This window comes from Pan paniscus, chromosome X, assembly GCF_029289425.2.
Source record: "Pan paniscus chromosome X, NHGRI_mPanPan1-v2.0_pri, whole genome shotgun sequence".
NCBI lineage: Eukaryota > Metazoa > Chordata > Mammalia > Primates > Hominidae > Pan > Pan paniscus.
The window spans coordinates 44,728,627-44,800,715 of record NC_073272.2 but is presented as its reverse complement, the minus strand read 5'-3'; positions in this window follow the sequence as shown (position 1 = coordinate 44,800,715).

Below are 72,089 nucleotides of genomic sequence, written 5' to 3'. Positions count from 1 at the left end.
TTAGGCAGTTTGGTAATTTTCCTTACTTAACATTTAGTGATATTCTATATGCTTTTAGCAATAGTAGTGAGCCAATTAATCTTGCAAACATACCTCTTGTCCTCATTTCTATCACTCCTTCTTTCTGACTTTAGAGTGTCCTCATTTTTTATTTCTATATCCAAAAAGCAGCAGTGTTCAATTTTTCTATTTTCTCAAAGTACTTTTTCTTAAAATGGGAGACAATTACATTTGCAGAAGAAAAAAAGTTATGAGCTTAAGTACTTTATATTTTCAACTGTACATCTTCAAGAGTGTTTCTATTGATCAACTAAAAAACTAGGACATTCGGCGTGAACCCAGGAGGCGGAGCTTGCAGTGAGCCGAGATCACGCCACTGCACTCCAGCCTGGGTGACAGAGCAAGACTCTGTCTCAAAAAACAAACAAACAAACAAGCAAGGAAACAAACAAAAAAACCTAGGACATTCAAGACCTTAAGGTAGATCAAGCATCTCCTGAGATCGTTTATCATGAAATTATCCAAAACCACTTCACAAAGCCTAGAAGTAATTTGGAAAGAAAGGTTTCATTATCTAGGTGATATCAGTTAACAAGGAAAGAAAGATGCACAGAGTTATTTCAGAAATGTAAATAATGAAAATTGCATAGACCAGACTATTATGTTCTTATTCTATTTTGTAATTCATCAAAACCCACAAATATTTCTTGAGGAGTTTAGGTACTTGATACAGATCAATAGTAGCTTGATTTTCAAGGACAATGACTAATCAATACACAATTGGCAAACAGCTTGAGAAAAAAATCAATTTCTGGTGCTAATGTGATCATATTTCTTAGCTGTTAGTTCCAAGGTATGTATTTTTCCTTGACTCACCCACTTACCAATTATGAATCATGTTTAGAAGGTCATTAGTATTTTTAAGAAATATCTACTGGAGTTGAGTAATGTGATCCTCATGTAATTTACTTTAAATAATCACCTATCATTTCTATCTTCAGGGAGACTTCAGTATAATCTTTTTTTTAATTTTAAAACTACCAAGAGGAAGGATTCTGTTAAGATGACAGCCTGAGAAAATGTTTTTCACTCCTTATTTTCCTCTAACCTCCTGCTGGAGGGAATCACCAGTACATGAAAGTGTGTGTGTGTATGTGTATGTGTGTATGTATGTGTGTGTGTGTGTGTGTGTCTTTAGGGTGGAAGGGGTTGGGAAGGTGGTATAGAGATTATCCTATTTCATTGTAGAACCCTGTAGGGGATCCCATATATCTGGAATCTTTAGGCTTCCCAGATGGCCTTACAGAAACCAGGCTGGGAGGATAATGTACCTTCTCTGCAGCATTATTTCAATTACCAGGAGGAAAGAGACCATTCTTCTTGATGCAGCAAGAAGTAAGGAGCTCTGACTTCAAGGCTATCTGAGAGGGCAGCCAAGAGATTCTGGGGATTGCCTAAAACCATGGAGATGAACCATTTCTACCTGCTCACTCACCACTGTATCCCTGAGATACCCTACTGGTCCCATGGATTCTCACCACCCTTGAGGGGAACTGCTGCTATGAACTAATCCCCTTCCAATGGGCCAATAAAAGGTGAGCCACTCAAAGCTCACGCCTGGAGAAGACTGAAATAGTAGGGTACTCAGCAACAATCAATCCAGTTGTTTTACCAGTGGTTAATGAAACACTTTTTACCATATTCTTCTGTAAAGCCACTACAGCCCTACAGTCTCCAACAATCTCACCTATGAAAGTTCTGAGATTACTAAACTTGCTGACGTGAATGGACAGATAATTCACAGATGAGTTAAGGAAACCTAGTACTTCAAAGGAAAGGAGTCACAACATTAGAAAAAAAACTTTAAAAAACCGTAATGAGAATTATTATGAAAAATAAAATAAAGAAATTATGAGAAAGCAAAAGGTTTTGGGAAAAAAATGCTTTTTAGGTTTAAAGATTCCAAAATTGTGAAGAAGTTGGAAACAGCACTACTGAAAACTGAATAAGTGATTTGAAAGTTCAAATGTAGAAACTATCTAAAAAAGAAAAATAAACATAAAGAAATAGAAATTATGAGTAAAGAAAGAAAATACAGAACAAGCCAAGAGATTTATGCCAAGAATAGAATTTCCAGAAGGAGAGAAGGTAAATGAAGAGAGGGAAAGCAATAATTCAAGAAATTTGAGAAAGAAAACTTATCTGAGCTTTAAAAGTAATCAAGTTTTCAGATAAAAAGTGTTCATTGGGTACCAAATAGGATTAATGAACAAAATATACACTCCTAGACATATCTGGTGAAATATCATGATAAAATATCATGGAAACTTCCAAAACAGAAATAACTAAGTATGTACAAAAAAAGGCAGATAATCACAGGGAAACATTTCTTTTCTGCTATATAAAACTGGAAGTTATAGTATCTCATTTATAAAATGTTGAGAGAAACATGTAGCAGCTTGAGTCCATGTATTCATTTACTTATGAGGGTAATGTTGATACTGCTTCACACATGCAAGGGCCAGAAAGTATATTAACCATGCACGCTTTCTGAGAAATGGAAAATTCCTCCAGCAAATTACAATTAAATCAGAAAATGTTTCCAAGATGGGGGAGATGAAATGTCTAAGAAGCAATAGTGAGCAATAACTTTAGGAACCTCTGTCCAATTATCTCCATCTCTTCTCAATTTTCATTGTTACCATACTAATCCAGGCTATCAGAATCTCTCACCAGATTTCTTTAATCACCTCCTGTTCTCTATGTTTTTACAATACTCTCCTTCATTTGGGCCAGACTCATCTTTTCTTTTCTTTCTTTTTTTATTTTATTTATTTTTTATTTTGAGACAGAGTCTTGCTCTTGTTGCCCAGGCTGGAGTGCAATGGTGCGATCTCAGCTCACCGCAATCTCCGCCTCCTGGGTTCAGGTGATTCTCCTGCCTCAGCCTCCCAAGTAGCTGGGATTACAGGCATGCACCACCTCGCCCCGCTAATTTTTGTATTTTTAGTAGAGATGGGGTTTCTCCATGTTGGTCAGGCTGGTCTCGAACTCCCAACCTCAGGTGATCTGCCTGCCTCGGCCTCCCAGAGTGCTGGGATTACAGGCGTGAGCCACAGCGCCTGGCCCAGACTCACCTTTTCAAAAGGCTGTTTTGATCGTACTACTTCCCCCACACTCCTGAAACCCTTCAGCATATTCTCATTGTTCCTAGGTTAAGAAGGTAAATCTTGAATGTGCTCTATTAAAATTTTGCATGGTCTGACTTCATCTTAACTAGTTAGCTTTATTGTGTACCACCACTGCCTTCATTTCACATCATGTGCCCTCACACCATGGGGATTAGCACTCTGAAGTTGTTCCTATAACTTTCTTCCTTCCCTTCACTTGGTTGAACTTGCATTTATCCATTTGGAGGGAAGACCTTGGAAAAAAATTGCTCCCTGGAAGAAAAACTATCAAAACTCAATTTAGAAGGGACAGAATTAATTACCTATGATATAATTTTTTTGTTTTGCTTTATGCTTGAGGCAAAGGTATAAATTACTGGACAGATAAGAAAATGGCAACATTGGATGTTGTCTGCAAACCAATGGCAGGGCTCAGACTGTGATGGGAGAGAAGCATGTCATTGAATTATCTCCTAGAGTCTTAAACATATGAATTCACTCTCTAGCTCTCCTAGCATCACCCCACAAACTGAATTATGGGAGAGTTGAACATGTGTAAAAGAGGTTTTCTATAGAAGCATTTATTTAAGATCTAGTGGAAGTTTCATGACTTGTGTGGAAACTCATACTACATTAAAAATGGAAGTCTAATGTTGTGCTAGTTTTCTATGGCTGTGGAACAAATTACCACAAACTCAGTTTCTTAAAACAGCACCTATTGATTTTTCCCACTGTTTCTGTGGGTGAGGAGTCCATGAATAGCTTAGCTAGGTCCTCTGCTTTACGGTCTCACAAGGCTACAATCAAGGTGTCATCTAGGGCTACAGTTTTATGAGGCTCAACTAAAGAAGGATCTACTTCTAACTTCTGATGATTGTTGGCAGTATTCAGTTCCTTGTAGGCTGTTGAAGTTGGGGGTGGGGGGCTCAGTTTCTTGCTGGCTTTTGGCCAGAGGTCACTGAGGGCTTACCATGTGGCTCGTGCATTCGGCCAGCTCACACCATGACAGGTGGCTTCTTCAAACCCAGCACAAGAGAGAGTTTCTCAGCAAATTGGAGTTACAACCTTATATAACATAATCATGTACACATAATCATATTCATCTCATTAGTTTTGCTGTGTTCTGTTGGTTAGAAACAAATTACAAGTCCTGTTTACACTCAAGGGGATGAGATGTCACGAAGGCAAGAATATCTGGAGGCAGGAATCACGGGGACGACCCTAGGCTCTGTCTACCATGATTAGGTATATATCGTTTTGTTCTGTTCTAAGAAATTGATTATCTTGCATAATTCTGCATGACTTTGACTATTACACCAAATAAAATTTTACATGACGGTTCTTCAAAATGCTTTGACTTCTCTGTTAACAACAAGTTTACCCTACAATAATGAAAAGGGATTTAGTAACTCCCAAACACCATCAAGTTTACTAGGGAGGTATCACAATATGATTCCTATTAAAAGAATCAGTATGATAATGTATTAAGGAAAAAAGACTTTATAAATGCTTAAAAATAAGAACCCAAAGATAAAAAGCTTGTCAAGCTAGAAGAAGGAGTTTCCTTGAGCAACACCTACAAGGATCTAGAAAGTCGAAGTTGAAAATTCTGGCCTTATAGAGAATATAAATGTTATTAGAAATTATGGTAAGAAGATCAAAATGGCCAGTGTGATAAGGCTGGCCTCATGCTTACTAAGTAATCAGCTATTATAATTTGGTTTCCCACATATGTTTCCTATGGGGAATATAATGGGTTGACCAAGTAGGATGGGATCTCCTTGGCTATTGAACCGTAAGAATGCAATAAATTTGCATTCTTGTTTATACATCAGATTTTGTGCCACTGCTTAGTGAGAACAAGTTTCCTTGAAATGAATCAATTATCAGGGCACTAACAATTTTTTTTTCACATATTTGTACCGTTTAACCTCAATGCTTTGCCTTAGCTGGTGCTTCATTTTACAAATGAGGTAACTGAGACCTAAATAGGCAAAATAATCTCTGATGGCTAGGAAATGAAATAATCAAATTTCCAACCCAAATATCTCCGTGTACATAGATGTAGTGATTCAATGTAATTTCACTTGAAAGGCTTTCACTATTAAACAAAAATATTGAAAGCTGTCTCTGACTCCAATCCTAGGGATGGGGCCTCAAACATAGGAAGATAAAGTAAATGAGCTTGGTCACAAATGTGAGAGCTTTAAATAGAGCTGTGCTGAAAGCTGGACTCAAGACAAAGTTTCAAGTTACCAAATTCAGACTTTTCATAATCTCAGTGTTTAGGCACGGAATTGGGCCCCAATGCCCGAAGGGGGCTTCAGCTGCAGGTGATTGATCAGTGATCCCCAGCTGCAGGGAATGTGGGTGAAGAGCAGTGAGGTAGGCAGGAAATCAGGCCATTGAAGATGTACTCCTAGCCTTTACTTTGAATTGGAGTCTGTGCTGGATGTTAGTGTTATATCAATGTTGATTTGTTGATTTGGAGGAATTTATACTGGTTATGTAGCAGAATGTCATTGTTATGGGGAAATGCATATTGAAATGTTTTCAGGTGATGGGACATTACATGGGAGGTGGCTGTCAAAGGGTTCAGAAAATACATAATAATGGGTGACAGAGAGACAGAGGAACAGAGAAAGGAGGGAAGAAGAAATGGAGCAAATAAAAGAAAATATTAACAATTAGAGTCCTGGGTAAAAGGAATACAGGAATTCTTTGTACTTTTCTGTAATTTTCAATTTATTTCAAGACAAAATTTTAAAAATAAGCCTGATAAGATAAGGCCCTACTACTGTGCTCATTATACAGATGAGAAAAAGAAGGCTTAGAGCAGTCAAGGAACTTGCCCCAAATCACTTAGTTAGTAGGGGTGGATTTCTGCCAGATGTACGGGTAGGTGGGATAGTGAGGCAGAAATTGGCCTGTTAAGGTTGATAGAATTTCCACAGTAGTCGTGTTGCTGTCTTGTTAAATTCTTGTCCTTCAGGCTGCACCATAATGAGCTTAACTCAGAGAAGGTGTCTACATAAATAGAAATCTTTCCATATGGCAGAGCTTTGTCATGCTTCTAGCCACTCTCAGCTGTCATCCAAACCCAGACTAAGCTGGAATACAGAATGAGGTGTTGTAAAAACTGATGCTGGGCTCTGTACATCTGAAGAAAGCAGGAGCCCAAAAGACACACAGGAGATGTTGAAGAAGAGAAGGTTTGCCTGGCCACCTAAAGACTAATCTCTTATGACAATTAGCAAGACTACATGTATAAATGCACTTAAAGACATAGTTTGGCTTTGGACCTACCTAATGAGGTTTTTGATTATTTCATGGAAAAACGGTATGAGTAGCAGGAAGAAAAAGGAACATGTGGTGAAGGAATGCAGGAGGTAATAGACAAAAATTGAGCAATTTATCATTTAGAAGAGAAAAGATTAGCATTTGGGGGAGAAGGTTAGCATTATAATTCAAAAAATATCTTCCATATCTCCTTTGTAGCAAATACAAAGTAAGTAGCAATAAAATTAAAAATAATTCTTTCCAGCAGGGCGCGGTAGATAACGCCTGTAATCCCAGCTCTTTGGGAGGCTGAGGCGGGCAGATCACGAGGTCAGGAGATCGAGACCATCCTGGCGAACACAGTGAAACCCCGTCTCTACTAAAAATACAAAAAAATTAGCCAGGCGTGGTGGCGGGCACCTGTAGTCTCAGCTACTGGTGAGGCTGAGGCAGGAGAATGGAATGAACCCGGTGGGCGGAGCTTGCAGTGAGCAGAGATTGCGCCACTGCACTCCAGCCTGGGCGACAGAGCAAGACTCCGTCTCAAAAAATAAAATAAAATAAAATAAAATAAATACTTCTTTGCTAAAAATAAGTCCTATAAAATAATGTAGTTTTCCATTTAATAAACATACTAACATCATCAACTTTAATTTTGTTCCATTTGGAACATTTGTTCAGTTAAAAGAAGGAAGAAACATAAAAATTATGTAAAAAATCACCAGCTCATTAGGTAAAAGACATATGCTGAACTTTCATGTTCTTAGATACTAATGTGCTGGTGGCTTTTAAGTGACCTAAGAGTCACATTAAACATAAATAAATCGTAATCATTTCGCCCGTTTTGTCAAGACTGAATTGCTCTTGTGGTCATGTGTTGGTGTCCTGCCCACCTTTGGGTTATTAAATACATTTTCAAAAGTGAATTAACAGACTTAGTTATGTCTATGGGGAGTAGCAAGACAGAAACAAGCTAAATATCCAAAGAAGAAACTATTTTCCAATGGCTTTGTGGTTTGAGTGGCTATTTTACCTATTTTCTCTTAAATCTTATTGACTATCTAAACAATATAAAAGCTAGGCATTTCAATCTTGTGAATCAAATACTTGGACCTAGGGAAACCTTGGTCTCCTGGCATGATCAAGTTCAGTTGTGGAAGCATTCTTACCTATAATGGCTGTGCGCCATCATGATTAGAAATCTTTTATCTGCTAGTTTCAGAAGTGTCTGTGATGTTTCTGACATGATCACCACACCATATATACATCTCCTCTAATTGTACTTAACTTCTATTCCCTCTACTGTGAAATCTAAAAGGACCCAGTTACAGGCTGTTACGTCAGGACTCAGTATAGGTACTTGTTAAAAGGATCACCTTTTTATACTGCTTGAGTGTTTTTTAGTCACTCTCATAGTTTTTTTTCTCTTTTTTTGCAAGGGGAAGGGAAGGTTCTCATTTTCATTCTTTTTTATTATTTTCTTCTGTAATTATTCTTTATTTTTTAAAGAAGTGCTTACTTTTGCAACAGTAACACAGCAGTAGCATACACCCTTTCTTTCCCACGCACTAACGTGAAATAACACATCTGAGAGTTGGCAGCAGTAATTTAGGTTGAGCTGAAAAAGTCTGACCTCACTAACTAGAATAATTTTTTTCCTTAAATAATTTTTTTCTTAATTTTGGTGTGATTAATTTTTAATTTTTGCCGAGAGCAGTATACATATGTTTACTATTAGCTGCATTTGGAAGATACATTCAAGATTTCGGAGATATTCTGCTGACTGACTGACAATAGCTGTTTTTATTCTGTGACTTGATGTTCATCCAATTGGCATGTATGGTAAAGTATTTCTTAGGAGTAAGAATGTTTTTGTCCAATTAGAAGAGAAAAAGTAGACCTAAATGCTAAAATATGTCTAGCTCTCTTGTTGCCCATTTCCTTGATTCTTGCAAACACCGTCTCTCAAGACTAGAAAGGATCAATGAATGGCTTCAGCTTCTGTGGAGAAAAATCTTAACCTGGTAGCCCAGGCAGTTTGGTTAACAGTGCCTCTCACCTTCAGGTATGTCCTGGATATACAATTTGTTTCCTCCACTCCTTCGTATGCTTTTTCCTTTCTGTTTTCTTCTTGCTAGCGGGAAGTCAGTATTGAAAATTGCAATTCTCTAAAAATAAAAAGTCAAGCATATTAACTGAATTCTTCAAGAAGGAATTAATTAGTTCTAGTACCAATTTTCAGTAAACAAGAGACAGTGTTGCCTATTCAAGGAGAAGAAAAATTTAATAATAGAGGTTTTTTCTAATAAGCCTCTTACACAATAGCCTTTTTAAAAATGCCATCCGATATGGCAAAGATATTTGAGTTGGAGCAGATATCATAAACCCTGGGAAAGTACAAAAATGTCATATCCTGTTTGAGAGCCAGCTTTTTTAATCCATACAATGGTGATAGGAACTACCTCCCAGGGCTGGTATGAAATATTCTGTGTGAGTATATTACTTAATAATATCACAATTCAGTTTCCTAATTTTAAAAATGGGGATGACAGATTATATATATATATATATATATATAGAGAGAGAGAGAGAGAGAGAGAGAGAGAATATATTGTGCTGGGCTAGAGTAGGTCTCCATTGAGATTGAATTCCATTCACTAGACTCATACCACATTATGCTAATGAAGAAAATGTTACTATTCTGTCAGTGAGTTAATTGACGGTCGAACTCTCTTCTGATTGGGACAGTGTGTATACTGTTAGAGAGGAGTCTATATGTCCAGTAAAAAGCATCTAAATTGTAAAAAAGCACTTAAATCTGGAACCTGCCAAGGGAAATTAGGGAGTAGGTAGCTGAATATGCAACTCAGAAGGAGAAGAAAGAAATGCACTCTAAATCTCATAGATCATTTTACGCCACAAGATTGCTCTAAAAATTTTAAGAATGTACCTTCACTCTTAATGCTCTTACTGCTACTTCATACCTAGTATGCCTCTTCTTCTCCATTTATTTGATATTTTGTGTGAGCAAGATTAGATATTGTATATTAAAAAGCCACTGTCTTGCATTGTTCCTTTGTCATATTCTAAGTAGGCCTTATTCCACTTAGTCTCAAAGCTATCTAGGAAATTATGTTAACTCTATCATCTTTAAAAAATTCCTTAAAATTTCCTAGAACTTAGATGGGTTATAATAACCATTCCTGCTACTATTACCTATTTAGGCTAAATGGGAAGATAGAAAGTCAATATTAGGCCTTTTTCAGGCCTAAGATTGAATACAGAGTACTTTTCTGTAGGTTTTGGGGAAAAATAGGTTTTCTTTTTTGGTAAGTTGAGCTGATTAGAACCATACATCTCAAATTTTCCAAAACAGTCATGATTTCAAACATTTGTTTCCATCATTCCTGTGAATGAAATTATACTTCAGAGGCCATGTGTCCCATTTCTGATATTTGAGTTTTATTTATTCAAAATATATTTTTGAGTACCTGCTATGCGCTAGATCATAGGGTACATATCCTTTGTAAATAAATAAGCTAGGATTATGGTTTTAATATGATTAATTAATAAGATAATGCATTCAACAAGTATGTATAGGTTGCTTACAGTGTTCCAGTGATGGGCACAACAGACCCATTTCTTGACCTAATCATGCCTTTATTCAAGCAGGGCAATATGCCCTATCCATCCAACTGATATTCTGTGTTCTGAACAATGAGTGTCCAGGTTTGTCTTCTATGTTTAAGCAACTATTTCCCCTTTGTGCACTTAGACTTTACTGCTTTTTTCCTCTATCTCCAGAAGTAAGAGCTAAAGTCCTGCTTAATAGATTAATTAAAATATATAATTGAATCTACTTCTTTTGGCTGCTCTTCAGGATTTTAAAGTTTTTATAAAGTGCCAATTTATTTCTCTTTTTTACTCTCCAGATTTATACCATATAAACACTATAAAAAAATGCCTCTCCTAAAATGGAGTGAGAAAGAAAGATCATGGAAAGTCTGGAGGGAATAAAAATGATTTTATTATTTTGTCCGTCCTCATATTTTTCTCTTGTTGGATTTTTTAAAAGAGCTTATTAAATGCTCTTTCTGTACACATTCACCTTCTTCTTTCTCCTGCTTCTGCCCTTGAAAAAAATCTAGTATATTTTTCCATTATCCCACACCCACATATAATTATGTGCAGAAGGAACGACATCATATTGAGATTAATTCTTTCTTCATGGCATCACGACCCACTGACTCATTTTGTCTCCCACAATTAGCTATTCAAAGAAATTGTAATTACTTGCTTTTTGAATGAGTCTTTAGATAATTTTAAATTCTTTCTGTTTCTAGGTAATTAGTGGGAGTTTCACATATTTTTTACGCTTTTAAACTTGGGATGGAAGTGGTATTTCAGGTTGAATTCCCCAGAAGCAGACTATAAGATGCGAATGGATGTGCAAGTGATTGATAAAGGAAATGTTGATGGAAGAAACCAGTTAAGAATTACAGAAAAGTGAGCAGGGACTATGAAGAGGACAAGTCAAGGCACAATCTCAGATTTCAGGCAAAGTCCTTTGAGACCAGTTGATTGCAAAGGGGAACTCTATTCCTGCTGTCCTGACAGGAATAAGGGGTCTGGGCTTTCACACTTTTCCACAAACCTGTCACTGGCCAAGGCCCCCCATGGGGAAGTAGGTAGGGAAGTAAACTCCCAGGCAACAAGATGATTTGCAACAAAGTGATTTCAGATCCCAAGGAGTCCCTTGGGTGTCGAATATTGGAAGAAAAGTATATGAAGGCTGAAAGAGGGTTGCCCAGAATCAAAAAAAAAAGATCTGAGGGGACCGAGGAAGAACACCAATGTCCACTACAGGAACCATTTAACATAAATAAATGGTTTTCAACTCAAGAGATAAAGCTTGCCTACCATCCTGTCTGGCATTGTATCTGTCAGTTAGTGGTTGTTCAAAAATATTTATTGTTTTTACTTTATAAGCACAAACAAGCTATCCACAGAGACAAATGAATATTGTGTGACTTCACCTTTTGTCATTTTGCCTTATTTTATACTCAACTAGGATGAACCACTAATCAGAGTAATGCAGATTAGTCCAATTGTTATCTTATTTCCAAGTTTGTCTCAGAAATTTGCAGCAAATGTCAAGACGTAGAGCAATCTTTATGTGAGTGGGTGATTCCAGAGTCATTCTTCAGGGGTGATTGTCTTTGGGCTAACTACAGTGGTTATTCCATTTCCCTCTGTGCCCAGTGGTATTATATAGATAAAAGTAGATTTATGGTAACATGAAGAACAACTCTGAAGGGAAATTAGGTCACCAAAAACCATCCTAATGGGCTCATATAAAAATCGAAAACATGCAGTCCTATGAATCATGCTTTGGTTTGTGGTAAGCTTGGTGGTAGGTATGATAACTAATTACGTGTAGATATCTTATTACATTCTTATTAAATAATCTTATTAAATTCACCAGGTTAAATCACCTCTTCCACTAACTTCCAACCTACTTCCAAAGTTATTGCTCAGCAAACAGCAACAAGTAGGACTCCAAATTGTTGAATTAGAGCACATTTGCTGTGATTCACCATATCATAGGTACAACTCTTGAAAATCAACAAATTTTTATTATACCTCCCTAAAAAATGAACAATAATGCTTCAAAGTTATCATCAGTTGATCAGATATCTAATTCGGTTGATGTTTGTTTAGAATATTTCCAGTTTAATTTATTGATGATTTTAGATCCTAAGACTTAGATAAATTCTGCAAAAAGCAGTCCAAGGACTATAGTAAATGAAAGTATATTTTCCTAACACTTCCCATTTTAGTCCAATATTTACAAGATAAGATAAAGTTCATAACCACATAGCAACTCAATTACTCCCAGTCTTTCTTTGGCATGGAGATCTTTAAAAACTTGCTTTAAATTGAATAAACTCAATTTTCTGATAGTTATTATAACTGATGCCTTTTGAGAAATCTCACTGTTGCCAAATTTTAGAGACTCGCATCTCAGGACAGCAGTCATGAAATAATTGAATTTTAATTGTGAGTCATACTGAGATTTGGAAGAAAATTTGGACCTTGGGGTAGGCACTGGTAATTAAAATTCAAGAAAAGAACAACTACAGGCAAATCACCTGATAGCAAGCTGAGCTCTGTAGCTCTCCTACCTGACACAGCTCTTAAACACATCGTACGATGCAGAATAAATAATATAAAAGTATAGTGCATTCCTGGCATAAACTCCAGTTGGCTATGGTGTATAACTTTTTTATATAGTATGACTTTGGACTCTGCTAATATTTTATTCAGAGTTTTTGTATTAATATTCATGAGTGATATTGATCCGGTAATTTTTTATGGGAGCAGCGTTCTACTTGCTTCATAAAAAATTGGACATTTTCCTTCATTTTAAATGCATGTCTCATTAGGACTATCTGTTCTCTAAAAGTATGGTAAAATTGCTCTGTGAAAACACCTGAGCTAGGTACTTTTACGAGGAGTAGTTTCTTGATAACTTTTTCTATTTTTATAATGTAAATTGGTCTGTTTAAGTTTCCTGTCTCTACCAGGTCAGTTTTTGTAAACTGTGTTTTCGTGAAAATTATCCACATAATCTAGGTTTCAAGTTTATTTGTAAAAGTGTGTACAAAGTAGATTCTTATAATTTTTCCTGTTGTAGCAATAATTATTTCCTTCTTGTTACTTCTTATTTGCTTGATTTTTCAAATTAGTGATTTGTTTTCTTTTTTGGATTTTTTAAAGATACTGGATATTAATTAATTAACTATCTATGTTTTCTACCTCACTAATTTCTAATTTAATCTTTATTATTTCTTTACTTTCTTTTGGTTTACTTTGTTTTTCTTACATTTTTGAGTTAGAAATTTAATTACTTTGTTTTCATTCTTTTATTTTTATTGATGTAGGTTTTTAGTACTGTAAATTTCCTCTGATCATTGCTTTAAATGTATCCCATAGATTCTGGTATGTAGGGCTTTCATTACGATTATTTTTCAGAGATTCTGTAATTTGTGTGTATGTCTATGTTTGCACCAAGATTTGTTTAATAGAAGGCTTTTAAATTTCCAGGTGGAAGGATCTTTTTATTTTCTTTTGTTTATGTCTCATAATTTAATTTCTAGTTTTATTGCACTGTGATTACATATATAGTTTTGTTTGTAATATTTGTACTTTATGAAACCCATTGATCATTTAGGAGAGTGCTGTAATATAGCATACATTTTTGAAAAAGTTACATGTGTTCTTGAGAAGAAATTATATTTTCTATTATCAGCATATGGTGTCTAGTATGCCTTATTGCTTTTGCTATTTAGATTATTAATTAATTAATTAATGGTCCACTTTACTTGTCTTGTACTGAGAATAGTGTGTTAAAATCTTCTATTAATTATGCATTTCTATTTATTTTCTTTGCACTTTTTATAGTTCCTGCTTTATACAGGTAATTGCTATTATTTGGTACTTATTCATAACTATTTTATCTTTAATTTGGATTGTGACTTTTAGCACTATGAAGCATCTTTCTCCATTTAACTTATTACTTTTGATCCTGAATTCTAATTTGATGACAGGATTGTAAGTTTCTGTTTTCTTATTTTTTCCATTTCAATAGTAAATATTTGCTCATATCTCTATTTTTAGATTATTAGAATCCTTACATTTTTTATATTTCTCTATATACAGAATAGAGTTGTGTTTGCTTTATGTGCCAATTTGAAAAACATTTTTTTAAACAGGTGAGTTTAGCCTTTTCATATTTATTAATATGACTGACATATTTTAATTTATCATATTAATTTGTGTTATAATTTCTCCTCTTGTTTTGTTCTTTTTTGGTTGAGCTTTACAGCTTTTTAATTACTTTTCGGCATTTAGGAAATTTGTACTTTTATTTTAGTGTTTACGTTTGTATTTATATCTTTCATAGCAACCCCATTTTATAAAAAATATTGTTTTTTTTTCCCTTTTTTCATAGGTCAGTCTGTCTAGCCAGAAGTGTATGTATCTCATTAATCTTTTCCAAAACAGATTTTGCTTTGATAACCATATCTGTTTAGTTTTCCTATTTTAGTAATTTCCACTTTTAAGGCTAATATTTCATTTCTTCTGCTCTTCACATTTATTCTATTGTTTCCATTTTCATGAGTTGGACAGAACTCACGTATTTCTAAACTTTACACTTCTCTGACCAATGACTTTAAGGCTATATGTGGGCAACTTTAATCTGTGCTAACCACTGGTTATTACACATATTTGGGTATTCCAAAGACAGAGGTCTTCATTATCATCATTGACAGTCATTTCTAACTATAATGACAGGTCAAACAACAGTTTCAACATGATAATACGTGAAATCAGGTTACCATTAACTAATTTTAAAATTTAAAGCTTGAATTAACCAGGAATACAATTTCAGGATAACATATGGCTGACCAATGCTCTTAAAAAAAGACTTATTTCCAAATGAATTATCTTATTTACTTAACAGAGATTATTATAAGCAAACTAATTATATTTCTATGTGACACAGGAGTCACTGTTGAAATAAATATTCTCTTGCCAAGTCTCTACTGGCAAATCAAATATTAAAAAGATGAAGAAATTATCTAATTCAAGCAAAAGCAAATCCACAACTCACTGTTATTGCCTGAAATGCTTGGCTGTATTTCTGCAATGCATTTTGTTTGCATATATTCCTCCCCAGTCGTTTTTACAATTGCCTCAAATCTCCACTTGGCATGGCCAGTGGACATTTCAAACCTCAAATGCAAAATAACAACAGCAAAAAACTATGAAAGTGACAGGTGTCTAAAAATCCAAGACCTATCATTTTCACCTATGGGTCTCTGAATTTCCTCATAACCAACAAGGTAGAGGGGTTCCCTTCTAGATACAATTCTTTCATTCTGGCAGGGTAGAACCAAAATATTTTTATTCCTGATACATAAGGATTTTATGTATCAGGAATACACTGATGGTGAAAGTAAGAATTGTGATATTCTTATTCAACTTGAACACTGAAGTGTATATAATAGGCTACATGGCACCTAGACAACATGGTGACAGGGTCCTCTCTATGAATATAACATTGTGGTTATTCTTGTGGAGTAATAAAAAGAAATGCAACATTACTAATAATTGTGTAAGAATTCCTGGGTCTTGAGTTGAGGTTTTATATAAAATCTTTTAGAAAATATTAGGAACCCAATTTAAAAATATTCTTGCTTATATTTGTTTTGTGAAAGTGTTTTATAGATTATTCTACACAACATCTCTGTAATTTAATTCAATACTGCTATCTTATTACTGCTGACCAAAAACTGAGGAATAGGCTGGGTATTTAATTAGCCCAACAGAATTCTGGACAGCTCTGAAATTAGAATTTCTTAGATTTATATTATATGTATTTCTTAGTTTGCTTGGGTTGCTATAAACAAATACCATGAACTGGATGGCTTGAACAACATACATTTATTTCTCATAGTACTAGAGGCTGGGAAGTCCAAGATCAAGGTACTAGTATATTCCATGTCTGGTGAGAGCCCATTTTCTAGGTTGCAGATGGCTGTCTTCTCCCGGTGTCCTCACATGGCCTTTTCTCAATACATGAATACAGAGAGAGTTCTCTCTCTCTCTCTCTCTCCCTTTTGTTATTAAGGCACTAATTCTATCATGAGGATTTCACTTTCATGACTTAATCTAAACTTAATTACTGCATAAAGATGGTATTTACAATTAAATACCATCACATTAGGGGTTAGGACTTCAAGATATAAATTTTGAGGAGACACAAGTACTCAGTCCATAACAATATCTAATATTGATGCCGATTTGGAGGAAAACATTTTCCGTACTTTTTGCATTTCTGTGAAGAGAGGGGAGGCCTTAGAATTGTGATTATGTTTCTGGGACAATTTGGCTAGGAAAGGAGCGCTATCCTTTTTTTGTGTGTGACATGACAGAGAATTATTACCTTCCATAAAGCCGAACAGAGCAGACAGATGCCAGTATCTCTACTCAGGAAGATTTATCCTCATTTGCAAACAAGCACTAAATCACAGCTAAATATAGACATATGATCTCGTCCAACTCAGGCAAATGGTCTATCTGAATAAACCATTTTATTCTATTAATTTGAATCTATAGAAGATGACTGAGTCTTGAAAAGTGCTTTTAAAGATATTAAAATTATGGAAGAAGTGATTAACAGCATGTTAAATCACATAATTTTGTTTGGATTTTCTTCTTGGTGTAGGACATGTAGAAAACTCAACTATATATTTACAACCAAAGTTTCATACCTGATAAGGTGAAACTTCTGCTTGCGATCAGGATGGAATTACAGAAACTATGTTTCCTCTACCACTGGAAACTTGCCAAAAGTCAGACAAAATAAATGAAACTATGTTTTTCAAGACATTGGACAACAGGCAATGAAGGAAAGTGAACCTTAAGAAATGGGAAACAAATGGAGTGAGCCCAATGACTCCAGTTTACTACTGTGATAGAGTTTCTAGGCCATTGGAAGGAGAGGGGAAACTGGAATAGAACCTAAAAGACTCTGAGTTTTATGAATGAGCTCAAGTGTCCAGAGACATGAAGGCAGATAAAGTTTATAAGACAAAATATCAGTGAGGAGAGAAATGGGCAGAGCAAGGACTCTAGGGAACAACAGAGGGGCCAACTTCAATTATTCAGCAGAGTACTAATGAGCCCATGTATGTGAGGGAACTACCCAAGACTTGTGAAGAACCCTCCGAAAGAATTAAGGAGAACAGTGCTTAGTGTTCATACAGGACCAAGCATAGTGCCTTGTTACCATCAGTTAGACTGTAAAACTTATAATTCATGGAACATTAAGTAAAGTACTTAAGAAGGTCTTGACTTAGTGCTGGGAAATAATTAGCCTTAGACTGATCACTGCTTTGGAATTGTATTATAAATCATAAAAACAAGACCCAAAAGATCATGCTGTACCCAAGTAATATTCTTTTCCAGTGCACATAGAACATTTACCAAGATAAACCATTTTCCAGGCCATAAAACAAGTCTTAATAAATTTAAAAAGTTTAAAGTCACATAAAGTGTATTCTCTGACCACAAGGGAATTAAATTAGAAATCAATATCAGAGAGATCTCTGGAATAACCCCAAATATTTGGGAACAGGATAACATATTTCTAATAACCCATGGTCCAAAGAATATATCAACAGAGAAATTTTAAAATATACTGAATCAAATAAAAATGAAAACAAAACACATACATACAAATTTGTTGGGTGCCACTAAGGCAGTACTGAGATGAAATTTACAGTACTAAATGCTTATAGTAGAAAAACAGAAAATTGATAAATCAGTTACTTCAATTTCTACCATAAAATAGTGCAAAGAGAGCAAAAAAACTCAACATAAATAGAAGAAAAAAATTTAAAGATCAGAACAGATATCAATACATTAATAAAGAAAAGATAGAGAAAATCAATGAAATAAAAAGATTTTTTTTGAGATTGATAAAATTAATAAACCTCTAGCCACCCTGTTCAGGAAAAAAATATCAAAGACACAAATTATCAATATCATAAATAAGAGAAGTTCACTCTCTCACCATTACAGAATCTACAGATTTTAAAAGATGATAAGGGAATATTGTGAACAACTTTATGCCTATAATTTTAACAACTTAAATGAGATGGACAAATTTCTTGAAAGACACGAGTTACTGAAAGCTCATTTAAGAAGAAATATATAACAAGAATAATCCTATATCTATGAAATAAATTCAACATGCAACTCTTCCATAAATCTAAAATTATTTAGAAATAAAAATTTTTTTTTAAAAATGGGCAAAGTTTTAAACTGACACATCACTGAGGCAGAAATAGAGACCACTATGTTTGGCGTACAGTGCTATAGGTCAGCCCTATTCATTTATATGTCACAGAAAATATAGGGAAAGGAACAGAAACCAGTCAGAGAACACTCCTAAGAGTTGTGCTTATTAGATTACATCAACCAGTAATGAGACCTCTACTTAACACACAGGAGTTTTTCATATCTTGCTTGCCAAGGTTTTCCTCCAGCATTAGCAAGAAGCCTTAAAGATGGTGACATGTTACCTGTTTCCTATTTAGTTTTCTTTGACTTAGTGGTTTTCTTGGCTCTAAAGGAAGATCATATTAAAATATTCAGCTCAAATGAAGGAACTGAGGCCAATGTATCTCAGGAGAGCGGAAAGAGGAATGTGTTTAAGGGAAAATGGCAGAAATAACCTGCGTATCTTTATTTTTTTATCAATTTATATTTATTAATATTGGCAAATATTTAAAATATTTAACAGTATGACATACCAAGTATAGATAGCATGTGTATTAACAGAATCTCTTAAACATTAGTGGTAGGACTATAAACTGTTAATGACCACTCTGGAAACCAGGTTGGGATTATCCTCTAAAACTGAACATTCACATTTTATACAAACTAGTAATTTCATTCAGTAAAAACTAACAAGCACTCTTTCACATTTATACCAGGAGAAATGTTCAAGATTGTTTATAACAACACTTCATGATAGCAACAAACAAACAAACAAACTGAGAAAATAGCCCCAATGCCCCAAAACAGGAAAGTGTGTAAATTTTGGTATGTTCACACAATGGAATATTATATAGAAGTCAGAATGAATGAACTACTTGCACAACACATAATAGGTATGCCTCTTAGCAACATAATATAGTGTGAAAAAGCAAACACCTTTAAGAGAGAATGTTGCAAACATCCAGCATAGAGGTTCTGATTTTTAGAATTGAGAAGAACATCGTGAGTAGTTTTTAAAAGCATGGAAGAATTGTTGACATTTCTGATTGCATCTAAACAGCATAAAACCTTTTAAAATATTCTCTGAAGAAAATGTGATTGCACAAAGAGTTTTTGAAATATATACACTGTGCAGGGTTTTTTTTTTTTTTTTTTTTTTTTTGTAAGGTGACTTACGGCAGGTGAAAAACCTTTTGCAGAGTTTTTGAAGACTGTGGATTGGGGCAGCAGATATGCATGCTCAACTCTAGAATCTGCTCATGCCATGGCAAAGCAACAAGTGTCCTTTAGAGTGCAATCCTGATGTGCCACAGGAAAAAAAACTTTAAGCAACTTTGTACTCACGGCTTCATCCTTGAACTTTTAAGGCTCAACCAAAAATGGCGCAAAAGTTGCTTTTGCCCTCTGGATAAGTGAAGCTCCTGAGGAGGGCAGCAGATGACATACTTTGAGGTAGAGAATAATTCAGGCACCCAGGTTCTAGGTCTGGATACTGGCAGAGGAGACCAACTTTGATTGAAGAATCAGATGGCAGCCTCAAACCTTTTAACCTGCCATGAGAGAGCTGATCTTTGTGCCTGTAGGAGGTACAAGGTATATAAAAAATTGGAGGAGTAAGCTCTTAATTAAAAGAGCTGTAATCTTGGTGGTAGTGAGTCCTCTCAATTGAGAACATAGTCAGTGTGTGTGTGTGTGTGTGTGTGTGTGTGTGTGTGTGTGTTGGGGTCCAAAGGGCCCAGTGTCACTAGGTCTGTATTGGCCGTGAAGACAATGACAAGCCCTAGTGAAATGCCTGATACTTAAAGCCCCATGAAGCCAGAAAGATGTGGCACCATCAATTGCAATATCTGAGTTGTAATGACCAAGAAGAAGTCATGAGCCTGTACTGATTCAGCCAGGGGAAATGAGGGGACCTGAGGAAAGAATGGCTTGAAGCCCCAGAAACTCTTCTGGGGGGTGCTCTGAGCTAGTGAGTATTCTCATAATTATCACCACTCTAATGCACATTACATCCACAGATTCACAAGTCCTCCTCAATTTCACACGCTGTAATCTGGAGAAGCTAGGGTTACTCAAACCTCGCATTGTCAAAATGTCTGAGGATTAACAATAGAGAGAGAATAAGACATGGGAAGTGTGTGTGGAGAACTGCAATATTCTATGTTCTTGGTGAGAGTAAACACAAATTTTCATACAAAAAATTCAAAAAATAGTTAAAAGCATAAGGGTCGTTAATACCATAAGCAATAATTGAACACCCAAAAACTTTCAGATACTATGCAAGATGGTAGAAATATCAGGTCAAGTAAAGAACATCCTTGTCATATGTAAATAACTATACTGCTTGAGTATGACTAGAGCTGTGAAAGAGAAGAAAATGAATTGTTTTGGATTAAAAAAGCAAGAAATTTAAATAGTTATAAAACAGCAGCACAGTGGCATATTGAAAAGAATAGTGGATTTGGGGCCAGCAGTTATTAGTTTGGGGTTTGAGTCCTGATTATGCCTTTAAAATTAGAAAACCATATTAAGGAAAGCAATTTACCCAAATTGCAAGGTTAGGATATTGCTAGACTAGAAATTAGCCCTATTACTCCTAGTCCATGCTTCTTCCACTCCACCTTATCTCTGGGCAGTATCCTAGAGTCTTAGGATGAAGACACTTTTACAGAAATACTTTACAAAAAAAGTAGAGATACTAACAGCTATGTGCTATTTGGTCTCCTGGGTTATAGGGCCTGTGTTCAGAGAAGATGATAGCATGTGCTTAAAAGCTATAGGCTGCCTATTATTAAATATTAATGACCTTATTTCTTTAGCAGTCTTGTGGTTCTTAACACAGTAAGACTTCTCAGCTCAGGTGGTTTCAAGGGGGCATAGAATTACACGAATGCTTTATTATAAAATTCTAACTAAAATTACCTTTGTCATAAAAAAAATCATCTTCTTAATGAATACACCCTGGAACCCTAACAGCAGTACACCATGGTCATTTGGAATCAATCAGGCAGTTAGTGAAAAAGAACCTGTCTCCCTTCATATACCCCTCCCCCACACACTGTAGTGCAGTAATGGGCCTGCTTCTAGCCTGCGAAAATGTGTCTCTGGGGATATTGTACTAGGCAAGTGAAAGCAATAAACTTTTCTTGGGAATCTGTTCTACCTCTTTAGGGGAAGAAAAAAAAAAAGCATTAAGTCAATACCCAGACTTTTGAGTCAGATTCTTGATTATTTGGGGAATGTGTTAAATGTGCTATGGAATACAACTTTTCTAATATGCATTCCCTTCAGGCTCCCTACTCCTCCCATTTAAAAGAGACTTCATTAATGGACAAAAAGCAAGGGGATGGGATTCATCTCACTTGTGCTGAAGTCTCCTACAATGGTGCTCAAGATCAACAATACCTACTAAGAATACCCTGGTATACCTGGAGGCCACTGGGACCCAAAGCCTTTCTTCATTCATTAAAAGATAACAAGCATCTGTTAGCATTTATTTTATGCTATGTATTTTGCTAAGTTCTTTTAGATTTTTACTTCATTTTTTAAGCCTCACAGAAGTAAATAATTTGTTCCTACATTTCTGCAGATGAGAAAATAAGGCTAGAGAGGCCAAGTGACTTGTCTATGGTTATACAGCCAGTAAAAGGGTAAAGCTTACTTGTACAAGCCTCTTGCTCATGGATTTGATAAAGACAATGGAATAACTTCTTAGTCAAAACAATGTCTCCTAGCCCTTTTTCATGTAGTTTGAGACTCTTAGGTCTAACCTATAAAAATCCTGATGGTGCCATTGAAATGAGAAATTAGGAACAGAAACATCACTTTCTCACCTTATGAGAGTTCAGGGTTTACATTCAACTGAAGAAATGTGTTTCAATTATTTTTCAAACACTGCATAGGCTAACAACATATTCGTAAAATCAATCAGTCCATGAATTAATCAAATGCCCTGTGATGGTTAATACTGAGTGTCAACTTGATTGGATTGAAGGATGCAAAGTATTGATACTGGGTGTGTCTCTGAGGGTGTTGCCAAAGGAGATTAACATTTGAGTCAGTAGGCTGGGAAAGGCAGACCCACTCTTAATCTGGGTGAACACCATCTAATCAGCTGCCAGCATGTCTAGAATATAAAGCAGGCAGAAAAACATGAAAAGACTGGACTGACCTAGCCTCCAAGCCAACATCTTTCTCCCATGCTGGATGCTTCCTGCTCTTGAACATTGGACTCCAAGTTCTTCAGTTTTGAGACTTGGACTGGCTTTCCTTGCTCCTCAGCTTGCAGATGACCTATTGGGGGAGCTTGTAATCATGTGAGTTAATACTTAATAAACTCCCCCCGCCACACACACACACATATCGTATAAGTTCTGTCCCTCTAGAGAACCCTAATACATACCTACATGCTATTTCTCAGATATTCTTTTTCCCCCCTTCCTCTCCCTCAATCCTTAGTCAATCTCTCAAATTCTTGTGTGGATATATTTAAATGAGATTAAAATTTTCCTTAAAATCTTCAATAAATTTTCACTTCTTGACATCCAAAGAATTATTTTCTAACTTCTCTACTCATCCTAAAAATGTATTTCTTTAATAAATATAAAAGCAATTAGACAACGTAAGTGCTGCTAGTAACATGCCAACCTGAAAAGACTCCTTTAAAATTTCCTTCAAAACAAATTAAACATTCAGATCTTGGTTTCTAACTACCATTCTTCAATAAAGATACCAGGGCTGGGTGCGGTGCCTCATGCCTGTAATCCCAGCACTTTGGGAGGCCGAGGCAGGTGGATCACCTGAGGCCAGGAGTTCGAGACCAGCCTGGCCAACATGGCGAAACCCTGTCTCTACTAAAAATACAGAAATTAGCTGGACATGGTGGTGAACGCCTGTAATCCAAGCTACTTGGGAGGCTGAGGCAGAAGAATCACTTGAACCCAGGAAGCGGAGGTTGCAGTGAGCAGAGAGTGTGCCATTGCACTCCAGCCTGGGTGACAGAGTGAGATTTCATCTCAGAAAAAAGAAAGAAAGAAAGAAAGAAAGAAAGAAACCAGGACTTCTTGAAGAAATGGCTGATTATAGAACTCGGGTAGAAACTATATGAGAGACACTTGGAGTATCTTGCAGTGCCAGAGACTAAGGAAGTGCTCAAACAAAAGTAGCCACAATGATGGGATATATCAAAGAGGAGCAGGAATCAGCTGAAAGAGTTCTCAGTGGCCAAAGTTGGAACAATTTAAGCAACAAAATAAAATAGATTATAGCCCAGAGTATAAAATAAATATTCATGAGTCCATACCGATATAAAATATTAAATAAATGAATAAATACATAAACAAATGAAGGAGAATAGACGAATTTCCCATGTAGAAGAATTCCAAATAACTTATGTGGATACTTCACCCTCAAGGTGATGGAGCATAATTCCTCACTTCTTAACTATGGGCTACACCTAGTGACTTGCTTCCTAAGGATGCAATATGGAAAGGGAGAAAAAAAAAGAGTCATTTTACAGTGTAGAAACCTAACAAACACTACCTCAGCCAGGTGATCAAGGTCAACATCAATGGTGATAAGTCATGTTGACAGTATAGTACATACCCTTGATAAGATGTGATAATAAGAGCACTTCACCTCTATGGTTTTCCTCTAACAAAACCAAAACCTCAGTCTAATTATGAGGAAAACATCAGACAAATCCCAGTTGAGGGACATTCTACAAAATACACGTCCAGTGCTCCTCAAAGCTGCCAAGATCATCAAAAACAAGAAATGTATGAAAAACTGGCACAGCCAAGAGGCGCCTAAAACAACATAATGACTATTATATAGTAGCCTGAATGGAATTCTGGAGCAGAAAAGGAAAATTAGGTAAAAACCAAGAAAATCTAAATGAAGTATGGACTTCAGTAAATAATATATTAATATCAGCTCATTAATTGTGACAAGTGTACCATAGTAATTTCAAATGTTAATAATAAGGGAAACAGAGTATTGGGTATAAAGGAATTCTCGATACTATACTATTGCTGCAATTTTCTGTAAATCCAAAAGTATTTTAAGATAAAAAGTTTAACAAAATGAACTAAAGCCAATTCAAATCATACAGTACCAGTTCCCTGGGGAAAGAGGTGGACACTAAATATGGAAACTAAAATAATCCTTTGCCTACCTGTAAATCACATTTTATTGAAGCTCCCCAACTGAATCAAATTTGTTAAATTTTAAACCAATCTGCATTGCTTGCCATAACTCCAGTTGGCATATGGGTGGTAATGGAGCTGGCTAACGTGGCTTTCTACAGTCAGATCCAGGACACTTCTTTCCCCACTTGCCACCACCCCCTCCACCCCCTTAAGAACTCAGCAGCAGCATTAACTCAAAGAAATGTTACTTTAGAGGACCTCTTTATAAAATTGGTACCACCGGACTCACTAGATTTTCACCTCCAACAGTATTAATTTAGTTCTTTAAAAATGTTTTTTATGTTTCAGCTCCATTACTTTTTCTAGGTCTGCTCTACCCACTGTAAGTAAACTACCAAATCCAAAACCTCAGTTGCTTTTCTCTTAGATTTTTAATTTCAACATCCTATTGTCAGCAACGAACATGGTGGGGGGCTTGACCTTAATAAAAGGGAGATTGTCTAGAATAGCTTGAGGCAGTATTGTATCCTAAATAGAGTTTGCCCTCTGCACTGCTTATATCCCTTTCTAGATTTCTCTGATTGGAGTCTACTCTCAGAAACCTAGCTCCATTGTGATTCCCCAACAAGGACACCCTACCTGTTCAGTCCTTCTAAAATAGAGCCTAGTGATATGGTTCTACATCTTTTACTTCTCTTTTTAAGGTTTTACTTTATGCAGTGCTTTAATTTTTGTCACCTGTTAAAAAGGAAGCAATTCATATACTTGTTTATATTAACGTCTGACCAGTAAAAACAAGTGCTGTTCTCCTTGAAGGTATTGCATATTAAAAGGATTTTCTGGAATGGTGCTCCATTGGTGAAGGGTGTCACAAACAGTTGTGGGGATATTTTTTAGTACAGAGATCTTTCTTTTGTTCTCCAAGATTAGGGATACCATGCATTCAAGCTTGCCCAGGACAATTCCATTTTATGCCTGTTACCACTGAGCAAATTATTCATAGAACCCCCTTTTACTCTCAAAATTACCCCAATTTGTGTGATAAATTATATGAACACACTGCCAAAATCACTTAAGGGAAAATCCTGCTTTACCAAGGTTTTATAGAGGTTTCCCAAAGGAAGTGCAGAAGTGGCAAGGAAGCCAGCTAATGGTAGTTACTGGCTAGTTTTGATCCCCACCATTAAGTACACTCTACTGACAACAGATTGAATTTTGTTGCTGATGGGATATACTTAATTTGTTTTTAACTCTAAGTTATTTTGATTTGTATGTAAAATTAACTCAGAATCCCAAATAGTCTTCACTTTCAGTTCTACGTTTTGAGAGAAGTTCCTTTGAATGATTAAAGTTCCTAGGAACAACAATAACCTAGTCAAAATACCACCTAGCCATACTCAGGGAATTTCCCTGTGAACATCTATCCTTTCTTTCAGATCTTTGTGAGAATGTAAGCAGAGACATCAGCTGTGAGATAATATATTTAAACTTCTTGCTATCCAACAGAACTAACTTCTCAGAAAATAAAAATGAAGATATAAAGTCATCTCAAGGGTAGGAGAGTAAGCTATAAACTGGACTCTGTGAGACAATATCTCTTTGCTTGTTCCAATTGGGTTGCCCTGGGACCCATGACACTATGTGTGGCTCCCTAGGAAAGACTGACTTGCTTTCAAAAATTTGGCTTTGTTCATCTGTTTGAGGGCTTTGGGAACAAAAGTTTAGGGCTGTGGTTTTCAGATATTTTATTGGCAGAGAAGCTCTACCATATGAAATAGAAGGAAGGTAAGCTCTTCTGCCTTCTTACCCCTCTTTCCCCGACAAACTCCAAGAGAGTCTTTGACAAACTCTGTTCTAGGGTGAAGTAATGACAGTTACTTTGGCAGCACTAGGTTTGCCTGGAGCATTTGGTGTGATCAGGGGTCATACTCACAGACTACCATGGATGGACAGAGAGCAGTGAGGTGGGAGAAAGAGGAGTGAATGTCAGAAGGGTCACTTGCTGAAGATCATCAGCGACATGTGGCTGAGTACCCTCTTTTCCTACATTCTGAGAGAGGAGAAATCTGAGGAATATCCAACATCTGGTAATTATTCACCTGTGTGCTGGCTAATGATTGTGGTAATGAGATGGAGCAGGGCCAATCTTCCTCCTGCTGTGCTTTTCTTAGTGAGAAATACCATCTACTTGTCCTATTTCCATTTTTGTACAATGTGTAACTTAGGAGAGGAGAGAATAGATAAGGTGCATTTGAGATAATGGGGTAGAGAAGTAGAGAATACTTTGGGGAAATAAGTAGTGATGGGACAATCAGCCACTTGGGGAAAAAGTTTGCTGGGATGAGAGAAGACAGGAATGGGGTGAAGCAGGTTTTTGCTAGAAAAGTGGGAAAAGCCTAGAAAACATATAGTCACCTCCCTCCAATTATCTAGTGCTGTGTAACAAACAATCTCAGAACTGAATGACTTAAAATAACAATGATTTCTGCTCAGAGCTCAGCTGAATTTGGAACATCCAGGATCTCCCTCGTTCGTCATCCAGTCTTCTAACATCTTTTCAGCATGGTTCTGGCTTCAAAAGGGAAGCATTCTGGGAGGAATTGTGATTTTCTTTACTTCTATGGAGCTCATATTTTTCTTCTTTGAAATCAGGGAGTTAACTAAATGATTTCTAAGCTTCTTTGTAGCTTATTTATAACAAATATTCCATTATTGTCCCTAGGAACCTTAGGTGGAATCTGAAACCACAGTAAAAAAATAGCATATTGATTGTTGCTACCTCATGGTCCAAACCAACCCACTCTCAACTCTTACTGTTCCCTTAAACAATCTGCTTCAGTCCAGCAGACCTATCTTCAAGTGTTCCACCAAACTTTCCTTCTACTTTCTCAGCTCAGCTATTTCATTCATGCCTATCACAAAATGTCAGTTTATTACCCATATTTGTTAACTTCAAGCCTAGTGTACTTTTCAATATAGCTCTCTCACTTGTAGGTATGCCGTCACTCACTCCCATCCCCCTAAACTTTAACCACTGAAAACCTCCCTAATTTTTCAATGCCTAACTCAAAGTATAGTTCCTGCATAGTTTACCCCTTCAGTCCAATGGTAAGTGACATCTCCCTCCTTTGAACTACTTTTTCTAGAGCTGATTATTGGTTCTACTCACATGATACTCATATGTATGGTTTATATTTCCAAACAGAGTATGACAAAAGAGACCACTTTACAAAGTTTATCAAAAACCTAGTTGAAAGAATTGGTCTTTATGGTGGATTGTTATACAGATATTCAAGCCATGTATTTTGCTACATAGTCTATGACTTCTCTATGGTTCAAGTTAGACCATTAAAGCTGTATCTTTGTACTGAACTGTCTTGTCCTCACTATGAAGCTGCTTGCACTGAGTTGTTATGTCTTCATATTTCAGAGAATGATGTTATAAGAGCCTATTGATGTAACCAACATCTCATCAACAATTCAAGTGTCTCCTATCTCAGAAATATATTTTAGAGTACATCTTTCACATCCTCTGAGATACTATTGGCTTTATTTTTTACTTATGAAGAATGGAAACTAGAAAATCAATTCTGGTTTTTTTAATCGTTTTTAATTGTTGCTGTTATTGTTAAGTTTCTGGCTTACTTTGGTCACCAGGATGCCTGGAGCCAAAGTTGTGATACGATGACAATTGTGGTCTTGTTCTTATTCATTGTAAATGGGCAGAATGTTTCCATTCCTTGAACTGACCATTTATTTTGATGGCTATTTTGTCCTTTTTTTTATTCGTTATTTTTGTTTGTTTGTTTTTTACTTTGTTATATTCTACCATTTTTTGCACATATAGATTTTCTGTCATTTAAAATAGATACAGATTTTAAAACTTTTTTTATTAACTGACGTCATAGAGATCATTCTGTAGCAGTGACTTTAAATAGGTCTAAGATACTCTTTAGGTTATTTCCAATTTTTCACTTAGATAAAAATGCTTCAATAAGCTTTACATGCATCTTTATACTCTAGTGTAAGGATTATATGGGTATATTGCCATATAACTGGAAATGCAACATGTATATACATATATATATTTATACACACACACACACACACACACACACATATCTTCAGAAAGACTTTATCAATATGTACCTCCCCTGACATGTAAGATAGTAAACATGTCTCATTATCTTCAACAAAATTGGATATTTTAATTCTTCAACTTTTGTGCTTCTGTCAGAATTATATTTGGGTTTATAGTTATTTACTTATTCAACTTAGGCAACACATAGTCTCTTTTGAGTCCTTTAACCTCAACTGTTATCTATACAAAATAAGAAATGTAGAATTCTTTTCTTTCCCATAGTCTTTCCTTCCATACTTCCTAGTTTTAAAAAATGTTATCTGGATTTTTATAGCGAAATGATTGCTATTAAATATATACATAACTCATATCCCATCTCTTTCAAAAACTATATTTTATATTTTTATTCTCTTTTATAAGCCTACTTTTGATAATTACTGTATGGCTAACTAGTTTCAATGGTTAAAATTATAGTATTACATCACTATTTTTTTCTTTAGCTATTTATTTTTATTCCTCAATTGGTGCTAGGATAAGTATTTTCCTATTATTTAATGAATATTGTCTTAGGGCAGGTTCCCTTGTAGCAGACTCTGAGACAGAGATATACATGCAGAAGATTGATTAGGGATGGGATGGAATAACCCTTCAGGGTTGCCCCGAACTTTGAAGATGGGGCAAAAGGGCCAGGTCTTTGTACCTCCACATGGACTAGTCATTGTATGTGGTCTGCCCTCAGAAAGGAGTGTAATCTTGGGCTTGGTTGGGTGAAGATTCCTAGAGTGGGGTCTAGCTGTGAGCTCTCAGTAGCCAGCACTCCCAGCAAGTAGAAGAATGAGTCCTATAATGGGAGATCCATAGCATCTACTACAAATAGCAAATTCACCTAAAGAAAAAATTTTTATCTTTCCAACTTTGTCCCCTCAAAATTACCTGGATACAGTTACTTGCTCTCTGGAATATAATGGTGCAGGAAAAATATGAGGCTGGTCATATTCTTATTCTTTTTTAGTTAACCTGTTTTGTCTACTTAGATGCAATTTTCCTCTTTCTCAAAATTTAAAACTTGCACTAGAATATGTCAGACATGAATTTCTATTCATTAATCATGTTTTATATTCAGCAATTGAAGATCATTTTCTTCTCTTGTACCACCAATTACTGTACCATTTCTTTTCTTTCTTCTTCAGGAATGTGAATTTTCTTTGAGAAAGCAAGTCTCTACCCTCTTGTCTTCAAATCTATCTTCTTCTCTTTCTTTGATATTGTCTCTTGTCTATTTTTTTCTGTCTTCAGTGAATGCTTCTTAATTTGTTCTCCTCATCACTGATTAATTTCCTGCAGTGTTAAATCTATTCTTTTTCGATTGGGTTCTGAATTTCAATTTTATTATTACATTTTTATATCTTTTGCTGTTTTTCCCTTTCTCAGCGACTTCCTTCCTCATCTGAGCCTGTATCTTATCAAATTCTTTGTCATATCAGCTAAGTTTCCTCTCATCTCAACCTCTTTCTTCTTACAATCTATATTTTCTTTATTTTCCTTAACAACAACAAATGCTTTTTTCCTAGAGTTGTCTTTTGTAACATGTAGCACAGCTCTAAAAAAGTAGGATTATTTCCTCTACCTTCAAGTTAATGCTCACCTTCCCCTTATCTAATCACATCATTTTTTAAGGATCCATTTTATTTGGTTTATTTTCACTTATTAGTAAATGAAAAGATATTAATCCAAGCCCAGTGTAGCTCCTTTTTCCCTTCCCACTGTCCAATTGAGTGCTAAGAGCACCCCATTCTGTGATATTTAGCTGAAATTACATAGCTTCTACTCAAGTATGTTAAGCCTGGAAATCATTAATTCATTGCACTTCTACTAACCAAGAAGTGTTTTTCTCCTGCTTCTTTGAATTTACGTTATGAAGCTTAACTTATTCCTGAATAAGTAGAGGCATTTTAGGATTTGTGTGTGTGTGTTTCTTTGTGTATTCATGTATGTATATGTATTTATTTATTTTACTAACTTAGTGCATAAAACCCTATAGATTCTCGCATGCATAGCCCTGCTGCATCTCTGATAGCTTAAGATTTCTGTGATTTCTCTGATAGCTTAAGTTGCAGAAGGTAATTTACCACTGTTTTGATATTTGAGCACTGCTTATGTTGCATTTCTAAGAACTTAAAGTCTTCAAGTTATTTTTTTAAGAGACACTATACGGGGTGGAACAACAGCCCTAGCAAACTTGTATGCAAGTCCATAGTGGTGCTACCTTGTTCCTGGTGGGGTATGTCTTTGAGATATACTGGTGGATACCTAGTGGCAATTAGTGGATATTTTTCCAACTTTCTTCTTTTTACATTTTCAGTGTTTAGGTTCACAAGTTAGAGTGTGCCTTCGCCTCTAGTAACATGCTGCTCATTTGCCTATTTTCTTTAGTTCTAGTCTTCACCTTTGCCCTGTTCTGCTTCATATTGTAGGGAGTAGACCATTACAGGCCATTCTCCCCACATTTCCATGTTAGCTGGCTTCTACCTGGTTTCTGCCAAAGAGAGATACTCATAGCAGATAGGAATTTGAGGGAAATGAGAAGCCACGGTATTTCTTTCCCCCTTTCTGTTCCTCAGGCAGTGCTTTGGCAGCAGCTGTGGCTCCTTCATAGCTTCACTTCTTTCAGTATCCCATATTTTAGCAGACATTTCCATCCACTCCCACCTTGCAGATTCCTCCTTGATTCCAGCGCTCACCCCTTCTTAGGAATGAAAGCAGCTTCTTCATACTGCCAACCTCTGAGTTGTCTCACTGTCCTGTATTTTTCTTCTCTGTTCTTCCATCACCTATGCCACCAATTCCCTGTATTAAATTCCTCCTTTTGGAAAGCCTAGAGATGCTCTTGTTTTCTTGACTTAGACCCAACCTGTTTAATTTCTCAAACTGTTTTGTTTGATTATTTGTTCCTTCTAGAGTCCGGAAGTTATTAAGTTCCAGTGTTGTTGCAAATTTACATGCCTCTTCATGGTTTTTATGTATCAGTATTTAAATGGAGAAAGTACAGGAAAGCAAATGAGATACCATTATCTAACAGCTGCCATAATACATGCGTCTCTGGCTACACAATTAACTATAATTGAATTATATCCTAACATCATTGTTCTTTGCCGGAATCCATCCCCAATTACAAGGAAAACTGTTGAGAAAGAAAAGTCTAAGAGTCATTATTTTAGTTAAAAGCTAGTTTCATAATATGTTTCTGTAAGACCGTGGACACTCTGCTATGAAAAATTCATATTAGAGCAAGAAAATTTTTAGTAACACAATACCCATAGGAAATGATAATGTAGTTAATCAGGGTTTGCCAGAAATTATTGCTATTTATGGCATAATCTGATTAATTTTGCATGTTAATTCTGAAGACATTTGGCATGGTGTCTGCAGAGTTCAGAAATTCCCAAGACCACCCTCACTTCTGGCACCAACTGCAAGTTTTGGGACCCCCAACACCACCCTCATGTCTAAAACCAATTGCAAGTTTGGGATACCCAGAAACACCCTCATGTTCAGCAACTTGTTGAAAGAACTCAAAGTACTCACTGAAAGCTATATACTCACAATTATAATTTATTAGAGTAAAGGAATACAGATTAAAATTAGCCACAGGAAAAGATATATGAGGCAAAGTTTAGGAAACTTTCAAGTGAGAAGATTCCAGTTTTTCTTTCCCAGTAGAGTTATGAGCAGTGCTAATTTTTTCTTGACAATAATGTGTGACGGTATATACAGAATATTGCCAACCACAGACACATACCTGAACCTTGGTATACAGAGTTTTTATTGGGGCTTAGTTACATAGACATGGTAAGCTGCTGACACATGGCTGATTTTTAGTCTCCAGTCCCTCTGGAGGTCAAGCTGATACTGAATGGTCCAAAACCCCCGCTATAAATCACATTGTTAGACGATCCAGTGTGACCCAAGGCCCTGAGGTAAACAAAGACATTCTTATCAGGCAGGACATTCCAAGGTCTTAGAGATCACTCCCAGGAGCTGAGGGCAAAGGCTAGACCTCTCTTTGGGTCTGGTTAATTGCTTACTACACACTGTACAAATATCCAGAATTACTCTGGAGTTCAAAAATTTTATGGAAATGATGGAACTTAAACTTACTGGGGTATAGGAATCAGGTAATGGGAAGGGAATCAGTAGACTGTACAATATGAGCTCATGGCTGGCCTGTGGCTGTAGTTGACACAAGCATCCAGCATTGCAAGGTTAAATTTCCAGTGTGGCTTTGTGCCTCATCAAATACAAATGGTGATAAGTGAATTCTGATTGGAATCTCTTGTTAAACATTTGTGTTTCCCCCCTCAGAACAGTAAAATAAATATTGGAAAAATGGAAATAGATTAGATAATTCAACTAGGGACTCTGTTTCACAAATCCCATATAAAATTATTGTAAAAATAAATTGTAGGCTAAGGGCTTGATGTGTACTTGAATTTTATCTTGATTATCAGAAAGTATCAGGAAGTCTTATTTCATTTGAAAGACAGTGAAAAACTGCAAAGCAATTTAATTTATAACTTATTAGTCTTAGGTTTTTAATCCTGTGATGAAAGTGCTGCTACTGGAAACATTGTCAGGAACATTATGAAAATAATGCACTGGCACTTTCCAAGGTTGAACAGAGTAGCTATTACTGCTTTTGTTAGATATTCCAGATTTATATCTACATTTATATCTATATCTATATATACTTATATCTCCTTACAATTTATTGATAGAGGTATACATACCCAACATATAATGAAAGTATGTTCCCAGAAGAGCAAAAAGAAGGCATGTGAATAATTTAATTGGAGCTCACAACTCAAATGTATAGAACCTCTTGGTCTATACTTGGTTTCTTGGTGTTTTTTTATATTGGTATATTTTATAGAACCTCTTGGTCTATACTTGGTTTCTTGATGTTTTTTCACAAGATGAGTACAATAGAATGACAGAGTAAGGGACCCAGGCATGATATGATTTGAGAAGGGACAAAGGGAGCTGACTTTTAATTTTTCCTATTATTGATTTCTAGCGAAGCTGTCCTCCATTCTCCACTCTCCAGATACACACACATGAACACACACACATACACACACACACAAAGACACACACACTTCACTGCACCCACAAGAAAGTCAAGGATATATACTGAGGTGAAGGGTGCAAAGGACTCTCTCTTTTTCCCTCCATAGTGGAAATATGATTGTCTGCAGGAAGATCCCACAGAGCATCTTCCTCCTCCACTCTCAGCAACCTGTGTGGTGGGCCAATTAGATAAGCTCTGCTCTGGGTCTTAACAATACACTCATAGCCTGTCTCTTTTCTCATTTGTTCTTCTGTGAGGTAGATTGCCCTTTCTTCCACATTGGCATGGTAATGCACTTTCCTGAACAATTTTATATTTCTGTCTTAAAGGTCATGACTAGCTGTTAGTGTATTATTCCTCTCCTCTTTATCCAGTTGGTTATTCCTGAGATTTGGGGAGAAACTCTGTGCCTCAACTCCACATGTATCAAGTTCTACTGGACTCTTATTCTATGAAAATAAATGAGAGATGTTAGTGATGGTGATGCCAGCTGCTATAACAGATAAATTTTTGAACTCTCAAAGGCTTAATAAAATTAAATTGTATTTAATTTTGTCAATTGTATCATAGTCTAATACAGTCAGCAGGGGACAAGTCTTCTTCACGTGGCCACTCCGAGACATAGGTTTCTTCCACCTTTTAATGCTACCTTATAATTCCATCATATTCAATAGGTGGCCTGCAAGATTTCTACAGAAGGGAAACAGAGTGAGATAGATATGGAGTTTTATGGCCTGGTGTAAAAGTGGCCTGCATGACTTCTGCATGTATTTCACTGGTTACAGAACTCAGCCATATGGACTCTATCTAACCTCAAAGGGCTGGGAAATGTAGTCTAGCTGTGTACAGAGGGGAAAGAAAAAGGATTGGTAAACATAGACTAGTGGTTTGCTGTAATTGTCTTTTCTTGCTCCTATTCTTGAGGACAATATTATAACAGAGGGCCCACGTGGCCCAAAAGTTTACCCTAACACTGAATTTTTGTAGTTTCCACTACAGCATTTGGGCCCCCTGCTAGTGTGCTGCACATAAAAACTCAAGAGAAGTGAGAACTGGTAATGACCTTCTAATGGTATGTCTGTTTAAAATTTTTGCAATGTATTTCTATAGTACATTACTGAACATTTTAAAATAAATGTGTTACAATTATAGATAGCTTCAAGGGTCTGTTGAAACACAAAGGAAACAGAATCTCCTAAATGTCAGTTACCATGAGCCCCATTAGACACTAGTATGATAGGGCTAAACTTTGAGTTATACAACTTTTGTGTCCTTTTGGTTTCTAAGACTTCAGGGTGTACGGTAGGAGGGTGGGCCTTGTGCCAACTCTAATGGATAGCCAGATATTACAGCTATGTATGGGAAGTCTAACAGCCAGGGACCTTCACAATAATGGGAGAAAGGTGAGCATTGAAAGAAAGGTGCTCTCCAGGAAAAATGGCAACATGAGCCAGCCGATTGCTTTCACCGCTGAAGTTGGGGCTTGAAAGGAAATAGTTGATCTCATGGAAGGGTTAGAAGAACAATCTTTGTTATACAGTAAACTACCTTTGTATTTTTTAAAGGAAACGATCATTGTACCACAGAGTCATATTTGCTTCCTTGATCTATGCTCTTTAATTCCTTAGAATCTTGTCGATCGGAGCAGCTGAAGTTAACTACACGATTTCCTGTCTTTATCAGTAAGAGAAGAGTGGTGGTTTTAAATCATGTCTGCAACTTCTTTGATACACCTCTCATTCAGAGGCAAAGTCAAATCTCCTTCTACTTGAATATGGTGTGGCCTGACTGACTTGCTTTTTATGAATAAAATGCAAAACAATGTGATGCTTCTGTGACTTCTAAAGCTAAATTGTAAAGGCTTTCACTGGGCTGTCAGCTTCTCTTGGGATTTTTGCTCTTAGAACCCAGTTGCCATGCTATGAGAAAGCTCCCACACAGACAGGCAAGATATGGGCATTTGGCTGACAACCCCAAAGTGAGGTCTCAGCTGGCAGCCAGCACCAATAGGCACAAATTTGAGTAAAGAAGCCTTCCAGATAACTCTAGCCCCAGCAACTATCTGACTGTAACTGCAAGAAATAACTCAAGCAAGAGCCGCCTAGCTGAATCCAGACAACCCCCAGAACTGTGAAAAACAGTAATAAATAGTTGTTGTTTTTTGTCTACAACTAAGTTTAGGGTGATTTGTACACATCTATAGACAAGCGTAACAAGAAGCAATAGTACGGAAAATCATCCTCATTTTCCTTAATTTTTTTTCACGTATTAAAGGCACTATAAATTGTAATATTTGAATACTTGGAGCCTGGGGGACAGAGGGCAAGGTGATTCAAACTGGCTGGGCCTTGAAACCCAGCTCTGCGACCAGTGGCATTGCCAAGGAGTGAGTTGAGAGATTCTTTCCTGAAATATCCAAAAGTGACACCCCAGAGAAAATTAAAGAATATTGAACTGCAAGATGTATGTTTCCTAGGTTTTGTGTAAAATGTCAATGAGGAAAAGAATCTTTGGAAAACCTTTACATTTTGATTCTTCTTTCATAAGCAACCTAAGTAAAAACATGTACTAACAATGCAAATTCAGGTTCCAGAAAGAGGTTGTAACCATTCCAACTCCCATCCAAAAGTAGATGGCTGCCCTTAAGCCATTTATCCTCTGAATCTTTTGTCATCATCTGTCAAAAATTGATAACATATCTCCTTGCAGGATTTTTTAAAAAATCAATTGGGATAATGTATATGGCTCACTGAGCCCAAGGCTTGACAACACCAAGTAAATGTACAGCAAATGTTAACCAATTTGATTATCTGGGGTGTAAGTAAGATGCTCTATCAGTAGCATCTTACTCTGAAAAAATATCACTGTTAGTTCACAATCTATGTCTAATAGCCTCGAATTCAGTGACGATTCAGCAGTATTTGTGTGGTTGTTTATCTCAAAGGGACTCGAGACTGGCGGTAGAGACCTGGTTGCAGTTCAGCTAAGTGCTAGCTGGATGACTTTGAACAAGAACCTCAACCTCCTGCATTTCCCCATCTGGGAAATGGGAATGATAGTGGCTACTCCACAGGATGCCTGTGGGAGTCACATGAGATTACATGGGGATGAAAGCCATTCTAAAGTCAGGAAGAGAGACAGTTGTGTCTTTTCATATAGTAATGTTATTTGCATTTTCACAATTTGTAACTTTTAAAGAAAGTGATGAGAAATAAAGTTATTAGACAAACAAAACAGTCAGCCGGGCGTGGTGCCTCACGCCTGTAATCCCAGCACTTTGGAAGGCTGAGGTGGGCAGATTACCTGAGGTCAGGAGTTCGAGACCAGTCTGGCCAACATGGTGAAACCGTGTCTCTACTAAAAATACAAAAATTAGCTGGGCGTGATGGCACGTGCCTGTAATCCCAGCTACTCGGGAGGCTAAGGCAAGAGAATCACTTGAACCCGGGAGGTAGAGGTTGCAGTGAGCCAAGATCGCGCCATTGCACTCCAGTCTGGGTGACAAAAAAGCCAGACTTCATCTCAAAAAAAAAAAAAAAGAAAAGAAAAGAAAAACAAAACAGTCTCAGTAAACTTTTTTCTTTAAGTTCAACTACTGCCTTTTATTTTGTCTTGAATGTTCACAAGTGCTGTGGAGGGGGACACTACACAGGCTTATATCGATGTCACAAAGCCATGTGCCATCAACAATAGAGCCTGAGCATGGTAGAGTCACCACATTGACATGGCAAAGCTCCAGAGCTGGCACTGTTTGTCCTCTGTTCCCAGTAGTCTAGCATTAAAGCTCTTAAAAGCAGCACTAGCTCTGGAGATCCAATATCATTTCATTGAACTAATTCAGGGTTCTTTCATTCTTTCCTAATTAAAAAAAAATACCATTTTCTCTCCTCCTGTCTTCTTTTTAACAGAAGTGGGTGAATATATAACCACTTACTGAATATTTCTGAAAAGGACTTTAATTGCGATAGCTCTACAATCCAATTAAATCCATCATTGCATTTGTACACTCTCAATTTCCAATAGATTCTTCTTCAGATGGAACATTCTTTCCCATATTTATTCCCAGTAAACACCACCCCACCCAACTCCCCACCTCCTGTAGGAGAATTATCATGTAAAAGGACAATATTCAAGCTTTGTTTTTGTTTACATTATTCTTTATTTTCCTGAGTACTAACAAACATGTTAAATACTTGAAATTGTCAACGTTGATTCAGACTCAGGAAAGTATATATGTTATACTTCAATATGTACTTTAAGAATATATTAATTTTTTAAAACCCAAACCTTCTAAGAATGTATTAATTTTTAAAAACCCAAACCTTCAGATTATACCTCAATTTGGCAAAGTAATACTACTCTGTCTCAATATTTAGAATAAATTTAACATACTTTTCTTTTTCACTCTCCACACCCAGTTTTGGCAGTAAAGAATTGAATTTCATATCAAGGCATAGTACCAAAATAAAGAAGGGGATTTGTAAATATTAATTATTCAAATGCAAATCCACATATTGCTATTTTCCTTACTGACTTTAACACTGTCAACATTCAGGCAAATTGGTTTCTCTCGCAACATGTTTCAGTAACACATTAACTTATGTTGGACTATAGGAAAAATGGGAGATTCAGTAACAATAAGAATGAACTACACCAATGAGGGGAAAGTAGGTGTTTGAGGAAAAGAGTGATTTCAATAGCTCATAAATTTTCAACCAAAAAAATGATGTTCTCTTTTTCGACCATCAATACTTCTCCTCCAAAGCTGCAAAACTCGCAATAACATACAAATTTTTACTTACTTCCGATTAAACTATGTTCAAAAAGCAAAAATTACGGTTGAATACATGTTGATTTCTTTAAGTCATTTTGACCTTATGAATAAAAGTTCAGAATTTACTTCCTCTGTCGCCTTTGGCATTTTCTAAGGTAAATGTGGAGAAAATAATGATTGAGCAAAGATACTACTCTTTGGTTTTAAATCTCAGGCACAGTCCACTGAGGAGGACTTAAAACTAAAATTATCGAATAATAATAAAAAATGAAAAATTATTAAAATTCTTATTACTAAATACTAAGAAATATATGACTTTATCAAATATATGTAAGATTAAAAACAATAATGCAAGGAATACACATGTATCCTTCACCCCACTTAAAGAATAATATGTATAATATCCTCTTTGAGAACTACCTTAATCTCAATCCCAGTTCCTCTCACCTCAGAGGTAACGCCTTCATTTTCTTAATGGTTTACCATATACGTTTATATCCCCAAAAATAAAATGATTAAATTTTACATGACTTTTGGACTTTATGCTTTGAAATTGATGTACAGATTCTTCTGCAACTTTTTTGGCAGGGCATTATTTCAGAAATTCATACACATGGCTACATGTAACTGTATTTCATCCATTTATGTTACTAAGTACTATTCCATAGTATGAATGTGCCACAATGTTATTTTTCCATTCTACCATTGATATACTCCTGGAGGGAGTTTTGTGCTATTACAAACAATGCCCATTACCAACATGAACATTTTTGTAATTGTATTCTAATATGTATGTGCATAATTTCTCTAGGATATATACTTACAGTAATCAATTTCTGGCCCACAGAGTATGTACACTGTACTTTATCAAATACCTTTGAATTTGTTTCCAAGGTAGTTTTAAAAATTTATTACATTTCCCTCCTTCACTCCCAGTCAGTGTATGATATTGTCAGAATTTTAAATTTTGGCCAGCTGGCCAGTATATAATAGTTTCTATTTTATAGTAGTTTAAGTTTGCTTTGCTTCAGTCACTAATGCAATTGATTACCATTTCATATGATTGATGGTCACTAATATTTCTTCTGTAAAGTGCCTCTTTAAGATTTCTCTTCTGTGTCTCCCAAATCACGGGATGAAATTATTCTCTGAAGTTTCCTCATCTGTCTAAAGTCCAGATCCACCAAAAAGAAAACTATGATCTCTAGTCCTTTCCCTGAGTTTTCACTAACTGAATTCATATTGCAGGAAGAAAGACTGAAGTCTGTCAGCACAGCTGGATAGACTTTTGTCATAAAACACTGTCTACTCTGCGGGCCCAACAGACTTTGTCCCATGCCATTTTACATTCTTCAAGCCCATTGAATTTTCCTAAAAATCATTTACTACTCTCCCTAAAACCATCCACATTTCCCCATTTCTCTTTCCCCTAATAAAAAGAGTATATAAGCATCTGTATTTTATTGAGGAAAGGATAATCTTTCTGTGATTCCCTTCTCCCATGGACATTAAAAATTTGTATGCCTTCGGAGGCCGAGGTGGGCGGATCACAAGATCAGGAGATCCAGACCACCTTGGCTAACATGGTGAGACTCTGTGTCTACTAAAAATACAAAAATTAGCCAGGCATGGTGGCGTGCGGCTGTAGTCCCAGCTACTCGGGAGGCTGAGGCAGGAGAATGGCTTGAACCTGGGAGGTGGAGGTTGCAGTGAGCTGAGATCACACCACTATACTCCAGCCTGGGCGACAGAGCGAGACTATGTCTAAAAAAAAAAAAAAAAAAAAAAAATTGTATGCCTTTTCTTCAATTTATCTGCCTTTAGTCACTCGATTTTTAGTAAACTTTCAGAGGGCAAAGGAGAAGTTTTTCCTTGACTCCCTGCATGACTTAAATTCTCCCTGTATGTTCTGTGATAGCTGCATCCTATGTAATAGTAGATAAAATTCCATCACTGTAATTCAGTTATAAACATTTTCCAGTGTCTACTATTACTTCGTCTTTGTTTTATGTAAGTAGTGTATGTCTTCATATTAAAGCACTTGGATTTTTAAAGTAATCTTTATAACATTGATTTCTAATTTGTTTTGTAGTCAGACAAGATAGTCTCTTGGGCTTTTTGAAATTTATCTCAATAAATTTGCTTTATATGCTAGTATATGGTAAATTAAAATATATTCCAGATTTGTGTGAAATTGTATAGTAAAGAATGTAAGAATGGTATAGTAAAGAATGTAAGAATTGTATAGTAAAGAATGTAACCTTGACAAAAAGTTTGTGGTAAAAGTTTTAGTTACTGAGTTATAATATTTAAATAATACAACTGCTTAGTTTTTCCATTTTTTTCTTGGATTAGCTTTAATATGATATTAATTTAGTTTTATATTTGAGTTTATATTTCTTCATCAACTATCTCTAACTCTTAAACCCATTCATTGAGTCTTTATTTCAATTATTATATTTCTGACACTGTGAAATGTTTTACTAATTTTTCAGATCAAACTGTTCATTTGCATAGTTTCTTATTCTTTATTCACATTTTAACTCCTCTTTTATATTTTTAGAAGTATTCAGGCCGGGCGCAGTGGCTCACGCCTGTAATCCCAGCACTTTGGGAGGCCAAGGCGGGTGGATCACCTGAGGTCAGGAGTTCGAGACCAGCCTGGCTAACATGGTGAAACTCCATCTCTACTAAAAACACACAAAAAATTAGCCGGGCATGGTGGCGCATGTCTGTAATCCCAGCTACTTGGGAAGCTGAGGCAGGAGAATGGCTTGAACCTGGGAGGCAGAGGTTGCAGTGAGCTGAGATTGCGTCACTGCACTCCAGCCTGGGCAACAAGAGTGAAAACTCTATTTCAAAAAAAAAAAAAAAAAATTATTGAACCTATTTAGAAAACTATTGTGTGTTTAACAATTCAATATCCACATCCCTCTCGGTTTGTTTCTTTGCTCTATTGTTTTTGCTGCTTTGTACTCATCATGTTTGATATTTTACTTCTTTTGACTGTGAGCTCATAATTTTGGGAACTTGATATAAGGGAATTCTTTGAGGTGAGGGTTGAAACTATGTACTCAAAGTTTATTTATTTCTGTCAAGTACCTATAGCATTTTTAGCTCTGGACCACTTTAACTAAATCTCCTTAGATTTTCTTAGATCAACTAGATTGTATGAATTCCAACTGCAATCCAACATGAGCAATAACCTATTGTTACACATATTCTCAAAGGAGATTCTCCTTCTACCCAACTCCATTCATCACTAAATTTTAATATAAGCATTTTCTTTTACTCTCCTTGTGGTAAGAGTTGTTTAATTTACTATTATTTTGAAGGTATAGCATGCTGGGTTCCAGCATTATATACACATGCAGGTATATGGGAAATCTCCTATCAGACTCTCTGGTCTAGGTGGGCTCAAATATTTGTATCATATTTCCTACGCCTGTGAGGCCAGGGCATCTTAAGTTGAAGTTCACCTAGTTTAGCAAATGCTGTGTCAATTTCAAAGCTAGATTAATGGTTTCTTCACCTCTCTGAGTTTCTGCTTTAAATTAATTTTAGCTCTGAGCAATTGCTACTAATTTGCAGGCTCATTGATACATTTAAAATAATTAAATATCTCATGTAACAAGTTTTTAAAAGTTATATTCTGTGAGGGAGGCTTTTTAGGGTATGTAGACTGCTAATACTGCTGCATAGGAAAGTGATTTTCACATGTATTTATTCTCAACTCCCTCAGTTATAACTGTGTAAAGATCTTTTGTTTTATATATATATATATATATATATATATTTTTTTTTTTTTTTTTAAACAGAGTCTCACTGTGTTGCCCAGGCTGGAGTGCAGTCGTGTGATCTTGGCTCAGCGCAACCTCCATCTCCTGGGTTCAAGCAATTCTCCTGCCTCAGCCTCCCAAGTAGCTGGGACTACAGGCATGAGCCACCACCCCCGGCTAATTTCTGTATTTTTGGTAGAGATGGGGTTTCACTATGTTGGCCAGGCTGGTCACAAACTCCTGACCTCAGGTGATCTGCCCACCTCAGCCTCCCAAAGTGCTGGGATTACAGGTGTGAGCCACCATGCCTGGCCAGATTTTTTAATCTCTATTGTTTTCAGGCAACTGTGTAAAATAGTTGATTGATAAACATTCTTTTTCTTTTTTAATTTTACTTTAAGTTCTGGGATACATGTGCTGAACGTAACGTGCAGGTTTGTTACATAGGTATACACATGCCATGGTGATTTGCTGCATCTATAAACCCATCATCTAGGTTTTAAGCCCCTCATGCGTTAGGTATTTGTACTAATGCTCTCCCTCCCCTTTCCCACCCCCTCACCCCGACAGGCCCTGGTGTGTGATGTTCCCCTCCCTGTATCCAAGAGTTCTCATGGTTCAGCTCCCGCTTATGAGTGAGAACATGGGGTGTTTGGTTTTCTGTTCCTGTGTTAGTTTGCTGAGGATGATGGTTTCTAGCTTCATCCATGTCCCTGCAAAGGACACGACTCATTTTTTTTTTTGTGGCTGCATAAACGTTCTTATATATTTGCTTGTTTCAAACAACACAACCATTAAAACAGATCCAAGCTTCTAATTTGATCTACATAAGTAGAAAAATACGTTTTATAGAAGTAATGTTCCCCGATAGTCAAAATTTAATGATTATTAAGATTAAGAATACGTATGAGTGGAAGTATTATATACTGCATTATATATTTTAATTTGTTTTTCCTCTTCCCTGTAACTAGATTATTTGACTCCACTCGTTGCCATATGACTTACCATACCTTCTATAGGAACAGTGTACATCCACAATTCATTCCTGGTTGAAGAAGAAGAAAAATTAAACTTTTTTGAAGTTAATCAAAATTATTGAGAACCTAGCATATAGAAGAGATTCTGATAGGTGCTGTGGGAGATATAAGTATGAATGAGACCACTTCTCTGCCCTAGAGTGGCAAACAATGTCATGGGAGAGACAGATGCATTCGTTAAAAACTAAAATGCAGGGTAAACAGTAATAAGTGCAACAGACTGCCCAGAAAGTATAGGGAAAGGAGGGATAAATTTCATCTGGAAAAATTGGCAGTGGTGTACTGCTAAATGTTTAACAACTCACTCTCTGGGGATCAAAGCCCTGACTTGTACCAGTTCATATTTCCATGGCATAAACACTTTTACCATGACTGATTTCTAACTACCAGTGTATGTTAACTGGCTCAAAAATTTCTGAAAATGTAACAATTGACTTGTGCAATACTGGTGCAAGGTGGCTCCAGAACACTACTGTATTGAGGACAGCTTCTTCTAGTAGGACTGAGGTGTATTGTGAAGAAAAGATAATATGCTGGTATATGTGTGGTATATGTGTAGGAAAGGGTATTCCAGACAGAAGGAAAAATTCTAGAAAATAAAGAAATGTGGGAAAATCCAAGCTATATTTGAATAACACCTTGTATGCCGGCATAGGTGGCTCCAGCATACATGGTGGAAAGAAGGAAGAGAAGGAACCATAGTAAAAGATGGCTGGGAGCTGCTTTGACTGGTCCTCTCCTTACCAGTAAACACATTAGAATGACAAGAAACACAAGCAAACTTCAGGCTGTTAGTCTTTGATACAAATTTTTCAAACGTATAAATGGTAATAAAAGCAATAACCATGTACCCACCATTCAACTTAAGAAATTAATCATCAATACATTTGAAGAATAATATACATGTATGCACACACACACATATATATAATCTTTCCCTTTCATATAGACATATATAATTATAGATCTGTATTAACAATAGCTTATGTATGAATACATATTTATAATATATAATATTGCTTACATATTTTTAAACTTTATGAAAAGGATTTTATGGGAAGACCACATGTTATATTTACACTTCTGCAATTTACTTTTCCTTTCCCATTAATATTTTGTTTTATTCTCTTATGTTGATATTTCCTGTTCTAATTTATCCATCCTACTGCTGTATAATATTTCATTGTATAACTAGAACATGTTTTGTTGATTCAATTTCCTGTTAATGAGGATTTAGATTGTTTCTCATTTTTTCTTTTTTTGTGCTACTACAAACACTTCTGCTAAGGGCGTTTTTGTACACTTCCTCTTTTACATATGAGCTAGAATGTCTCCAGGTCAAATAACTTAGGGTGCATGTGCTGCTTCATAATGTATATTCATTTTCAACTTTACTAGGTTTACTAGGTAATTTTCTAAAAGTGGTGTTATAATGACATGTCTACCTGTTTTTGTTGTTCTACATTAGTACCAATCTTTGATACTGTCAGAATTTTTTCCACTGACATTGGAGTGAAAGAGATGTGAATAACTCTCATTATGATGTTAATATGTGTAACTTATTACTTGTGAGGCTGAGCATGTATTTATTTTTTAGTAGTCATTGCTTTTACTCTTTTGTAAATTTAAGATTCATATAATTTCCCAATTTTTTCTATTCATGTGTTTTATAATAAAATTTAAAAATGAAATAGAGTGAAATATAAGTTTGATGCAAATTAAGATGACTTGAAATGCTGGATTGAAGTAGATACAATGAGATTTTTAAATAGAAACTTATCTTGACTCCTCATTTCTGTTTAAAGGGAGAATGGTGAGTTTAGCACACTGAGATTCATTAAGGTTCCACACAAGATGAGAATTATTAATAGGATCTTTGCAAGACACTTTTTGGATATTATTCCCTTAGTCAAAACATCACTTTTTATATGTAGCTTTAGATTTGGCAAGTTTATGTGTAAGCCGAACCCGAAAAAATACCTTCCTTTATTGGGTGTATTTGTATTGTTATACTCTTTTTGAATTAAGTCATGTAAAACAGTGTTGATAGATGTGCTTATACATGTTTAGTTGAGATGGGATATTTGAATATATATATATATACACGCAAATATATATACATATATAAACACGCACGTATACACACACACTACTCAAGACAGCTATTCAGGATAGAACAGATATTTTACATATTGTTCTAATTTAAAGAGACACATCTAGTGACATTAAATTTGGGAACCCTCAAACAAAATGACCACATCCCAACTAATCACCAGATGAAACCGCCCCACAGCCATCAAGCCCTGCCTGTGTCTACAGAATGAAGTCAGTTTTTATGTGTTCCTGTATTAAATCAATAGACAGGATGGATTACATGACAGTCAAGAAAAACAAAGATCATGAAAAACAAAGATAAAAATAAACAGAAAACAGGAACCTGGAGATGAGAAAGCAATAGCAGAAAACAAATGAAAATATAATTCAAAAACTTCCAAAGAAAGATCTTAAAAGAAGATCGTATCCATTTATTAGGGTGGTTGTAACAAGGTACCACAAACTGGTTTCTTAAAGTAATAGAAATTAATTCTCATATTTCTAGAGTATAGAAATTCAAAATCAAGGTGTCAGCAGGGCCACACTGTCCTCAAAGCCTCTAGGGAAGAAACCTTCCCTTTCTCTTTTAGCTTCTGGTGGCCCCAGGTATTCTTTGGTTTGTGGCAGAATAACTTCAATCTCTGCATCTGTATTCATATGACTGTCTTCCCTTGGTGTATGTCTGTGTCAAAATATCCCTGTTCTTATTAAAATACCAGTCATTTGATTAGGATGTGCCCTAATTCAGTATGACCTCATGTTGAATTTATATGCAAACGCCCTATTTCCAGAAAAGATCACATTCACATGTAGCAGGGGTAGAATTTGTACATATCTTTTTGGAGGACACGATTTATCCCACAACAAAGATCTTCTAGGAATTAAAACTATGAAAGTTTGAAATAAAGTTGAAAAAATTCATGAAATGCAGGAAAAAATATCTTTGGGAATGGAAAATAAAATTAATCTAGGAAATCCATTATATGAATAATAGAAGTTCAAAAAAGGGAAGAGAGGGTATCATCAAAGAAATAATTCAGGAAATGTGGACACAACCAAAGAATACGCAGCAAAATTAATTTTTAATAAAGGTTATGTGTCTGAGTAAGATGGAGTAAGCACATGTCACCTGTTTATTCCATTATAGAATGCATCATAAAACCTGGACAGAATTCATGGAGCAGCTATTTGAGAACTCTGAAAAATAAATATCAGTACGCATAATGGAAAAGAACATCAGAATTCAGAGTTCCTGGCTGGGTACAGTGGCTCACGCCTGTAATTCCAGCACTTTGGGAGGCCAAGGAGGGTGGATCACTTGAGCTCAGGAGTTCAAGACCAGCCTGGGCAACATGGCAAAACCTCATCTCTACCAAAAATACAAAAAGTTAGAATTAGCCAGGCGTGATGGCATGTCCCTGTGGTCCCAGCTACTTGGGAGGCTGAGGAGGTGGGAGTATCTTGAGCCCGGGAGGCAGAGATTGTAGTGAGCAGAGATGGTGCCGCTGCACACCAGCCTGGGTGACAGAGTGATACCCTATCTCAGAAAAAAAAAAAAAAGAATTCAGAGTTCCAGTGAACATGAACCAGCACTAAGTTAACCAATTTCCCTCCTAGTATCTCTCAGCCTAAACTTTAACAAAGCACAAACCCCACGAAGGAGCACTGTGGTATGGGGAGAGATACAGAGAGCTTCAGGAAAATGTGTCTCATGTGGCTCATGGGACAAGGAAGGGGAATGCTAACATTCAAATTATAGATGAAATCCCTCTATTTTTTTCTCTCCCTTTTTCTCTGTTCTTTCATGCCCCACCCCCCAGGACAACTTCATGGTGGAGGCAGTGGCAAAAACAAAAACTCCTGGCAGTGGGAACCTGCAGGAACAAAATCCTTGAGGTTGTGTATACTTAATCTCCCATTTGGTGCATCTGTAGCTCCTGAGGACAGAGCCAAAGTCCATTGGTTTTGTTTTACTCTGTTGGTCCTCCACCACTTGGCTACGGAATAACCAGAGAAGAGGGTGACTTCTGACAATTGGACAAGAAAGAGTGCTCCAAGGAAGTGAAAAGTATCAAGTTGATAGTAGAAAGAATCTCAGGAAAGCAGCCCTATAAAGTTGTTTATAAACTTCTGGCTCATGATCCTTCATCTGAGGATGAATGAATCTCATTATAATTAACATGCCAAAAACATTAAAATCTGAACTAACAGATAGACCTCTGCCCAGGTCTCAGATGGACCACTGGCTTGTACACATGAGGGATAGATCTGAATAGCACAGAAAAGGCTTTGAAAATTGGACTGATATTGGGACTAGAGCCCATAGGATATAAGTCAAAACTTGCAGATTGGATTAAGCAGGTCAAGTGCCTGCTAAAACAAAAATATCTACATTCCCCATCAAATATAAACAAGACCTAGAGATTCATGATGTAATATTCAAAATGTTCAGGATATAACCCAAAATTATGTGATGTATAAAGAATCATTAAAATTTCAGTCAAATAATAGATATTGGAGACTACGAACAGTAGAAGGATGGGAGGGTGGTGAGGATTGAAAAGTTACCTATTGGGTACAATGTTCACCTATTCAGATGAGTACACTAAAAGCTCAGACTTCACCGCTATGCAATATATGCATGTAAGAAATCTACACTTATACTCCCTAAAAATCTATGAAAACAAAAATAAAAAATAAAAAGTGCTATATAAATTTTTAAAAATGAATAATTAAAATCTCAACCCACATGGGAAAATACAATCAACAAATTTCAATACTGAGATGGTATAGGTTCTAGAATTATCTGAAAAAGACTTTTAAAAATCTATTTTAAAAATGCTTGAATAAATAATCATGGACTCTCTTGAAACAAAAGTTAAAGTACAAAGTATCAGCAAAGAAAGAGAAAATATAAATCATGAAATGAAAATTTTAGAATGGAAAAATAACTTTAAAAACTCACCAGATGGATTCAATAGTAGAATGAAAACGACAGTGGAAAGATTCAACGAACTTGAAGGTAGATCTTATAGAAATTATCTAATCTGGACAGCAGAGAGATAAAAGATAGAAAAACAGTATCGAGTCATAGGGACTATGAAGCCACAATAAAAGGTCTAACAATGTCATTAGAATCTCAGAAGGAGACGAAACAGAATAAGGTGCTGAAAAAGACTCCTGAAACACAATAGTAACTGAAAACTTCCAAAGATTGAAGATGATTCAAGAAGCTGAGTGGCCAAGTTCTGTGGCTCGCACCTGTAATCCCAGCTACTTGGGAGGCTGAGGGTGGGAGGATCGCTTGAGGCCAGGAGTTCAACACCAGCCTAGGCAATATATAAATAGCAAGACCTTATCTCTAGAAAAATTTTTTAAAATTAGCAAGGCATCGTTGTGCATGCCAGTAGTCCCGGCTACTTGGGAAGCTGAGGTGAGAAGATCACTTTAGTCCAGGAGTTTGAGGATGCAGTGAGCTATGGTCATGCCACTGCACTCCAGCCTGGGGAACAGAGTGAGATTCCATAGCTTAAAAAAAGAAAAAGAAAAAAAAGAAGCTGAGTGAACCTACAATAGAATAAATCCAAAGAAATCCATGCTCAGACATATTATAATGAAAAGGCTGACAACTGAAAATGATGAAAACAATCTTCAAAGTAGCCAGAGAAAAAGGACACGTTACCTGTACGAGAAATTGCATTTTTCATCTGAAAACAGTGAAGCCAGAAGTGGCACAACATTTGTCAAGCACTGAAATAAAAGAGCTGCCAACTCAAAATTATATAGCCACTAAAAATACCCTATAGAAATGAAAGTGAAATTAAGACTTTCTTGGATGAAGGAAATTTAAGAGAATATATAGCTACAGACCTACCGTAAAATAATTTCTAAAGGAAATTCTACAGATCAAATGAAAGGAAACTTGGAATATAAAAATGATGAAAGAACAACAAAAATGATAAATGTTGGGGTAAATAGTCTTCTCAGATAGAAGACTATCCTCTCTTGAGTTCTTTAAAACATATTTGACAGTTGAAAGCAAAAAGTGTAATATTGTCTAATGGAGTGAGTTTCCAATGTATATAGACGCAATATATGTAAGGCAACTGCAATATGCAAGGGGTAAGGTAATGGGACCTACATCGAAGTAAGCTTTCTACATTCCTATTGAAGTTGTACAACTTTGATTCCAAGTAGACTGTAAAAAGTTAAGTACATATATTATAGTCTCTAGAGCAACTACTAAATAAATTATAGAAAAGATATAGTTAAAATCACAATAGATAAATTATAATGGAACGGTAAAAATTGGTCAAAGAACCCAAAAGAAGGTAGGGAAAGAGGAAATAGAGGGGCCAAAGACAGAACAAATAATACAGTGATAGACCTAAATGTAAACATACCAATAATTCAAGTAAATGTAAATAATATAAACACATTCATTAAAACAGAGATAATCAAAATGAATTTTTAAAAAATGACTCATATGCTGTCTGTAAGAAACTTCAAATATAATTATATAGTAGATTAAAAATAAAAGAATAGAACTGAACATGGTGGCTTGTGCCTGTAGTCCCAGCAAGGTGATCACCTAAAGCCAGGAGTTCAAGGCTGCATTTTGCTATAGTGCCTGTGAATAACCACTGAATTTCAACCTGGGCAACATAGTGAGTCTCTGTCTTGGAAAAAGAAAAAGAAGGTAAAGAAATGAAAAAAGATATACCATGCAAATACTAATCAAAAAATCTGGAGTGGCTACATTAATATCAGACAAAATAGTCTTTAGCACAAAGAAGGATAGCAGAAGTAAAGAGAAATATTACATATTAATCAAAGGGTCAACTTGTGAAAAATGTATTTGTAAGTGAATACATGGAATCCTAAGTGTGTATTCACTTAAAAGCAGAGCTTCAAAATACATGAAGCAAAAATTTACAGAACCAAAAAAAGCAAAAAAAAAAAAAACAACCCACTATTATAGTTGGAGATTTTAACACTCATCTTTAGTAGTAGAAGTAGTAAACAAAAAATCAACTAAGGTATTGACCACTACCACCAACCAACTGGATCGAACTAGCATCTATGGAACACTTCACCCAACAGCATCATAATACGTATTTGTTTTATGTGCACATAAAAGAGTCACCAAGACAGTTCATACCCTGAGGCATAAAACAAACCATAAATAATTTAAAATAATTCAAATCCTATGAAGTATGGTCTTTGTCCATAATATAGTTAAATAAAAAATTAATAACAGGAAGTTAACAAGAATGTCTCCATACACCTGTACATTAAACAACGTACTTCTAAATAATCTATGGGTCAAAGAGTTAGTCTCAGGGAAATTAGAAAATATTTTAAACTGGATGAAAATGCAAATGCAATATATGAAAATTCACAGAACACAGACAAAGCTCTGCTTAGAGGGAAATTTACATCATTAAATGCTTATATTACAAAAAGCCTAAAATGTCCTAAGTATGCCCTTACTAAATATCACAAAACTGTGGGCACGGAGACTGTCTGTAAAACTTTCAAAGAGAAAATAAGAATAGATTATACACTTATATAAACGAACTGAGATCAGAATGGCATCAGATTTCTCAAGAATAAACTGAAAGTCATTGAGCAATTTGCTCTAGATTCTGAGGGAGAATGATTTACAAGCTAGGACTTTTGGAGTTTCTGCCAAATTATCAATCAAAATTAAAGATAAAATTAATAAAAGTTAGAACTTCTAAGGTATCCAAAATGGTTCCGGTGAATCATTCTAAGAAAGCTCCTGGAAGCTGTAGCTAAACTAGCTGAGAGAAGAAACTAAGAATGAGAAAAAGCTGGGATCCAAATAACAGAGGAAGTAATAATAGCAGAGAGACAAAGGTAATTTCCAAGATTACAAAGAAGGGGAGTATTAAAATGGCAGCAGGCCTGGCATGGTGACTCATGCCTGTAATCCCAGCACTTTGGAAGGTTGAGGCGGGAGGATTGCTTGAGGTCAGGAGTTTGAGACCAGCCTGGGCAACATGGTGAAACCCCATCTCTACAAAAATACAAAAATTAGCCGGGCGTGGTGGTGCACACCTGCGGTCTCTGCTACTTAGGAGGCTGAGGCAGGAGGATCCTTGAGCCTTGGGAGGTCAAGGCTGCAGTGAGCCAAGCTTGTGCCACTGCACTCCAGCCTGGGTGACAGAGCTAGACCCTGTCTCAAAAAAATTTTTTTAATTGAAACAGAAGACTATAGTAATACAGCATACCTGAAAAGCACATAATCAAGATTTAATCAGGAAGACAGGGTCTTCAAGTGAATATTTCTTCCCACTATTCCCTTAAATAAACTGATATATTTGACCAAACTGAGGAATTTCATAGTTTTATTGGTGAGTGTGGAATTATTGATAGGTAAATAGAAAACTAAGCAATTGAACAAATGTAATTACATTAATTTCCAGAAAAAAAAGGTATACAAGAAAAGAAATGCAATTATTGTATACAAGTGGCTTAACTCTGAATAATGCATATGTAATCATGATAATATAGACTCAGAGTATTTATTAAAAATATGCTATATTAGAAGAATGGAAACAGGCACAGAAGGGGAAGTTAATTGTGGAGTAATGTCAGAATGCAAAGTTCTGAGTTTTTATCACAAGGAATTACTATATGATGTGCAAAAATGGAAAAAAAAATAAATAGCAGCATAGTATGTTATTTAGAAATATGGAAATAAATACTAAAAAGTAGCTAGAAGAATTGAGTTGCTTCTTCTGGGGAGAGACAATCACAGAGAATATGGCAGAAGGTAGTGAGGCTGCTGTTTATAAGTTTTTAGTAATATTTCACTTTTTAATCTATGTATATTACTTATTTGATATTAATAAAAATAATGATCAGTACTGGAGTATAATTACAGTTCCTTTTAGTGAACAGTAGCAGCAGTAGTAGTACTAGATAATCTTTGTACAATGCCTACAAGGTGTCAGGTCCTATGCTGAGAGCTTTTCATCCGTTATCTTACGTAATCCTCACAGGTATCATTTGAAGTAGGTACTATTTTTCAGAAAAGGACTTAAGGCTTAGAGAGATTTTGTAAATTGTCCAAAGTTAGTATAGCTCGCTAGTGGCTTTGCTAAGGTAAGAATCTTGGCCTTCTGACTACAGGGCCCTGGGTGCTAACTATATTCACATTTTATAGTTTTACCAGTCTTACTCACCTTCCTGGAGTTTTCTAGATTTTCAATGAGACAAGTGTGGAAGATCTATAAAAAGATTTAAAAAGTATGGAAGAGCAAATTCTTTAGAAAGTTTCTGGCTGCATGTGAGGCTCAAACTTTCCTTATTTCCTGGACTCCCTGCCTCCATTGCCAAACTTCGGACTTTGCTCCCCGTCCATCTCACCCCAACTGGGCCCCAGTGCCAAATACAGGCAGTGCCACCAAAACTGCCATGCTTGTGTGCATGAATATGATATAGAAAGATGGTTTATTTCTTCTGCTCTGTTACTTCTGCCCCCCAGCGCTTGTCCTAAAAGCAAAGAATTGGCCGGGTGCAATGGCTCATGCCTGTAATCCCAGCACTTTGGGAGGCCAAGGCAGGCAGATCATGAGGTTAGGAGTTCGAGACCAGCCTGGCCGGTATGGTGAAACCCCGTCTCTAATAAAAACACAAAAATCAGCCAGGCGTGGTGGCATGCACCTGTAGTCCCAGCTACTTGGGAGGCTGGGGCAGAAGAATCGCTTGAACCTGGGAGGTGGAGGTTGCAGTGAGCTGAGATTGCGCCACTGCACTCCAGCCTGGGCGACAGAGTGAGACTCTGTCTCAAAAAAAAAAAAAAGCAAAGATTTGTAGGTAGATGTCAAAAGCCAAAAGCCACTTTTGTAGCTTATTCTTTTTGTCTTGAATTTCAATGACTGTGTTATTACACATATTTAAACAACATAAATGATGTAAAAACTCCCTCCTGGAACTCTTTAAAGTGACAATGTAGATTTGGATGGCAGATAGTAATTTTAGAAGGATTTTAGTAGGATAGAAAAAGAGGCTTATTCTTACATACTCTAGTCTTTTTTTAAAAAAGTAAATTTGACATTTGGGTACATTTAAACTTCTAAAAATACCTTCTGGTGAATCAAATTTTCTTTGCCCCATCACAGCTTTCCATTGTTGGCCAGTGCATTCTGGAAAGCATCCCAAATATTCAAGTCTGTTCTTCATCTCAATTCCCTGTCTGCTTATTCAAGATGAGAATCCAGGGACAAAAATAACTCAGGAAAATAGCAGAAGAAGAGTATTTATCAGCAGGAAGCTAAAGAAAGCACATTCATGGATCAATCTCTTTTAAGTCAGCAAAAATGGAGCTCTTCTCCCCAATGGCACAGACCAAGTGTAGAGGGCAATTTAATAATAAACATAAAGAGACATCAAAATGACTTTTCCGTACAAATAATAAGTCTCTGTGTTAACAGTGTTGATCACCATTCTCAGACACAATACTAATGTTAAAATATAAATTTTGGTTGTTTCAAGAGACTGTCTCAAAAAGTTTACTAAAGGCCATCATTGTTTCTAGGAATTGATATTAGTAACATCAACACCATCAAAATAAGGATTTTAGTAGTCTTTAGAGATCATTTACCGCAATGATTTCCAAAAAGCTTCTAAGGGCCTGGGGGAATGGGGAACATGAAAGAGAGGTTCCCAACGTCCTGCATTTCAGAGAACTCTACTTTCGAAGTTTTTTCTTTGTTATGCTCACCCCCAAAGATCACCAGGATCACTTCTAATCAGTAAGGTTAAGTTTCCTATTGCTGTGCCAAGGGAAACTAAACATCATGGAGAAATTGTGGGGCTTTTCTGAAAGACAGAATGATTGATGGGTGGGGAGGTTTACTATAGGATTGTGGCTCGTGTTCAGGTTTTTTTTTTTTTTTTTTTTTTGGTGGGAAAGTTCAGGAAGCAAGAGTCTGTTTTGAATTAGCCAAGGCCAGAAATCTGAGGCAATTTGTTGATTGACTACCTTAATTTTTATCTAGGAGGTCAGAGGGGAAAAATGGGGTAGAGTATTCATTGAAGAATAAGCAGTTGTTACTCATGTTAACTGAGAAAGTGGTATTTGGGCATTTTGTGATTGTCCAAAGTTTCCACTTATATCTCTATTTGGGCATGATTATGGAGTGTGGAGTTGTCTTTCTATTGTTTTGTTCCATCGCAGTCATGAGGACTCCTTTTCTGATGTTGATATTCTGTAAAATCCTCACATCCAACAAAGGAACACCATGCCCTAGTTGGAAGCAACGACACGAGCTACTAGCTGTCAGCTGTCAAGATTGCCCTGTTTTTTTCAAAAACAGCTTTATTGAGGTATAATTGACATGCAAACTGCACATATTTAACGTGTACAGTTTGATAAATGCTGACATATACACACCCTTGAAACCATCACCACAATTAAGATAGTGAATACATCCACCACCTCCAAGTACTTTTTGGCATCCTTTTGTAATTCCTCTGCTGCCCCTTGTCTCTCCATGTAGCCTGAAGTGACCATTGATCTAATTGATATCACTATAAAATAGTTTTCATTTTCTAGAGTTTTATAAGTTGAATCATACAATATATAATGTCTTTTTTGGGGGCTTCTTTCACTAATTATAGTTATTTTGAGAGTCACTCATATTGTGTGTATCAGTAGCAATTCCCTTTTTATTGGTTAATAGTATTTCATTGCATGGACATACCACAAATTATTTATCTATTTATCCGTTTTTGGATATTTTTGTTGTCTCCAGTTTTTGGCTATTATAAATAAAGCAGCTATGAATATTCTTGAAGAGGCTTTGTATTGACATATGCTTCCATTTCTCTTGAGTAAGTACCTAGTGGCATGGCAGCAGGGCAGGGACGTGCTGGGAGGAGAAAGTTGTGGTCCCTGGCAAGGGCTCCACCCTTGGGCCCATACCCATGGACCCAGGTGAGGACAGGCACTCCTGTTTTCATGCCTAAATGTTGCGTTTCCAAAGACCATGCTGGCCCGCCATGACCCCATCCTGTGCCTATAGAAACCGTGAGACCCTAGCGGGCAGAGACACAAGTGGCTGGATATGGAGAGGAACACACCGGTGGAAGAACATACAAGTGACTGGATGTTGAGAGGAACACACTGGCGGAGGAACACACTGGCAGAAAAGCACACAAGAGGCTGGATGTTGAGAGGAACACACCAACAGAAGAGCATACTGACAGACATCCGCAGACGCCAGCAGACCATCGACCTGCAGAATGATGTGGTGCTTGGCAGGCAGGGGCAGTCGGAGGACAGCCCGGCTGCCGAGCGGCTCAACTCCCGGGGAAAACTACCTTCCCACTCCATCTCCCTTCTGGCCTTCCCATCTACCTCGCTGAGAGCTACCACTCAGTAAAAAACCTTGCACTCATTCTACAAGCCCGTGTGTGATCCGATGCCCATGTGTGATCGGATGCCCATGTGTGATCCGATTCTTCCAGTACACCAAGGCAAGAACCCCAGGATACAGAAAGTCCTCTGTCCTTGCAATAAGGTGGAGGGGCTAATTGAGCTGACTAACACAAGCTGCCTACAGACGGCAAAACTAAAAGAGCACACGGCAACACATGTCCACTGGGGCCTCAGGAGCTGTAAACATTTACCCCTAGACATTGCGGTGGGGTCAGAGCCCCACAGCCTGCCTGACTGCATGCTCCCCCTAGAGGTTTGAGCAATGGGACACCGAAGAAGCGAGCCACACCCCCATCACAGGCCTTGCAAGGGGGACAAGGGAACTTTTCCCATTTCAGTAGGAGTAGAATGGTTGGATCATATGGTAGATGTATGCAGAAATTTTCATGAAACTGCTGGGCTGCTTTATCTTTCTCAATTTTTTAAGCTTTGTGTAAAGTGTCAAGTGTCTTAAAAGAAAAAGTTCCAGTACTTGAGGGAGATGATATTTGAAAACCACCCTTCCAGCTAAACCATTTTATTTATAGATGAAGTAACTAAGACTACAAATAAAATGTAAATGCTAATAAGTAGATACCAGAGTCAGCATGAAATCCCTGGTCTTTTAGTTTTGATTTCCTACTATGGCTCCAGGATTACTATCTTTTACTCTGTGGAAAAGAAGAAACCCAACAATCAAATCAGAATAATCGTGTTTATATTCCAGGTGGCTTTATAGTACCATCTCTATGTTATGCTTTATTTTATTTCAAAATGTCTCTCTTTCCATTATCTTTGTCATTTTGCTAGGTCAGATCTCCATCACCTTGTGTCTAGATTTTTGTAGCATCATTCTTCCCTGGCTCTATGCTTTCCACATTCCACATCTCTCTGTATAATGATGATGGATTAATTTCCTGTCACTACTCCCCTATTCATTTTTCTATTGAATTTGATCTCCTCTTTCCAGTTTTGAACATTATCTTTCACCTGAAATCACTGATCATGCCACTCTTGGGCTTATTTACATTCTATGCTCATTGATCTCCCTAGTGTCCTAAAACAGGGGTCCTCAACCCCTAGCCATGGACTGGTACCAGTCCCTGGCTTGTTAGGAACCTGGCCACACAGCAGGAGGTTAGCAGCTGGGGAGTGAGCATTACTGCTTGAGCTCCACCTCCTGTCAGATCAGTGGTAGCATTAGATTCTCTTAAGAGTGCGAACCCTATGGTGAACTGCACATGTGAAGGATCTAGGTTGCACCCTCCTTATGAGAATCTAATGCCTGATGATCTTAGGTGGAACAGTTTTATTCCAAAACCATCCCTGGCCCCCGTCCCTGGTCTGTGGAAAAATTGTCTTCCACAAAACCAGTCCCTGGTGCCAAAAAGGTTAGGGACTACTGTCCTAAAACATCTTAATACTCATTGTTATACCTTTGATTTCATTTATTTCTGAAAATGCTTCTAAAATATTTGTAGCCATAAAGCTAAATAGAAAATTGTCAAACAAGAATGAATTAAAAGTTAAATAAAGAAACAAAAAAAGTAAAAATATTAATATAATCAAGGATGTTTCCCTAAAACTAAATTGATTATGTTGATTTTGATGAAAATGTTTTATTATTTTTGTTTAGTTGATTGTTTTCATATTGAGAAGGATGGGCCATCATTTCTCTTTGCTATTTTTACTAATGAAACTTTTCACTTTAAAAACTGATGTAATTTTAAATTACCAATCCTTTACTTTGATGATATAATCAGTTGAACACTGCACTACACCATTCAATATTAAAAAATTAAAAATCTATTATTGCAAATTTACTACTTACTATTTTTCTCTTTCTTCCATATAAAAATAATTATATAATGAATTCATTGTCCCGAATACATTGACTGACTCTTTATCTCTTTTATTTGATAAGACTTATACTCGAAGAGCTATTTGATGACTCAGTTCTCCATTTAAACCACTGCAAAACGTCCTTCGTGCAGCATGCACTAACATATTCAGCCTTTACTTGTGAATAGGATCATAAACAACTTTGGATCCTGGTACTCTTTGGCAGTACTTGGTGATAAAGTAGTCAACCAGACAGACCAAGAATAAGTTTCTACATTTTTAGATTTCCATTAAATTGAAATTTCCAAGTTTTTAAAAAAGTTTTACTCTTTAATCCCCAAGAATGTGTCTAAAGAGCAATACATGTCTGGAAAACACAGAATGTAACATGCTTACCAGGTATTACATTAAATAATATAGTTGAGAAACAGAGGTGTTTTGTCAAAATCACCTCACCATGTATTTCATTGAAGAAGAAAAAAATATATATAACAAAGAAAATAGGCAAATAGGAAAAGGCTTCCTCTACCCCCAGGACTTTCTATCTAGTTATTTTACTGGGTGGTTAACAAATAAATTTAAACATATGATGAATTTATTTTTCCATTTATCAAACAGCCATTTGCATTCTTTTTCAGTGCCTGGAATGCAAAGGTATATGACTATGTGATTTCAAAGGTTCTCTTTGCTTTCTCTGCAGATAATAACATCCCTCATGCTCAGCAGTCCTTGATAATGTGATTCTGGGTTCAGAGCAACAAATGAGAGGCTGAAAAATCTTTGGAGATTATACTATTTATGTAATTACAGAGGAAGTCACCCATCTAATAATTAAAATGAGGCTATAAGGCAGAGTAGAGTGTCTAAGGGAGAAAACACAACAGGAAATAGAGAAACGAGGTATGTTCAAAGAAAACGAGAAACACCCCCAGAGAAAGAAAAAAATGGGAAAAAGAGATATCTTACCAACCTAAGAGCCAGGTGAATATTCTCTTTTGGAGCCAGTGAAAATATTCCACTTAGTTCAGGTAATATAAATTTTAGTATTTTTTAATTATGATATAACTAAATATAATGATATAATGAAATCATTTGAGAACACTAATTACAGTTTTTATTGATAAATATTCAATAATAAAGTTCATAGCATTAAATTAAAATTCATTGAGACTAAATGAGTGGTGGTTCACGTTACTGATATGGGGACATATTTTATGATTTAGTACCTTCACGAGTTTTAAAACTGAATTCTGTGTTATTTAGATCTCACCAGTTTTTCCATTAGTGTCTTTTGTTATGGGATACAATCCAGGATTCTACATTTTGTTTCATTGTCATGTCGCCTTGGTCTCTTCTGGTCTATGATGGTTTTAAAGTCTTTTTAAAAAAGTTTTTTGACTTTGAGAGTTTTAAGGAATAGTAGTCAGCTATTTTGTAAACTCTCCCTTAATTTGGGTTTGTCTCATGTTCAGTCCATGATTAACTAGGATTACAAGTGTGGGAGGAAAAATCTTAGAAATATAAACTGCCCTTCTCATGATATCATATGGGGGAGTACATTTATTTATTTTCAATTACTTATTTAATATAGACTCATTTATTTTGTAGTTTGAGTTAATTTTCATATAAAGCATGAATTATATGTCAAGGTTTTGTTTTCTTTTACTTTGTTTTGTTTGCAATGCACCTCTCTATCAGTGGTCCCCAACCTTTTTTGGTACCAGGGACCGGTTTTGTGGAAGGCAACTTTTCCATGAACTGTGGCGGTAGGGGGATGGATGGTTTCAGGATGAAATGATTCCATCTCATATCATCAGGCATTAGATTCTAATAAGGAGCAGGCAACCTACATCCTTCACATGTACAGTTCACAATAGGGTTCTTGCTCCTATGAGAATCTAATGCCACCGCTGATGTGACAGGAGGCAGAGCTCAGGTGGTAATGCTCACTTGCCTGCCACTCACCTCCTGCTGTGTGGCCAGGTTCTTAACAGGCCATGGACTGGTACCAGTCCACGGCATGGGGGTTGGGGACCCCTGCTCTATATGGACCATTGTGGAGAAGATAATTATTTCTCCATTGAATTGCTTTTACACTTTTGTCAAAAATCAACTTCAGTCTGGATAAGATCACATAGATCGATTTTTTTCTTCCTTGCCCCCATTAAATACAATTATAAGTCCTGGAAATAATGCAAGAAGTAACTAAGAAAGATCTCTGAAAGTTGGTAAGAAGAAGGAAAACTAGTTTGCGACCCCAAGACTGGAGAAACAACACAGTGGCAGGGCATCTTACATTCCTATATCCAGTAGAAGAATTTGATCCAGACTCAGAATTTTCCAATCTCCAATCTAAGAAAATAAGGCAGCCCTGTATTGAATGGTGGGGGGGGGGGTCCCTCTAACACTAAGTGAGCACAGAACCACTTGCAAGGGGACTTGGTGAGAGGCCTGTTAACAATAAGCAGTCAGGGAAATATTATCTTTTCCCACCAGGACTAAGGTTCCTCTTTCCCACTGAGAGATACCAAGGAAGAATTGGCAAAAGAGATCTTGCCACAACAAATGGCCAGATTTTAAAAGTTTCTTTGTCCTGTTAGACCTGAGATTCCCCTCACTGGGCCAGAGACACTGAGTTGGCAAAAGCGGCATCGGCAAAAGGGACTCCATTGCAACAAACGCCCAGCCAGAAGAGACACTTTGTTTCTGTGGCCTAAGAATCTCATCCCCACTGAGAAACACATGGCAGCCCAGACTGAAGAAACTCCTTCTGCCTCTTCAGTCAGCACCAACAGTAACCATTACGAACTCCAGCAGCACCAGATAAAGTAAGTAGACCAAACTAACTCTGCAAAGGCTCCAAAAATTAAACTGTCATTGGAAGACAGCCCACAAAAGTAGGCCAGGACCTGCACACAAAATCTAAAAAGAGTGACTGTCTGGTGAAGTGATGAATTTAAATGGGATTCAGACTCTGCTAGTATACTACAGAAATGTTTAGGACACAGTTGAAAATTACCCATCATATCAAAAACCAAGGAAATCACAACTTAATGAGGAAAAATTATGAACAAATGCCAACACTGAAATAAATCAGTCACGAAAATAGTTCAGCAATTAAAGTTTCTCTCAAAATAAATGAAAACTAGGAAATCCGAACAAATAAATAAAAGTTATAAAAAAGAACTAAATGGAAATTATAGGCCGGGAGTGGTGGCTCATGCCTGTAATCTTAGCACTTTGAGAGGCTGAGGCAGGTGGCTTGTCTGAGCTCAGGAGTTCGAGACCAGCCTGGGCAACACGGTGAAACCCTGTCTCTACTAAAACACAAAAAATTGGCCGGGCTCGGTGGCTCACACTTGTAATCCCAGCACTTTGGGAGGCTGAGGCAGGCGGATCACCCGAGGTCAGGAGTTCGAGACCAGCCTGGCCAACATGGTGAAACCCTGTCTCTACTAAAAGTACAGAAATTAGCTGGGCGTGGTGGCAGGTGCCTGTAATCCCAGCTACTCGGGAGGCTGAGGCAGGATAATCGCTTGAACCCAGGAGGTGGAGATTGCAGTGAACCAAGATCACACCATCGCACTCCAGCCTGGGGGACAAGAGCAGGACTCAGTCTAAAAAAAAAAGAAAATTAGCAGGGCATTGTGGTGTGCACCTGTAGTCCCAGCTACTGGGGAGGCTGAGGCAGGAAAATTGCTTGAGCCCGGGAGGCAGAGGTTGCAGTGAGCCAAGATCACACCACTAAACTCCAGCCTGGGCAACAGAGCAAGACTCCGTCTCCAAAAAAAAAAAAAAAAAAAAAAAAAAAAAAAACAATAAAAGAAATAAACAACTGGCTGAATGGGCCCAATAATAGAGAGGATAAAGAATAGAATAGAATGAGTGAACATAAGGATGCATCACTAGAATCTGAACAAAAGAGAGAAAATAGACTGAGAAAAATCTGAATAGCGGCTCAGAAACCTGGAGTACAATAACAAAATAGACAACATTTATATAATCAGATTCCCAGAAAGAGAAGAATAGTTGGGACTTAAAGAATATGTGAAGAAATTAGGCTGAAAACTTCCTCAATTTGGAAAAGATACAAACCTACAGATTCAAGAAGCTGAGTGAACCACAAAAAGATCAACCCAAAGAAGTCCAGGACAAGACACACAGCAATTAAAGTTCTGAAAATTCAAGTTCAATTGTAATTATGGGTTCATGTGTTTCTTCTTTTAGCTTATCAGTGTTTGCTTCATGTATTTTGAGACTTTACTTGTTGTTGCATACACATTTAGGATTGTTCTAGCTTCCTCATGGATTGATCCTTTTATCACTATGGAATATCTCTCTTTGTCTCTGGTAATTTTATTTGCTCTGAAGTATACTTTGTCATATATAAATATAGCCATTCTTATTCCATTTTTTATTAAGGCTAGAATATGTCTTTTTCCATCCCTTTACTTTTAACTTACCTGTATAGTATAATTTGAAGTGAGTTTCCTATATAAACAGCATATAGTTGTTTTTTTTAATCCTTCTGCCAATCCCTATCTTTAGATTGATGTATTTATGCTATTTATACTTAATGTAATTATTGATATGATAGCATTTAAGTGTGCCATTTGGGTATTTGATTTCTGTTTGTTTCCTATGGTTTTGTTTCTCTTTTCTTGCTAAACTGTCTATTTTTTGAAATTCCATCTGGATTTATTTTTTAAATTTATTTATAATGTATCTCTGAATAGTTTTGGGAATGTTTTTTTCTGGGTATTTAAATATACCCATGTACCTCGTCACAGTCCACAACTATCAACATTTTATGACTTTGAGTTAAATTTGGAAATTTTGCTTCTATTTAGGTCCTTTTCCCTTTCTCAATTTTAATTAATTAATTAATTTTTTAAATATTAGGGCACTAATCTGCCACTTTTCTCAGCTTTAAATGTTATCTTGAGTGTCAGATGGTGTTTTAATTATTTGATCCTATCATCAAATATGATATATAAAATTCATGAGGAATTGATAAAACTCTTGGAATACTGTCTTAGTCTGTAAAGGCTGCTATATCAAAATGGCATAAACTTGGTAGCTTATAAAGAACAAACTTTTTTTCTCATAGTTCTAGAAACTAGGAAGTCCAAGATTAAAATTCAGGCAGATTTGATTTAGTGAGGGCCTAGTCCTCATAGATGGTGCCCTTTTGCTGCATCCTTGCATAGATCTCTTGGGCCTCTGTTATAAGGGCACTAATCCCATTCACGGAGATAGAGCCCTCATGAACTTAATCACCTCCGAAATGTCCCAGCTGTCTTTTTAAAATGACCGATAATTAGTGCACATATTAATGCGGTATCCGTGATATTTTGATATATGTATACAATGTATAATGATCAAATCAGGGTAATTAGTATATTAACTCAAACATTTGTCATTTGTGTTGGAAACATTTCAAATCTTCTCTTCTTGCTATTTTGAAATATACAATAAATTGTTATTTTCTATTTTTACCCTACTGTGCTATCAAATATTAGAATGTATTCCTTCTATCTAACTGTAGTTTTGTACCCATTAATCAAAATCTCTTTATACCCCTATACCCCCTATACTTTCCAGCCTCTGGTAACCATCATTCTACTCTCCACCTTCACGGGACCAACTTTCTTAGTTCCCACATATATGAGAACATGTGATATTTATCTTTCTGTGCCTGACTTATTTCACTTAATATAATGTCCTTCAATTTGTTACTGCAAATAACAGTATTTAGTTTTTTTTTTTATACTAGGTTCATAGTTTTTGTCTGCCAATTAAGTCTTTAATCCATTTTGCTTTGATTTTTGTATATGGTGAGAGACAGGGGTCTAGTGTTATTCTTCTGTATGTGAATATACAGTTTCCCCAGCACCATTTGTTAAAAAGACCATCCTTAACTCAATGTTCTTGGTTCCTTTATTGAAAATGAATTTTGCTGTAAATGTGTGGATTTATTTCTGGGTTCTTTATTCTGTTCCATTGGTCAATGTGTCTGTTTTTATGCCAGTACCATGCTGTTTTGGTTACGATAGCTTTGTAGTATGTTTTAAAGTTGGGTAATTGTGATGCCTCCAGCTTTGTTCTTTTTGCTTAGTGTTGCTTTGGCTATAGTTTTCATTGTATTGGTCTTTCACTTCTTTGGTTGTTTATTCCTAGGTATATTTTTTTATTGTTGCTATAATATATAGAATTATTTTCCTGATGTTTTTTTCAGATTGTTTGCTGTTGGCATATAAAAATGCTACAGATTTTTCTATGTTGGTTTGTATCCTGTAACTTTACTGAATTTGTTAGTTCTAATAGTTATTTGCTGGAGTCTTTAGGTTTTTCCAAATATAAGATCATATAATCTGCAAACCAGGATAATTTGACTTCTTCCTTTCCAATTTTCATACCGTTTGTTTCTTTCTCTTGTCTGATTGCTCTTGTTAGCACTTCCACTACTATGTTGAATAACAGTGATAAAAGTGGGCACCCTTGTCATGTTCCAGGTCGTAAAGACTTTCAGTTTTTCCCCATTCAGTATGATACTAGCTGTGGGTCTGTCATATGTGGCTTTTATTGAAGTACATTCCTTCTATACAGAGTGTTTTCAGGATTTGATGTTGAATTTTATCATATGATTTTTCAGTATCAATAAGTGATCATATGGCTTTTGTCCTTCATTCTGTTGATATGATGAATCACCTTGATTTATTTGTCTATCTTCAACCATTATTGTATTCATGGGATAAATCCCACTTGGTCATAATGAATAATCATTTTAATGTGTTGTTGAATTCAGTTTGCTAGTATTTCATTGAAGATTTTTGCATCAATATTCATCAGAAATATTGGCCTATAGTTATTCTTTTTTGATATGTCTTTGTCTGGTCTTGGTTTCAGGATAATACTGGCCTTGTAGAATGAATTTGGAAGTATTCCCTCTTTCTCTGTTTTTTTTGGAATAGTTTGAGTCAGATTTGTATTAGTTCTTTAATGTTTGGTAGAATTCAACGTGAAGCCATCGGGTCCTGGGCTTTTCTTTATTGGGAGACTTTTTATTAAGGCTTTGGTTTTATTAGCTGTTATTGATCTGTTCAAGTTTTGAATTTCTTCATGGTTCAACCTTGGCAGACTACATATATCTAGGTATACATTCATTTCTTCTAGATTCTCCAATTTATTGACATATAGTTGCTCATAGTAGCCACTAATAATCCCTTGAATTTATGTGGCATTGGCTGTAATGTCTCCTTTTTCTTCTCTGATTTTCAGTCTTCTCTTTTTTCTTAGTCTGGCAAAAAGTCTGTCAGTTTTGATTATCTTTTCCAAAAGCCAACTTATCATTTCTTTGATCTTTTGTATTGTTTTCTTTAATTTCATTTATTTCGGTTCTGATATTTATTATTTCTTTTCTTCTACTAATTTTGGGTTCAATTAGGTATGTCTTTTCTAGCTATTTAAGATGCATCACTAGGTTGTTTTAATTTTCTTTTACTTTTTTGATGTAGTTGCTTGTTGCTATAAACTTCCTTTTTAGTATTGTTCTTGCTGTATCCCATAGGTTTTAGTATGTTGTGTTTCCATTATCATTTGTGTCAAGAGATTTTTTATTTGGTTTTCTATCCATATTTTCTTGTGACTCCCTGAGCTCCTTTTAGGGAATAATTCTTTTTTTTTTTTTATTATTATACTTTAAGTTTTAGGGTACATGTGCACATTGTGCAGGTTAGTTACATATGCATACATGTGCCATGCTGGTGCGTTGCACCCACTAACTCGTCATCTAGCATTAGGTATATCTCCCAATGTTATCCCTCCCCCCTCCCCCCTCCCCACCACAGTCCCCAGAGTGTGATATTCCCCTTCCTGTGTCCATGTGATCTCATTGTTCAATTCCCACCTATGAGTGAGAATATGCAGTGTTTGGTTTTTTGTTCTTGCGATAGTTTACTGAGAATGATGGTTTCCAGTTTCATCCATGTCCCTACAAAGGACATGAACTCATCATTTTTTATGGCTGCATAGTATTCCATGGTGTATATGTGCCACATTTTCTTAATCCAGTCTATCATTGTTGGACATTTGGGTTGGTTCCAAGTCTTTGCTATTGTGAATAATGCCGCAATAAACATACGTGTGCATGTGTCTTTATAGCTGAATTTCCTGTCTGACATTTCATATATCTTCAATTTTTTTTGGATCCATTGTTGGAGCTTTGGTGGTGTCATATTTCCTTGAGTTTTAGCAATTCTTCCATCTTCACAATAATGTCTACTTAGTTAAGAAGACAACCACCTCTTCTAGTTTTTGCAGGTGTTTTTTGGTGGTGGCAGACTTTTACTACTTAGTTTTGGAACTTAAATATTGGCCTATTATTTCTTCCCATTCTGGGGAAGACTTAGAGTCAGAACTGGAAGTAGCTCACTGCCCTGCCATTGTTTCACAGTGTGGAGAATACTTTAGTGCCCACTGGAAGTTAATCCTGACATTTTAGTTGTTAGGGGCCAGAGGAAGGCTCCACACAAGCACCTGGAATTTGTGTAAAATCTGGCAAGGGATTCAAGTTTCTCGAGTATTGTGTTCCCTGAAACACTATGGCTCCAGCCAGTTGCTTAAATGTGGTCTTCCTGATTATCAGAGCTCAGAGTAGCCACCAATGTCTGTATGCTAATCACTACAATCAGATCCCTGCTTTTTTTTGTCCCCAGTCATCCCAGTGGTTCAGCCCTCCTGGCACTTCAAATACTTTTCTGTGTGATAGAACCAAAGTGAGCTTCCCACAAAGACTCCCAGATTCATGGGGAGATTGAACATTCTCCTTCCATCCCCTCCTCTTACCCAAGAAACAATAGGTCTAGGGAAATTCTCTGTGAGTGGCATTATGCTGGCTTGGGGCAGGGGAAAGTGCAGTGTTACATGACCATTTCTTTTACTGATGATGGCTTCTCACAATTCTGTGAGCTCAGGGAGTTGCTCTGCTTCTTTCCTGAGTTCTGCAAAATGTGAGGTGGTATTCTTGTCTTTGAATTGTCTCTTGTTGTATTTCTGTGGAGGGAGTGATGCTGGAGAATCTTCTGTTCATCATCTAGTTCACGTCCCTTCCCACCTCTTACTACCATCACATTGGTGATTAGGTTTCAAGGTATGAATTGACAGGGGACACAAACATTCAAATCATAGAAAATACTGATGATAAAAAGAGAGAAAATGCAAATCACCAAAATCAAGGATGTAACAGGAGCTAACACCACATAGCTTTTAGCCATTAAAAGAAAACTCTATGCATAACTTTATACTTATACATTTTACAACAAATGGATTAATTTTTTGAAGATCACAAATCACCAAAACGACCAAGATGAAACAGATCAGCTGAGTAGCCTTATAACCATTAAAGAAATTAAGCTTATAATTAAAAAGCTCCAGAAAGAGAGCTCTCTAAGCAAAGATGGTTTTACTAGAGATTTTTACCAAACATATAAATAAGAATCAACACTAATTTTACACAATCTCTTCCTGAAAACAGAAAAGGCAGAACATGTCCTAACTCATTCCAAACTCATTTTATGAGAACAGTGTTACACTACTACCAAAACCAGACAATGATAATGCAAAAGAAGTAATCTGTAGACCAATATATCTCATAAACTTAGATGCGAAAAGCCTCAACAAAATATTAAAGCAAATAAAATCCAGCAATTCATAAAAAGAATCTATACTATGACCAAATGGGATTTATTGCAGGTATATAAAGCTGGTTCAATAATAAAAATCAGTCAGTGGAATCCACCATATCAACAGGCTAAATAAGAATAATCATGCCAATTGACACAGGAAATTATTTGAAAAAAATCCACATTCATGACAAAAATTCTCAGCAAGTTAGAAATAGGGAGAAATTACCTTAACTTCATAAAAAGCATCTATAGGAAACCTATAGCTAACATCATACTTAATGGTGAAAGACTAATTGCTTTTCCCCTAAGATTAGAAACAAGGCAAGCATATCTATTCTCACCACTTTAACTCAGCATAGCACTGAAAGATCTAGCCACTGCAACATGCAAGAAAAGAAATAAAAGGAATGCAGACTGGAAAAGAAGATAAGCTATTGATATTTGCAGACAACATGATTGTCTGTGTAGAGATCCCCAGGAATCTACCAGAAAACTCCTAAAACTAATAAACAAATTAAGCAAGGTTGCAGGATATAAAATCAACATAAAAGTCAATTGTATTTCACATACTCACAATGACTGTGAGGAAACTAAAATTAAAAATACAATACACCATTTACAGTTGCTTAAAGAAAATAAAATTCTTAGGTATACACTTAACAAAACATATATAGGGTCTGTATGCTTTAAATTACAAAATGCTGATAAAGTAAATCAAATAAGACCTAAATAAATGGAGAGATATACCATGTTCTTTGATTGAAGGACTCAACATCAATCAACATCAATCAATTTACATGAGCAAAGATGTAAATTCTCCCTATATTGATCTATAAGCTTAATGCAAACCCTATAAAAATGTCAGCAAAGTCTATTGTAGACATAGACAAGCTTATACTAAAGTTATATGGAAGGTGCACACCCTAGAATAGATAAAACAATCTTGACAAAGAAGAATAAAGTGGGATGAATCACTCTACCATATACTAAAGCTTACTATATAGCTACATTAATCAAGATAATGTGATATTGGTGAAGGGAGAGAGAAATATATAAATGAAACAGAATAGATCACACAGAAATAGACCCATACAGATATGCTCAACTGATTTTTGGTGAAGATGCAAAGGCAATTCAATAGAGGAAGGAGAGCCTTTTCAAAAGCCTCGACATAAATCTCATATCTTATACAAAAATTAACTCAATATAGATCAATGGATTTAAATGTAAAATGTAAATCTATAAAACTTTTATAAAAAACACTGGATAAAATCTTAGGATTTAAGGCTAGGCAAAAGTTCTTAGACTTGACACCAAAAGCACAACCAATAAGAGAAAACATTGATTAAACTGGACTTCATCAAAATTAAAAACTTTTGTTCTGTGAAAGTCCACATGAACAGGATGGAAAGAAAAGCTACAGACTGGGAGAAAATATTTCCAAGCCACATATATGACAAACGACTAGTATTTAGAAAATACAAAGAGCTCATAAAACTCAACAGTAAAAATTCAAAAAACACCAATTAGAAAATGATCAAAAGACTTGAAGAGACATTTCACCGCAGATGGCATACAGGTGGCTAATGAACACATAAAGATATTCCACATCGGCATCCATCAAAGCAAATTAAAACCAAATTATCCAAATGATCTAAAATGCAAAATAACATATCACTGTGCATTTATTATAATGGCTAAAATAAAAAATAGAGACAACACCGAATGTTGATACATGTGCAGAACGTGCAGACTTGTTACATAGGTAGACACGTGCCATGGTGGTTTGCTGCACCCATCAACCCATCATCTACATTAGGTATTTCTCCTAATGCTATCCCTCCTCTATCCCCCGACCCCCCAACAGGCCCTGGTGTGTGATGTTCCCCTCCCTGTGTCCATGTGTTCTCACTGTTCAACTCCCACTTAGGAGTGAGAACATGTGGTGTTTGCAATTAACCATATTTTTGTGTGTCTACTTCTGGGCTTTCTATTCTAGTCCATTAATCTTTGTGTCTATCCTTTTGCCAGTATTGCCTTGATTACTGTAGCTTTATGGTAAGTTTTGAAACCTTGGTGATTTTCTTATATTATTCAATTGTTATTGTGTATTTGCTCTTTTAGCTAAACTTTAAAATAATTGTGTCAATTTACAAAGACAGGAATTTTGAATGAAATTGTGTTAAAACTTTAAATAAATTTGGTAAGGAATGCAATCTCTAAAGAATTTTCTCTTTCAGCTATATGGTATATTATGCCATTTTTCTCCAAATATTTTCTCCTTTTTGATAAATTTTCAGTCTTATGCACAGAGACTCTGCATTTTCTTGTTAGACTTGTGTCTTTTAGATTTTATAATATTTGATGCTATTATTGATTTAATCTTTTAACTTTATAGCATTTTCTGGTAGGCATGCAAGTGATTTATTTCTGCGTATTTATCTTTATCCTGACATTTTATGGAACTCTTTAATTCTAAAAGGTTTTCAGTTGATTTTCTTGGGTTGTTAAGTATGTATTTGCAGATAATAGTTATTTCTTACCTTTCTGAAAGTTTTCCCTGTTATTTTGGTTATCTATCTTATTATGCTATTACATAGACAAAAACTTTCATAAAACTGAAGGATAAGGCCACTAGAAACTCCAGGAGATGGTGTAGAATGGACAGCTCAGAGGTATTCTACCTGAGGAACTGGTCCAACTCCTATTTGTCATAGAAGGACATATATCTAGCAGGTGGTAGGGGTGAGGATGACTCCAGGGCACTTGAAGTTTTTTCTAAAGGTGAACAAAGCAGTCTCTGAAGATGCAAGAAATTTCTCGGGCAAAGAAATTCAGGTGCTGGCATTTAGAAATTCAGCACTAAGAGGCTTTGAAGGAATAATAGGTGGTACACCAACAGCATGTACTTGAGTCTTCTTTCCTCACTTCCCTACACTCTTCTCTTCTCTCACAAGTTCAAACTGCCCACCACTGCACACACACACACACTTATCCAGAAGTTGTGATTAGGTACCATAAAAAGAAGAGAAAAATATGATTCTCTGGAATTTGAAAGCATTTGACTCTTGTCTGAGTTTCCAAAACACAGAAATCACTGCCATTCTCACTGATCATGAATCAGTCCTAGGCAAAATGCCCTCCCATGAAGTAAAACATTTTATCTGAGTGAAACATACAAACAAAAAATAATGATTCCACAGGAAAAAGGTGGAATGATTCTCACAATGGTGAGAATGATTTGGAGCACAGCCATTCTCTACAGTGGCGATGTTGGGCCTCAGAGCGCTGGGCTGACCTGCTGGGCCTCCAGTTACCTGGATCTGGGAGTAGCAGCTTCAGGGACTGATTAATATCTTCTCTGAACCCTGGCTTCAGATACTGCTATATTTCTCATGCCCTTGAGAGACAATAGGATGAAAATGAGAATTGCTTAGATTTCTTCCCTTCCAACTCTTTTAGATTCTTACTCTATAATAATCATTAAAATCAAAAAAAGCTTCCTGTTCTTCAAATGGATAACGTTTCTATAGTAGGTTTTGTTGACCTCCTATCTCTCAAATTCTGATGTCCTTATCGATGTACTTCCTAATCATAACACTCATTTAAATAATCTCCTGTCTTTGTTATGATTCCTCTCATCTGCAATCTTTTATCAGTGTGTCCTTTAACTCAGAATCCACTTAATAAAATGTGTAATGCCATACTAACTTGGAAAGGTTTCACTGTAACATATGGTGATAAAGAAGGAGGCTCAAAGAAGGGAATATTAAAGAAGTAAAATGATTGCTATTACATCAGCCATCACTTAGAATTATATTCATCATCATCGCTATTGAAATTTTAAACTAGTGCTTATTGAACATAATGTGAATGGAATGATATTAGGCATATGAATACAGCCTAGGACTTAGAGCTACAGGAATTTGCTAATAAATATAAACCACAAAAAGTGACAATAAGATATGAAACCTCAAATAATAAAGTACCTCTTCAAATACTTGTGATTTTCTCAGGTGGTATGTTTTAATTTCTTGCTTTTAATTTTTTGTGTATTTATTGTAGGTTTTCTAACTTGAGATTACCATCAGGCTTGCCAATAATATCTCATTTTAACTGATGATAGCTTAACCCTGATTGCAGAAACAAACAAGCAAAGAGAAAACTCTACACTTAACTTCATTCCCCTGTGTTTTAACTTTTTGTTGTTTCCATTTATATCTTACTATACTATGTCTTGAAAAGTTGCTGTAATTATTATTTTTGATAGGCTCATCTTTTAGTCTTTATACTCAAGATATGAGTAGTTTATATGCCACAATTACAGTGTTATAATATTTTGTGGTTTTTTTGTGTGTGTGTGTTCATACCATTTCTAGTGAGTGAGTTTTGTACCTTTAGGTGACTTCTTATTGCCCATTAAAGTCCTTTTCTTTCAGATTGAAGAGCTCCCTTTAGCATTTCTTGTAGGACAGGCCTAGTGCTGATGAAATCCCTCAGCTTTTGCTTGTCTGAGAAAGTCTTTATTTCTTCTTCATGTTTGAAGAATATTTTCACTGAATATACTATTCTAGGATAAAAGCTTTTCTCCTTCAGCACTTTAAATATGTCATGCTACTCTCTCCTGGCCTGCAAGATTTCCACTAAAAAGTTTGCTGCCAGACGTATTGGAGCTCCTGCATGTTTGAAGGATATTTTCACCAGATATACTATTCTAGGGTAAGAGTTTATTTTCCTTCAGCACTTTAAATATATCATGCCACT